Raw genomic sequence first — 72,089 nt, 5'->3', positions numbered from 1 at the left:
GCCCTGTGGAACCAGGCTTTGGACATAGAAAGCTCACTGGGACCACAGCGCCCACCACTAGTGGTCTTGAGACCCCGTCCTTACTTTCTGTGGCATCCAGCCCGGTCATGCGGCCTTGCCCCTATACTTGGACTTGCCATCTCCACCCTGGGAGATGGACAGCTCCTAGAGGTCAGGGGCTTGGCCGTGCCTGTTGTAGCCGGGGCAGCCAGCGTGGTGCTGGGCACACAGCAGATGCCTGAACACGTGGGCCAGGGGGCTGAATAGAGAACTTAAAAGCTGCAGAGCATGGCTGGGTTGCCCTTTAGGGAGGGCGGGGGCGGGGCAACCCCTCATGGAGAGAAAGAAGCAGTTTCCTCCATGATCTGGGTCACTGTTGACAAGCCAACAGGCTGGCGGCTCAGGTCTGGAGGGTTTGGGCCACACCTCTGAGATGTGGGTGGGACGTCTGCCCTCCCCCACCCCGAGCATTTTGGGAGCTCACCCTTTCTTGCGTGCCTCTCTATCCCCCAGGGACCTGCCCATGCCACCAGCACTGTCCCTGAATAAGTCGCACGTCTCCTGGCATCCTCTGTGCTCTGGGGTGGCCACACTATCACCCTCTCTAGAAAGACTGGCTCAGATGGCAATGTCTCACAGGCAGCGCCTGCATCGAATTAAGCTCTAGGTTGTCTGCTATAAAAATGCACGCCTGAGTGCACACACGTGGAAATGCAGGAGCCCGCGCCACAGCTGCATGCATTTCTGCACCCACACACATACACAAATGCACAGGTCCCTCCCTGCACACACGTGGGTGCACACACACTCACATCTACATGACGACCCTGCCCCCACAAATGTACCAAGGTGGCACACACATCAGGGTGGCCCCCAGTTGGCAGGCCATGTCCCCCACGCCCTGGAGGTCTTCAGTTTGTCAGCCACAGGGGGACGCCGCAGGGCCCCAGCATAGAGACTTGGCTCTGCACCTGGGCTGGGTGGTGACATCTGCCACAGACGCAATCCACAGCCCTGCAGCTGGTGGCATGAGACATGGAGAGGATGCAGCATGCTCCGGTCAGAACGCCAGCAGTTATGAGTAAGAAATGATGAGGAGAGAAGGAAGAGGGTCTGGGAGCAGCTCCCCCAACCAGTGGGGCTGGGGAGGGCATTCTAAGGGCCACCGTCCACACAATCCAAGCTCAGCTGCTCTGCGGCAGTGCTCCTCCAGCACAGCAAGAGAGCAAACAACACTTTCAACAATTCAGCAGCAGGAAGGGGGGGGGGGCCTTGGGAAGGGGAAACCCACCTCAGCTCTGAGAGAGGGGCAAGGGAAGCAAGGGAAAGGTGGGGCGCAAAGGGAAGGCAGGCTTGAATTCACACCTGACCCCTCACACACCATCACACCCGGCGGGCTCTCCGTGTGTCCTGATCTAAAGAAGTGCTGCAGAATCTTCTTCCTGCACAGTAACACGTGGTGGCCAGCCTCCCACCGAGAGCCTGAGGAGTCACCTGGCCCTCTCCTTTCAACAAATGAAACTCCTCTGCAGCCTTCAGGGTTGGAAAGGAACTCATCCATCGCCGGCCAGCTGTCATCCTTAGAAAGTTCTCCCTTTAGACAGCCCTTAAAACCTGCCGCCTGGACTCCTCCCTCTGACCTCAGTTGATCTGAGGCCACATGGAGCAAACCACCTTTCCCTTTGGCAGGCCAGCCCTCGGACACTCCAAGACAGACAGTCTGGCTGCCCAATCTTCCTCCACCAGGCAAACAGCTCTCATCCCTACAGCCGTTTCCCTGGGGATTCCCATGAAGCATCATAGTGGTGCCTTCAAAGTGATCCCAATGGTCCAGGGGGGGGCTCCGACAAGCTTCCACCTTCTATAATCTGGGACTGTACCTTCACTCATGTGATCCAAATAACATGAGCTTTCGAGGCAACCACTTATACTCAGGGTGACTGCACCCTCCAGCTTGTCTGGGACACTCTGGGTTTACAGGTAACAGTGTCTCCAGTCTGGATAAGCTATTTCATCACTATTATAGACTAAATGCTTCCCCCCCTCAAATTCACATGTTGAATCTGTGACCCACAATGTGATGGTATTAGGAGGTGGGGCCTTTGGGAGGTGATTAGGGTCAGATGAGGTCATGATGGTGGGGCCCCTGTGATGGGATAAATGTCCTGATTGCTTCCTGCTTCTGCTTTCCATGTGAGGACACAATGAGAAAACGGCGATCTGCAACCCAAAAGAGGGCCCTCACCAGAACCCGACCCTGCTGGCACCCTGACCTTGGACTCCAGCTTCCAGAAATGTTAGCAATAAATACCTTTTCTTAATAAGCTGCCGGGTCTGTGGTGTTCTGTTACAGCGGCCCGGATGGACTGAGACAGTCCCCCTAATCGTACCGAACTTACTATCAGTTAAAACCCCTGAGTCTTCCCTCTCTTACATTCATCAGTTTAGTGTTTTTGGACCTCAGAGCAAGATTTTACATTTATTCTTATTAAATTCAGCTCAATTTCATCTATGGTCCTAGCTAGTATTAGTTATTCTTCTCAGTTTCAGATTAACCAGAATCTGAGCATCATGCCTATTACACGCTTACATAAATCACTGATAAAAATCCCGGCTAGGACAGGGTTGAGAGCAGAGCCTTGTGGCATACCACTAGGGACACCCCAGGAGCCAGTGCTCTTTGGAGATAATCATTCAGACAATTCTGAATGCACCTAACTGTACTGCTATCCAGTCCCCGATTAGAAGAGGGTGTGGTCAGGGTGGGCCTAATTTACGAGGTGATGTTCAGGCCAATCTGGAGGAGCCAAGGGAAGGAGACCTGAGGCTTTTTGGGAGGAATGTTCCAGCAGAGGGAGTACCCCAGGCAAAGGCTGTCATGGGATGTGTCTGGCTATTCAGAGAACAGGCAAAGTGGCCCCATGAGCTGGAGTACGGAGAGTGAAGGGGAGCAATGGGAGAGGTGGTCAGAGGAATAATGGGGTCAGATCACATGAGGTCTCACATGGGAGGGTGTTGTGATGACTTTGGCTTTTCTTTAAGAGAACTGGCAGCCCTGAGAGGATTTGAGCTGACGAGGGGCAAGTTACAAGGTCCAGCTCAGCATTAAAACCCCTGTGCACAGTCCTTAAAAAGGGGGCGGGCCAGGTATCTCAGGAGGAAGACCTTAAGACCATCTCCACTCACCCTAAGGATTTCTTCAGAGCCAGCGCCCACAGAGGAGTGGGGATGGTTTCTCCGCTCAATTACCAGTCCTCTCCTATCCTTCCAAGCTTGATCAAGAGAACATGTGTTTGTGGTGTCTCTGATGGCACCAGGCACCTCTTGAGGGTCAAACTGCTGGGGCAGAAGGAGCCTGAATCTGGCATCACTCAGACCTGGGCTAATTCCAGCTCAGCTGCTGACTTGCAGTGTGGCTTTGAGAAAGCTACTTAACCTCTCTGAGCCTCAGTTTCCTTTTTGGCAAAATGGGATAGAATTATTTACTTTCCTGGATGGTTATGAGGTTTAGAAATCACCAAGGTAAAGGGCCTGGAACACAGGTGGTGTTTGATAAATGATCACCACTATAAATTCAATCAAGGGAATTTGCAATTATAAGAATGAAGAGAGAAGCAGGTGTGAAAGTGGGGGTGTGGGGGGGGGGCAAGTGAATTTATTCACCAAGAAACCGGAGGAGGAAAAACTCCAACTCGGCAAGTTGTTCAGGAGTCTCTGGGGCCTGGCCACCCTCGGGGACCCTCAGCCTTCCGGGCAGTGACTTCCTTCTTGGCTTGGCCTGCACAGAAGCAGCTGCAGATGCTCCTCTGACCCTGTCTCGTTCTGCTCCATCCTCATTCCTGCATCTCCTGACCTTCCCTCCTTCCCTCTAATGCATCTGCAGATACCAGAGAGTCAGCAGGCTGGACACCCAGCAGAGAAGCCTGGAGATTTCTTGCTGGTTTGGCCGAGACCACCGATTCTGTGTGCCGAATCCCGGAAGGCTAAATCCAGCAGAGGAAGAACAGAAGCCCCGAGAGACTGAAGCTGTGAGTTGAGCAGCAGGTGAGAGCACATCCATGGAGGCAAGTTGGACCTCTGCCTCTGAGTGGTTTTCCCTTTATTCCCATAGACTGGCTGGAGGTGTGCCACCCACCCCCCGCCCCCCCGCCAGGAAGAGGTGATTATTTGCTCAGGTATCAGTCTGGCTGGTTCAGGGTGGTGTCCTGAGCACCTAGCACAGGCCCTGGAGCACAGTAGGTGCTCACGGCACCGGCGTGGACGGGATCACTGGTGCCGCCCAGGGCCTTCCCAGGAGGATTTCGTGCAGGAGCAGGGACCTTCTCAGTGTCTGCTAGCTGGGCTTCGAGGGGAAGGGTAGTAAGGAGAGCTGACCTGGGGCCAGTACTCATTATTATATACTTTATAACTTTTCAGAAAAACACTTGTTGCTGAAAGTGAGGGTGTGGTCACTCCAGGCTCAGGTGTCTGGCATCCGTCTGCAGCAGCAGTAGACAGGAGCATGCATGTGATGGTAGAAAGGACAAAAGCAAAGTGCCTGGGAAGACCCTGGGCCGCTCAGGGGACGTAGGGGGTGACCCTAGTGCTCAGGTGAGGGTGGAGGGAACCAGGGGCAGAGGGAGGGTGGCCCAGTCCTCTGTGCTGGTTTTGCCTTTCTGGTCACCTCACCAAGGCCAGGGAGGTCCCGAATTACAACCTCGTCACATGGCGAGGGACCTCCACTTTGCTAAGTGGTGAGCCGATACGTAACCCTGCTTTTCAGCCACCAAAAGGAATAAAACCTGCCTTCTTTGTGGACCACCCCAGTGGATCCCAGAGACCTCTGGCCCTTCTGTTGGCCTTGAGGAAAGGCCTGCAGGATCAGAAGGAATCTGGTGTGGGCAGCCAGGCTGGCTGGCGCCCATGTCTTTCTGCCCGTCCCCCCAACAGGGGCAGACGTCCGAGAGAGACTGGACAGTTTCTCCTTTCAAGCCGCCCGCACAGGCTTTTCCCACGACGGGTTCTGTCTTATGCAGGTCGTGTCAAGGCCTCACTAGCTCCCTTCTCTCCCAGAGTGCTGCCTGCGAGCTCTCCGTGCTCCCTCTGGCACGTGCCTTGCGCAAAGCTGTCCGCTCCGGAGCAGGTGGGGCGGCTGTGAATTCTGAGAGAGAGAGATGTGTGTCTTGCTCTCTGCACCGTGACCCGCCTTCTGCTCCTTGAAACCAGATGATAAATTACTCTGCCCAAGCCGAACACGCCCGGACAAGCCTCCTCTCCAACCGTAATTAATACTCGGGGGAAAACACAGACTCAGGGTTTTTATACTTTCGCACATACATGGATGCGCACACATAGGCTCTTTCTGTTGTCCTCTAATCCCATCTCAAATGTTTCATGTCCTGCTTATTTTATGGGTGGCACAAAGCCACCCAGCTGGATACATCTTGAAAGCCAAGGGAGGCTCTGGGGATACTTGTCAGTCCCTGCAACGCAGAGCTTGACGGTTTGGGAGCTGATTTGCTGGCAATCAGTGCCCACGTTGCTGGTACAGTGTAGCTTTGGCCTTAGAGTTAGAAATAGCCATGGGTTTGGGTGAACCCTTTGTGATCAACATTTTCAGGCATTTCCCCCCACCCTTTGTTTTTATTCCCACTATGGCAACCTAACTGATGCACTAGTCCAAACACATGTGTGCATATATATCAAAGAGCTCCTGACATCTGATATTCCTAAAAAAAGCTCTACACTGAGTCAGGAGCTTTGCAGTCCCATGAAGCTAGACTGCTGACAACCCTGATAACGGAAATGCTCTGTCAAAGGTCGGGAGAGCCCTAGTGGGCCAGGCAGGGTCGAGTCCTCTGTGTCCCATGCTGGTCAGTTAGCTCCTTTGGTGTGGCAGGTGGAGCCATGGTTGGGAAGGGGCTCAGAAACCCAAGCTCAAGAAACCCACACTCTCTTACAGGGATCATCAACTTTGCTCAAGGGAAATTCTCGGCATGAAAAGAAGCCTGGGCAGCATGAGCCTGGGCAAATCATTTACCCATCCTAAGCCTCAGTTTCCCCCATCTATAAGATGGACCCTACGGTCAATGGGATAGCATGTTGAATGAGCTGACAGCTGTGTGAGACCCTCGTAAGCGGGGAGATGCTGTGCACAGATAAAGGACTAAGAGTGCAGCTCCTGCCGTGCCTGGCTCAGCGGAGGGGGTGTGGGGACTGCAATTTGGAGGAGTGAATGGCCTTAGCCTCTGACAGGTCCTCCTCCCTGCTCAGTTACTTGTGTTGGGGTCAAGGTGGACGCTGCCCCCAATACGCTTAAACCATGAGGCAGTTGGGGCTGCTGAGGGACTCTCGGTTCCCTTCTCCCCCACCACTGGGGGGTTTCTGGCCTCCCCACCACTGAGGTTTTAAGAGGCTTGGAGGTATTGTCCTGCCCCTCCCCCCTTATTCTTTACAATCAAAAATTTCCTGAGAAGAGATTTTGTGAAGACCCCTTTGTAACGATCTTCTAAGAGCTAAGCTCTTGATACTGGAGATTCCTCTTAATTGAGGTGGGCAGTGGGTGGGCCATTCTCAAGGAAAATGAGACAATGGTGTTTGTCTCTACACTTGGACCTCTCACTCCCAGGCCCGAGGTGCCTTGACCAGCGCCTCATCCTGCCTCCTTCTCAGGAGCTCTGCCCCCTTCCACCCCAGTGTCTTGAGCCAAGAGTGGTTCTTAAGACACTGGACACCAGACAATGAAGGACAGTGATCTCTGAGAGACGGGAAACCAGTGAGGGGAGTCCCCACAGCCTGCCATCTAGAGAGTTTTCAGGCCAAAGTGCAGGGACCCCAAGTAGAGCCTGGTGTTGTCCTTGAGCTGAGACAGAGCTGAGAGCTGGGGAGACCAAGTTGACTGGAGCTGCAAGACTGGATAGCAGAGAGGAGAGAGTTGGAAAGAGCAGGGATCCTGGAGAACTGCAGAGGGTCCCCACTGAGTATTCAGCTGAGTACTCATCAGCACATGCATTTGAGGGAAGAACCATCTGAAAGGCTTAGAGGAAACCATGCTTGGCACTCACTCGGGGCCAGGAATAGTATGTGTCCTTACCAGTCAGACTGGGACACTTCCCAGTTCATGGAGCTCAGAGGGGCTTGCCTTGGTAGTAGGGGACACTGAACCTAGACTAACCATGCCTTGAGGCCTGTCTAACAAATCTTAAAAGCAAGATCTGAGAGGATCAAACTCTTTCTAAATAACTTAATTGCATCCCAGAACAAAGCTCAAGAGTATTTATACGAATAAAAGTATCCAGCACCCAAGAAGATAAAATTCACAGTATGTAGCATCCAATTAAAGATTATCAGGCATGGGCTTCCCTGGTGGCACAGTGGTTAAGAATCCACCTGCCAATGCAGGGAATACGGGGTCGAGCCCTGGTCCAGGAAGATCCCACATGCCGCAGAGCAACTAAGCCCGTGCGTCACAACTACTGAGCCTGTGCTCTAGAGCCTGCGAGCCTCGACTACCGAAGCCCGTGCGCCTAGAGCCTGTGCTCTAGGCCACCAGAAGTGGTAACTATATGGATAAATATATGACTTTTTCCTTATTACTTAAATCTCTTTAAAATATAACCGTTTAAACAGAAAACAGCATTGGAAGGTTTTGTAAGGTTTATTACACATGCATAAATAAAATGCATGGTAATAAGAGCATGAAGGTCAAGGGGGGAGAAATGGAAGTGTACTTATACTTGTGCCAAGTGGGTTAATATCACCTGAAGGTAGACTGTAATTAGCTAAATATATACACTGTAAACTCTAAAGCAACCATCAAAATAACAAAATAAGAGGTATAGCTAATAAGTCAGGAATGGAGATAAAATGGAATAATAAAAAAATACTCAATCCAAAAGAAAGCAATAAAAGAGGGAAAAGGGAATAAAGAACAAAAAGAGAAAAACAGAAAAAATAGTGAGATGATAGACTTAAGCCTATGCTGGATTAGAGTTTGAAAATCAATGAATATAATTCACCAAGTTTTTAAAGTTTTTTTTTTTTTTTGTTAAGGCAGCAATTAGAGGAAAATGATCCTCTTTATTTTTTTTTTTGAATTTTTGAATTTTATTTCATTTATTTTTTTATACAGCAGGTTCTTATTAGTTATCCATTTTATACATATTAGTGTATATATGTAAAAGTTTTTTTTTAACAAACTAAAAAAGGAAAAGCATATGACCATTTCAGTAGACACAGGAGAGGAATTTAACAAAAGTCAACATCAATTTCTAATAAAAAACTGATAAAACCTTTCAACAAGCTAGCAATAGAAGGGAACTAGGAATAGAAGGGAATCTATGAAAAACCTACAGCTAATATCATACTTGACAGTGAAAGGCTTACTATCTTTTAAGATCAGGTACAAAACAAGAATGTCCATTTTCACCACTTCTATTCATTGTTCTACTGGAGGTTCAGTGGAACAAGGCAAGGAAAAGAAATAAAAGGTCTCCAGATTGGAAAGGAAGAAGTAAAACTGTCTTTATTCACAGACAGCATGATCATCAATGTAGAAAATCTGATGAAATCTACAAAAAAGCTACTAGAACTAGTAAGTGAGTTTAGCAAGGTTTCAGGATAGAAGATTGATATCCAAAAACATAATTGTATTTCTATACACTAGCAACAAACAATCAGAAATTGAAAGAAAAATACCATTTAAAATAGCATAAAATATGCAATACCTAGGGATACGCCACAAAAATTCACACATTATTGATTACTAGAAATTCAGTCACATATCTCTATAAATTCTCCTAGTGTGGTAACATGAGTCAGATTAAGAAGTCTTGGTTTTCCCTCCAGTTTGAAGCCCAGACAAAATGTGAGCTTAAGAGGCCTCTCTCATGCTTATTGTCTCCTGGGTCCCACTGGGTTGCAACTACCTGGCTTTATAACTCAGAGTTAGTAGAAAGAGGGATGAGAGTAGTATTTTTTCCCAGGTTGGAGGAAATCCTGGACCACATTTCATCACTACCCCCATGGAAGAAGAATACAATAAAAGATGAAAATCTAAATGGTAAAGAAATCAAAAAGGGACAGGGAAAAGATCTCTTCAAACCACTTTACTTATGAAAGTATAAAAGTCCTATTCATAGTAGGGTTAATTTTTCCACCACATTCCTTTACATGCTTCTTCCTTATGGGTGAAGGAAGGTGGGAAATTTTGCAACCTAGAGGTTATGCTCCAGCTACAATCACCCACTGCTTGGACCCTTTCTTTAAAAATGAATAAAGTGGCCACTATAAAAAAAAATGTGCAGTACCTAGGGATAAATTTGACAAGAGACATGTAAGACCTATACACTGAAAATTGCAAACTACAGATGAGAGAAAGGAGCCCCAATTAACTGGGGAGACATACCTTGTTTATGAGTCAGGAGACAATACTGTTAAGATTCAAGTCGATCTATAGACTCAATGCAATCTGGATCAAAATCCCAGTGGGCATTAAAAAAAAAATTCACGTGTGGATTCTAAATTTAGGGGACCTACAATAGCCAATACAACTTTGAAAAAAAAGAACAAAGCTGGAGGGCTAACATTACCTGATTTTCAGACTTATTATAAAGCTACAATAATCATGACAGTATGGTATGGCATCAAGGTAAACAAATAGATCAATGCAACTAAGTCCAGAATTGGACCCACACATATATGACAACTAATTTTTCACCAGGCTGAAAAGGTAATTCAATGGATAAAGGACAGCTTTTTTAAAAAAAATAAGTAATACTGAAATCATGGGCTATCCATATGCAGAAAAATGAACTTGAAGCCATACCTCCCACCGTACACAAAAATGAACTCAACATAAATCATAGACCTAAATGTAACACCTAAAACCTATAAAATGTTTAGAAGAACGGATAGGAGGAAAAAAGTCTTGGTGACTTTGGGTCAGGCTAAGATTTCTTAGATACAGCATGATCTATGAAGAACACATTAGTAAACTAGGCTTTATCCAAATGAAAAAGTCAGCTCTTTGAAAGGACACTATTGAGAGAATGAAAAGTCAGACCAATTAGAAGAAAATATCTGCAAAGCAGGTGTCTGATAAAGGACTTGTATCAAGAATATATAAAGAACTCCCCAAACTCAACAATAAGAAAACAAACCACCCAAAAAATATAGGCAAAGATTTGAACAGACACTTCACCAAAGGAAATTTTGGAACGTCAAACAACCACATGAAAGGTGTTCAACATCATTTGTCATCAGGGCAATGCAATGGAAACCACGACCAAATACCATTTCATACCTGTTAGAATGGTTAAAATTATAAAGACCAATAACACCAAGTGTTGGTGAGAATATAAATCTGTGATCCTCACACCTGGCTGGTGGGAATGTGAAATGCTGCAATCACGTTGGAAGACAGTTTGGCATTTACTTAAAAAGTTGAACATACGCCTTCCATAGGATCCAGCCATTTCATTCTTGGTATTTTACCCAAGAGAAAAGCAAGCAGGTGCCTATACAAAGACTTGGACACAAATGCTCATAGCAGCTTTATTTGTAATAGCCCCAAACTGGACACAACCCAGATGTCCTTCAAGGACTAAATGGATAAACAAACTATGGTGCATTCATAGCATGGAATACTACTCAGTAATAAAAAGGATGAACTATGGATGAATACCACCACCTGGTTGAATCTCAACATAATTATCCTGCGTGAAAGAGGCTAACCCCCCCCCCCCGCAAAAGAGTACATATGGCATGATTCTATTTATATAAAACTCTAGGAAAAACAAACCATTTTATAGTGATAGGAAGCAGATCAGTGCTTGCCTGGGAAGAGGGGATTGGGAAAGGGCGGGAGGAAGAGGTTAAAGGGGCATCAGGAAAGTGTCGGGGGTGGTGAATACGTTCGGTATCTTGACAGTAGCGATGATGTTGTGGGTATAAACATATGTCAAAACGTTAAATTGCACACTCTAAATACACGTAGTTGATTGTGTGTACATTATACTTTGATAAAGCTGATTAAAACACCAAGTTTGCAAAAATTCAAGTCAGCAAATCACCGCATCATTCCGTAGAGCACAAATGGACTCTTTATCCCACAGACAGATTCACCTGAAGACTGGTTTGTATGCTTCCATGTAAAATGAGACTCATTTTATAAAGACGGCATGGCAAGAAAGCTGCCATATGAAGCCACTGTCCTTGTGGTTACAATACTCCGTAAGAGCATGAGACCCAGGCTCACTGCACTTTCTCTGTCCCCTCCTACGGAGAAACGCATCGAACACCCACAGAGACAGGATGGCCACTCCCTGGGGACCCTGTCATGCGTCGCCCAGGGCCACAAGAAGAGGAGCCCTGATGGAAAGCCAGTGAGTGGGGCCCGCGCTGTCCTCCCCACATAGCCCCCATGGTCTGCGGTGAGCGGTTTCCAGGACAAAGCTCCCTGGCCAAGTCAAGCTCCATTTGGCCAACGCCCACTTCTGGGCCAAGCAAGGGTGGGCTTGCAGCAAAAACAATACAAAAGCGAACACCAAACTAAATTTCCAGTGTTTGGCTCAGGAAGGCGTCAGACTCCTCCCACTTGACAGCGTTACTTCCGTTTCTGATCTGAGAACGCACTTTGCCATCCTTGTCACCTGCAGCCCAAGACCGAGGAGCCCATGACGAGAAGCCCGCTGGGACCCAGGCTTACAAATACACGGCGAACCTGCCTTTTCTAATTTCGTTCACAACAAATATACATTATGTTTATAATAACTTTCCCCCCCAAAGTATAACTCTGAAAGTGAATCTACAAAGGAGATCAGCTGCAGGCGGAAGGAACACAGGGACCCAGGGCTCAGGTCACAACTGTCCAGTCCCCCCGTGGGGATCGGCATTGGGAACTGAGCACCCTCCCCGAGGAGACCAGGCCACAGAGGGGAGTCAGACCACCCTGGACCAGTGAGCCTGAGGTGCCCTTGGTTCAGAAGGCTGTGCAGTTCAGGGGTGCACACCTGGGCCCTGAGTACCTGGGGCGGGGGAGGGGAGGGCAGGGACCAGGAAGGAATCAGCACTGCTTCCCTGGCCACTTGCAGCTGCTAAGCAGTGTCACCTTTAAACAAACTCCTGTCCCCTCATTTCCCTTCTGGCTCCTCTGGCTCCCCAGGCCTGCCTTCCCAGGCATTTTGGACAGGCCCATTGGGGGAAGAGAGCTAAATAAGCCACCCCCGCTTCAGCCTCCACAAATCCCCTCCCTCCAGCGCATAGGAAACCCAGAACCCCTAGCAATCATTGTCAGCAGCTCCCAAGATGTTCAACATGGGCATATCTGTCAAAAACTATTCAGGAAAAAAAAGAGAAAGTCTTTATACCTTTTATTCAGCCAATTTTTCCCGAGGCACTGTGGGCTCTCTAAGAAAAAAAAGAGAGAGAGAAAAAGGGGAGAGGATTAGAATCATTGTCGTCATCGCACATCTGGTTGCTGGCTGCGATTTGCTCATTGACTAGCCAAGTCTGGAAGAAGAGGCATTATCTCCCTGGGAGGCCAAGGAAACCTGCCCACGTTAAACTGCACGGCCAGTGTGGCTGGGAGTCTACGTCTGATTTAACAGGCAAAGACAAAGGGAAACAGAACACCATGGTCCTGTCATCCAGATTTTCCAAACTCATTTTCCCTGCCACTCTGGGGTATTCCTTTGTGTTTTTTTCTCTGTCTTCCCTTTGCCCCAAACTCTGAGTTGCCCCCTCCTCTTCTTCCTTACCCCCACTTGGTTTTGAGGTTATCCTCATATGGGGACTTTGTGAATTGTGGATGTGGTGTTTAATCCCAAACTGGGTTCCCCTGCCACCTGCACTGGTTTGTCCCCACCTCCCCAGGTGTCTCTCTGGGTGGGGTCATGGTGCTCACATCTATTTTAATATTCGTCAAATAATACAGGGTGGGACTTCCCTGGTGGCGCAGTGGTTAAGAATCTGCCTGCCAATGCAGGGATCACAGGTTCGAGCCCTGGTCTGGGAAGATCCCGCATGCCGCAGAGCAACTAAGCCCGTGTGCCACAACTACTGATCCTGAGCTCTAGAGCCCGCGAGCCACAACTACTGAGCCCACGTGCCATAACTACTGAAGCCCACACACCTAGAGCCTGTGCTCTGCAACAAGAGAAGCCACCGCAATGAGAAGCTCGCGCACCACAACAAAAAATAGCCCCCGCTCACCGCAACTAGAGAAGGCCTGTGCGCAGCAACAAAGACCCAACGCAGCCAAAAATAAATGAATAAAATAAATAAAAATTAAAAAAGAAAAAAAAGGATAACACAGGGAAAAGTGGAAGGGCTGCTATTGCTTAAAGAGAAGTAAGAGAATTCTAAATCTCACAAATACACGATTTCAGAAGCCACTGTTGTGTGTTGTTTGGAATTAGGTGCAGCTTGCAGGAGCAGCTCAGAGCTAGTGCCAGACTAGCAGGGGCCAGGCGTTAACTCCTTTTATAATCCAGGAACCTGGGGCCAGAGAGATCAAGGTACTTGCCTAGAGTCACAAAGCTGATTCCTGGGGGCCTGAGGACTGCACACATGTGTCTGGACACTTAATCCTGCCCTTTTCTCATTGGGCACTTCAGAGATTAGAAATGAGGGTGTGTGTATGTGTGTGTGTGTGTGTGTGTGTGTGTGTGTGTGTGCTTTTTCTGGACTTAAATTTTCCTTATTTATTTCAGTAATGTTTCATAATTTTATAGGTACATATCCTGCACATCTATTTTTATTGTGGTAAAATACACATAACATAAAATTTACCATTTTAGCCATTTTAAAGTGTACAATTCAGTGGTATTAGGTACAGTCACACTGTTGTGCAACCACCACCATATCTGGTTCTAGAACTTTTTCATCACCCCAAAAGGAAACCACGTACCCGTTAAGAAGTCACTCCCCATCGCCCTCTCTCCACTGTGTGTGTATTTCTTTTTTTAAACTTAGCATAAACAGGATAAAGACAAGTGAAAAGCTTCTAAAATCAGAAGGCAGTCAGACTGGACCTCTTTCTTAAGACGTAGAAATTCACCATCATTACCATCATCAACATCACCAGGAAGAGCAGGTAGATGCTGTCACTTATTTCGCACATTTTACGTGCCAGGTGCAGGCACTACTCTTACCATTCCCATTTTTCAGGTGAAAAAACTGAGGTGCGCTTTGGTTAAGCAACTGCACCACCAGTAACCGGGGCAACCGGGTTTCCCTGGCAGGTTCCCACTGTGCTGCACTCCCTCTCACCCACAAATGGAAAGAGGCACCCTTCTCCGTGGGAAATGAGAATTAAAAGTGGAAGGAGAACATTTAATGCGTGCAGCCTGCTTGGCCTGTGTTAGAGTTTGTGCAAATCACGCAGGTGGTATTTCATGGGAAATCTCACCCCCAACCCCCAACCACAGCAGGGAGGGCCGTGGGCCAAGGTGTGGCTGAACTTGAACCACACAAGGAGAGGCCATCGCGGAGGTGGCCCCCCTATAGCCTCTGTTTGTTGCTCGGCATCTCCCCCCACCCCCCAGTCAAATGGCAAAAGCAAGTACTTCTGGCACTTGTCTACACGCAGCTCACAAAGTGACTCGATGCGATTGGAAGGCACCGTCGAATGAAGGCGTCGTTACAAAACGAGATGGATTGAATCAATCAGCTTTCATCAACCGCCGCCTTCAGTTGATTTGGGGGATTTTCTTATTGTTGCCTTTTTTCTTTTTTTCTTAAAGTGAGTTTTCCTCCCAGTGCAATTCAATTTGGTTCCATTTAATTCAATCCGTGCAGCCCCAGTGAGCAAACACACACACTCGCTGCAGCACAGGTCTGGGCCGAGCGTGCGGGGGTTGGATGGGAGGGGCCTGCCCTGCTGGGCAGGCGGCTGCAGGGCCAGAGAACGCGGGCTAGTCCAGGATTCGGGGTGGGGCGCCACCTGCCTCCCTGTCCTTGTCTCTCCTCCACCGAAACAACTCCCAAGATCCCTCTCCTTTATCCACTGTGTCCAACCCACAGATTTCCTCTAAGCTCCAGGGAAGCTTCTGGCCCGGAATTCCCAGTCTTTGGGCATCAGCACAGATCAGGGCTGGCAAGGCGTCCCCACCCCCACCCAGCCTCCCCTAGTCCTCAGGTCCTGAGTCACTCCTTGAGTTCTCCTAAATGTTTCCCATGGTTGCAAGTATCCTTATTTGGTCAAAGCAAAATATTTGGTACCTATGCCATTTGAACCCAGGGGTTACACCGACTCAGTCCACGTCAGGAGTCTCAGAGGCTGGGACCCATGTCCATCTCCAAAGAAGCTCCATGTTTTGAAAGACCCAGAACCAGAGGGGTGGTCGGGAGGACGTGCTGAGCCTGATGCCTTCACCATCGGTGGCACATGATGGTCCAGCCTATTTTCCTAGTGCTTCAGGCTGAGCCGCCCTGGCTCTTCCCTTTCCTCGGTCCGGGTACAGAATCTCCAGGGTAATGAAGTTTTCACCTGTGCCTCCCTGGAGGCTCTTGCTACTTGGAAAGGAAGTGGGGCCCGTGTAGACCTGCTTCCTCTGTGGTCTGGCTCTCCTCCTGGCGTGAGCCAGACGGGGATGGGCCGACTCCGACGGGGCTTGTCTTGCATTCTGAGACACACACTGGCTTCTCCCTTCCTCTTCCACGTCCCCAGCATTTCCCATCTTCCCACCCTCTGCCCTCTACTCTCTCACCTCACCCACCCTGCCCCACCACCACATCTGGGAGAGGAGGGAGGGAGGAGCCTGGGGCTCGCCCTGCTCCGTGGGCCTTGCTGACAACACCCGCCCGTGGGTGGGCTGGCGGGCCGGGAAACGTGCAGTGGACTCTCAGCCTCGCAGTTAGCAAACACTGCTCTCGGCCACCCGGCGGGATAATCAATTATGGAGATTTTTGCCTCCGTGATCAGGTTTGTGGAGGAGCACAGATCATCAGCCCAGGCGTGCTGAGTGCCCGAGCACACCCGTGGAAAACCCTTCAGCAAAGTCCAAACAGAGCAAGACGCATTTACCAAGCTCAGAGGGTCTCCACCTGGCCCAACTCCCACTGCAGCAGCCTCTGCACGAAGTCTGCTGAGCTAGAAACTGCAGACTTCCCAGGGGAGACTTGGTGGGCAAGGAGTTACCCAGAACGGGGCTGCTCTCCCTTTGCTGGGGCGGGAAGTCCCCACCATCTGGCACTCACCCACTGGCCTGTGACTCCCACGCCCACCCCACAGAGGCCATATCTCACCGGCCCCACGGCCCCAGAGCCTGGTGCAGGGCCAATACAGACGGAGGCAGTGGATGTTTGGTGGACGCATGAATGAATGAACCATCCGGCAAGTGTTTGCCGCGAGGGATCGGGACCAGATGATCATTTTGAGAAGTGGGACTGGGTCCTTCTAGAGTGATATTTGCTCCTGGGGGTCCCGTCGTGGATGGACACTCACCCCCATGGGGACCATTCCTCACCGTCTCCCTGCTCAGTCCTCCTTCACCACAGACTCCACCAGCTGACAGCTTAACCTGCCGCCCTCACCCCTGTCCCCCTCTGATGCTGAGTTCCTCTTGGGCTTTTCTCTGCAATTCTCCTCAAGAGCATTAGCATCTGCCTTTATTCAACTCCATCCAAATGACGGAGGTCACCCCCTTTAACCTGTGTTCTCTTCTGTCTGTAAACCATTGGATTTTTCAGAAATTAAACCTCCACTTGCTTGTATCACCCTTGGGATAAAAGAACACGCATCCTGCACCCCTATGTTCATAACAGCCCTATTTACAATAGCCAAGACATGGAAGCAACCTAAATGCCCATCGACAGACGAATGGATAAAGAAGTTGTGGTACATATATACAATGGAATATTACTCAGCCATAAAAAGGAATGAAATTGAGTCATTTGTTGAGACGTGGATGGATCTAGAGAGTGTCATACAGAGTGAAGTAAGTCAGAAAGAGAAAAACAAATATCATATATTAACGCATGTATGTGGAACCTAGAAAAATGGTACAGATGAACCGGTCTGCAGGGCAGAAGTTGAGACACAGATGCAGAGAGCAAACGTATGGACACCAAGGGGGGAAAGCCACGGGGGGGTGGGGATGGTGGTGTGCTGAATTGGGCGATTGGGATTGACATGTATACACTGATGTGTATAAAATTGATGACTAATAAGAACCTGCTGTATAAAAAAATAAATAAAATAAAATTCAAAAATTAAAAAAAAAAACCTTCTCAAAAAAAAAAAATAAGATGTGGTATATATAGTCAATACACACACACACACACACACACACACACACACACACGTACACAATGGAATATTACTCAGCTATAAAAAAGAATGAAATAATGCCATTTGCAGCAACATGGATGGACCTAGAGATTATCCTACTAAGCGAAGTAAGTCAGAAAGAGAAAGACAAATACCATATGATATCACTTATATGCGGAATCTAAAATACAATATAAATGAACACATCTACAAAACAGAAACAGACTCACAGACAAAGAGAACAGATTTGTGGTTGCCAAGGGGGATGGGGGGTAGGGGAGGGATGGATTGGGAGCTTGGGATTAGCAGATACAAACTAGTATATATAGGATACATAAACAATAAGGTCCTCCTGTATAGCACAGGGAACTATATTCAATATCCTGTGATAAACCAGAATGGAAAAGAATATGAAAAAGAATATATATATATATATATATATATATATATATAAAACTGAGTCACTTTGCTGTACACCTGAAACTAACACAACATTGTAAATCAACTAATCAACTATTGGGTTGGCCAAAAAGTTTGTTTGGTTAGTAAATACATTGTTCAATAAAATTCTTGGTGAAAATGAAAAATGTCTTTTAGTTTTACTTTAAAATGAATGAACTTTTTGGCCAACCCAATATAATTCAATAAAATTGAAAAAAAAAAAAAGAATACTCATCTATCAGTAAAACCCATTTTTAGTGTGGGTCATGCAAAATGACTTGCCAGAAAAACTCCTCTCCCATCGTGGCCCAGACGCCCCCTCACTGGTGGCTCTCCCGTGGCACACCCTGGACTTCCTCCCTCCCCTTCCCAGCCAGGTGCCGAGTCACTTGACTGTGGGGCAGGGGTAGAAAGGTATGGAGAAAGTGTAACATGTATTTGTGACTGGTTGTGACTCCAACTATTTGCTAAAATTATTTACTAGTCGCCATCTTGTCTCTTATTTATTGAGCATCTATTATGTGCCAGACACTGAATATACAAGCCTCAGATCAGCCCATGAGGTAGACATTATTATCCCCGATTTCCCGATGAGAAAAAGGATGCTCAGATATTCATCCAGGTCCATTTCACTTTAAGTCCCAGTCCACTGCACCACACCCTCCTGCACTTTTGGGGAAGAGGGTTTAGAGAATCCATCATTTTGGAATACCTGTGGTCTTAGCTCCACTGGTAAGAATAACCCAGTCCGCCACAGATGCCTGTGTCCCAGGACAAAGAGAAAATGGCCTGTCCTGTCAGGGGCGTTTGGGAGAGGAAGAGCTTTTTGATGCTGAAGGCGCTGAGGAGGCTGCCGGTGACAACACAGACCCATTTCTGCAGGAGGAAGCTTGGGTGTCGGAGTCAGCTTGGGCTGCCATAAAAAATACTGCAGCCTGGGGGGCTTAAACAGTTCTGGAGGCTAGAAGGCTGAGATGCAGGTGCCAGCGTGGTTGGGTTCTGGTGAGAGCCCACTTCCCTGCTTGCAGACAGCTGCCTTCTTGCTGTGTCCTCACACAGTAGGGAGAGAGCTGTGGCGTCTCTTCTAATAAGAAGGGCACTAATCCCATCACGGGACCCTATCCTCATGACCTCATCTAACCCTAATCACCTCCCAAAGACTCCACCTCCTAACACTGTCACAGTGGGGGTTAGGGCATCAACCTATGAATTTGGGAGAACACAAATGTTCAGTCCGTGGCACGTTCCCCAGCATTCACTCTTTCCTTTGCTTTTTTCTTTCTGCATCTTCCCAAATGTGCAGCACTGGTGCTGGGCTCTTGTTTAAGATCAGAGCAGATTTATCTGGCGTTGTACAAGTTGCTGCAGTGCAGTCGCCAGCCCAGGAAGGATCTTAGGGGTCCCTTGCCTACCGTGGTCATGCTGCTGGTTAGGGTCTCTGCTCAGAGAGCCTGGTGCCCTCCCCCACCTTGACCTTCTGGGGAGGAACAAGGCCAGGTGGATGGTATTGAGGTAGCATTAAAAACCCTGCCTGTCCACTGCTACTCTTGTTGTATTACTTTGGATTTTATTAAATAGCCTATTTTGTGCTCTAAGAGGAACTGGAGGTGAATGGTGCAGTTTTATAAATAAAAAATTAACCGTGGGTGGCTTAAACACGACTTTTGATGATGGTCATCACAACTCCAGAGCCACGTCAATTTAAAGGTGTTTTTTTTTTTCCTTTTTATGAAAAGAAATTCACCTTTGGAGAGAAGAGGAGAGGACAGGAGAGGAGGGGAGTGGAGGGAGAGATGGGGAGGGGAGAGGAGGGCTGCTGGCTCCTGGCTCAGAGACCCCGAGGCACTGAAAGGGATACTGGGGAGTTCTAGCAGGTTCTGGCCATCAGTGGTTGCAGGGCCCACTGGGGTTCTGAGCACACAGCAAACAGGGCCACCACGGGAAGAGCCACCTCCCGATGGGCCCTCGCAGGGCGTCAGGGCAGGAGCGAGGTTACTCTGTGCTCAGAGCAGCCCAGACCCCTCTCCCAGGAAGGCCAGGCAGGGATTAGGGCCCCCCCCCCAGCCACAGTCCCCCCTTCAAGGTCCTCCAAGGGCTTTAGTCCTGCTCCAGGGGGCAGGGAGCAGGTGGGTCCATCTCACCCTCTGCCCGAGGGGCGGCCCTGTGGGCCCTGCGGCAGGAACAGCACAGCTGACACCTGCTAAGTGTGCAGGCGGAGGGTGGGGAAAGCCCAGCAGCCCACTGTGGGGCCACTGGTCCCAGAACGCACGTGGCTTTGGTGCCCAATGTCTGCCAAACCCTTCTGTCTGTTTGTGACTCCCCAGCAGTCCCTTCTCTGACCTGTGGACAGCTGGCTCTCCCGGCTGTGATGGACTTTGCAAACTCCTGAGCTTCCGGATCCCCACCCGGCCCAGCCCCATGGCCCCTGTGCTGCCTCGGCCTTTGCCAGCAGCCCCGATGCTGTCAATTGCACATGCTGTGTAGGAGGCTCTGTCTGGTGGGATGAGGTCGGCAGGCAGCTGGTGGGGAGGGCCTTGGGGAAGGTGCTCCTCCACGTTAGCCGAACTCAGCATGGACCTGGGACTCGAGTGAGCTCACTGGTCACAGGACCAGTGGCATTTCCAGCATCTGAGCTGTCTGCCAGCACTACTGCATGTCACCCTTCTGTCCCGGGGTTGGCCAGGAGCAGAAAGTGAGGCCCAGGGAGGGAGTTTTCCCAAGGTGGACACAGCTCTGAAGGACCAAAGCTGGGACAAGAATGTCCAGTGCCACCAAGCAGATGGCAGATGGTGTGAGGCAGGGACCAGAGAACCCGCTGCGGACACAGAAACCATCCAGGGGCCAGAGTCACAGAGGAAACGTGGGAGAGCAGGGGTGGCACCTCCTCCCTGAGGAGCTTTCCAACACACAATCCCTATCGCCAGGAGCCCCGCATTGGGTTATTTCAGCAAGTCTACGGAACCCACTTGGCTGTCAGCCCATGGAGGAGATGCCAGCTGTACTGGGTAGAATGGTACACCCAGAAATGTGTGTCCCCCTGGAACCTCAGAATGGGAGAGAGGGTCTTTGCAGATGTAGCCAGTTAAGGGCGAAGAGGAGATCATCCTGGATTAGGTAGGTCTTAAGTCCAATGAGAGTGTCCCCATAAGAACCAGAAAAGGAGCAGACACAGGCACAGAGAGGCCATGTGACAACAGAGGCAGGGACTAGAGTGATGTGGCCACAAGCCAAGCAAAGTCTGGGCCTCCAGAAGCTGGAAGAGACAGGAAGGATACTCCCCTAGAGCCTTTGGAGGGATCGTGGACCTGCTGACACGTTTATTTCAGGCTTCTGGCCGCCAGGACTGTGAGGGAATAATTTCAGTTGCTGTAAGCCCCATAGTTTGTGGAAATGTGTCACGGCAGCCCCAGGACACTAATCCGCCAGCCTTCTCCAAACGCCTTAGAATGATCATGACATTTGCCCCAACCCATGCTGCACCTCTCTTGTCCTGGCCTGGGCAGCCTGGGTCCAGACCCCAGCAGCCCTTCCTCCTACTCACTGGCCCTCTGTGACGTCATTCTGATGATGCCCACTCTCCGATGCTCACCCCTCCGAGAGCTGTTCTTTCTAATGCAAACTAGAGGGATGGGGAGGCCATGGCTGAACTGTGGCCCGAGGAGAAGGATGCTGCACGGCATGCTGGTGTCTTGCAAACGGATCCTGAGAAACATCTTTCAGGCTGAAAGACCCCAGGAAAACCGTTGTTCCCTTGACGGGTATTTTGTATCCACTTTTTAAAAAAAAAATAAACTTATATATTTTTGGCTGCGTTGGGTCTTTGTTGCTGCGTGCGGGCTTTCTCTAGTTGTGGCGGGCGGGGGCTATTCTTCACCGTGGTGCATGGGCTTCTCATTGCGGTGGCTTCTCTTGTTGTGGAGCATGGGCTCTAGGCGCGCGGGCTTCAGTAGTTGTGGCACTCAGGCTCAGTAGTTGTGGCTCGGCGGCTCTAGAGCGCAGGCTCAGTAGTTGCGGCGCACGGGCTTAGTTGCTCCGTGGCATGTGGGATCTTCCCGAACCAGGGCTTGAACCTGTGTCCCCTGCATTGGCAGGCAGATTCTTAACCACTGCGCCACCAGGGAAGCCCTTGAATCCACTTTTTAATTTGTTTGGGGTTTTGGGGGTTTTGTTTGACTTTTTATTGTGGTAAAATATATGTAACAAAAAGTGACCATTTTAACCATTTTTAGGTATATGGTTCAAGGGCAAATACACTCACACTGTTGTGCAACCATCACCACCGTCCATCTCCAGAACGTCTTCATCCTCCCAAACTGAAACTCTGTCCCCATGAAGCACTGACTCTCCATCCTCTCCCCCAGCCCCGGCGCCTTCCATCCTCCTTTCTGTCTCTGTGAATTTGACTCCTCCAGGGACCTCATATGAGTGGAATCACACAGCGTTTGTCCTTCCGTGACTGACTCATTCCACCGAGCACAGCGCCCCCACAGTTCCTCCATGTTGCAGCAGGTGTCAGAATGTCATACCTTTTACGGGCTAATATTCCACTATGGATAGACCACATTTTGTTTATTCATCTGTCGATGAACATTTTAAGCCACTTTTGAAGACAGCGAGAATCATACAATCAGCCATGTTTCCCATTTTTCTTTGGCTGCTGGCAAGTTCAGAAAAGAGAAGAAATGGGGCTCAACCTCGCAGTTGTATTTCAAAGCCCCGACAGGCGTCTTTTCCCTTCCTATTTCTCTTTTTCTGTTCTCTAATCTTGACTTCTACCTACTGACACATTTCTATTTTATTTAGTGTGGTTATGAAAATGGATGCAAAACCGTCTATGGGACACGATGGGGATACCAGGTAGAAGCGTTCGCCATCTTATGTTCTCCAAGTTGTCCTCGATGCCACACCAGCTTGTGTACCCCCTGAGGAGTGCTCAGCGTTACAGCTCCCGTCTCCAAGTTCATTCATTCACTCATTCACTCAGCAAACGTGTATCGAGTCCAGGCAGGAGGGGCACAGCAATGCGCACAGCTCGGGCTGTGGGGTGTGAACACCTTTGACAGTCTGGTTTCCTGGTCGCGTCCGCGTGCTGGGGTCTGATTTCGCTGAGGAGGCTGGTCTTTCTAATGAAGGTAAAGGGCCCCGTCTGAGCTGTTCCCCGGGGAGCCGGGGGCTGCCACGTTCTCTTCAAAACTCGGTTGAAATGGAGTTCAGTGATGGCCAAGTCTGGGCGGCCGTCCAGTCTCCACTTGGCTCCTGTCCCTTCTGTTTCTTTAAAAGCCGGCGGCCCCTGCGCATGGAGAGTCCGCCAGGGCTGTGTTCAAAATCACAGTTGGGATGTGTCTCTTTGTAGGTGATCCTTGGAAACCTGACGATGTACTTACAGCCTTTCCTTCGTGGGGCAGGTCTGGCCCGAGGACGCAACCCCTCGGCATAAGCAGCGGGTGGGAGGCTGCCCAGTTGCGCCCTGAGCAGCACGGGTTGGGGGTGGGGAGTGTGATGGAGACGGGGGAGGGGCTGAGTTAATACACAGGACAGACAGCACCATTCAGCACACAGACAGTCTGCTATACTAGCTTCTTAGAAGAGCATGTTTTTCTATCAATAATTTAGACATATCCTTTCTCCTTTGGGAGATGGGCAAAATCTCATTTCCTGAGCAAATCCCCTAAGAAACCAACCTGTTCATTCCTCTAAGATTTTCAGAAATCTGTCTTGATCAACCTACTTATAAAAGTAGAGACTTGGCTGAGAGGGCTGGGAGCTGGGTGCCAGGACAGCTGTCTGCACAGTCCATGGGAGCCAGGCGGAGTCCAGGCAACGTCCCAGGACCACGCCGGGAAGTGCAGCCAGCCCCGTCCTCCTCCACTAGTGCCTTCTGTAAATGCCATGAGGAAGATGTGCAGAGCACAGAACCGTACTGTTTGACTTTAACACAACAACTAGATAATTGCTTGAAGAAATAGAGAAAAGCCAGGCAGAGATGTCCATCTTAGGAAAAATCTTGGGATGAGGTATCTGCAGCTTTTTCCCGCTCCCCAAAGGGGAGAGAAGTCCCTGGTTGTGCTGGGCGCTTATGGTGGAGGTTAATCCACAATCCGGTCCCACCTGGGATGACTGGGAAACCTTTGGCGAGTTTCTCAACCTCTGAGTGCCTTAGTTTACTCACCTGTAAAGTGGGGTGACAACAGTGCCGCCCCCCTGGTGCCTTCGTGAGGAGTAAAGGAGAACAGGCTTTAGCATGACACCTGGCACATTACTGGGGAGGATTTCACCCCAGTAATGAGGTAGTGAGTTTTATTTATTTATTATTTTTATTTATTTTTGGCTGCGCTGGGTCTTCGTTGCTGCGCATAGGCTTTCTCTAGTTGCAGCGAGCAGGGACTACTCTTCGTTGTGGTGCGTGGGCTTCTCATGGCGGTGGTTTCTCTTGTTGCGGAGCACGGGCTCTAGAGTGTGTGGGCTTCGGTAGTTGTGGTGCGCGGGCTCAGTAGTTGTGGTGCACGGGCTTAGTTGCTCCGCAGCACGTGGGATCTTCCCGGACCAGGGTTCGAACCCGCGTCCCCTGCATTGGCAGGCAGATTCTTAACCACTGCGCCACCAGGGAAGCCCCGAGGTAATGAGTTTTAAAAGTGAAACCAAGGCTGCCCTGTCTTTGGCAGGAGGACCCCCTTCCTGCTGGGTCCTATTTCTGAGCGGGCACTTGCCACCACAGGCTGGGGAGGGATCTTCCTGCCAGTGTGGCCACGGCAAGGCCCCCTCCCCTGGGTCAGCAACGTCGCAGGCCTTCCCCTTCTTTCAGCTGACAAAGGACTCCTGAGACCTCTAAACCGCGAAGCCCTGCAAACCCATGGCTGCAACGGCCGTGAAGCCTGGGACCTTGGGCACAGCCAACCACTTCCTGCTGGAGCGCCGGTGGCCAAGGAGTGCTTAGGTCCTCAAAGTCACGCATTTGTGCTCGGGCTGCAGATTCGGGGGCAGGGGGAGGTACTGAGCTGTGAGTAAGGTCAGAGCCCCCTCTTCACCACCTCCCTCTGTTCAGTGCGTCCTGGGTGGCCCTGCTCCAACCCTGTTGCATAACCATGTCTTTTATCTTCTGTATCCTGATGCTTCGATACCTGGGGCCTCGCTGACCCTGGAGGAACCGTCTCTCCCAGGGCTGGCTAATTCCTAGAGATGGCAGACAACTCCCCCAGCCCATCCTGCATGTACAAACCCACCAACCCAGAGCCCACACCCACACCTCCTCTACAGGGCTCTCACACCCAGGCCACTGTCCACCTGCCCTAACCACCCCAGGGCCAGGTATCAGACAACTTGGGACAGCCCGTATGCCCAGAACCCACTGAAATTACTCAACTAGCCCAACCTAAGCCTGCTCACCCTGCCTCACCTGTCTGTTCCCTTGGAAACCACAATACAGGCTCTTGCCCACATTTTCCTGCTCCCTCTGCCTTCTGACCCATCCTGGTGCTGCCCCATGTCGCCCTGTGTGGCATGCCTCCTGTTTCTAGGGAACTGTGAGTATAAAGTCTTCTCCTGGCATGGCAGGCATTTTCGTGTCTGTGTGTCCTATCCCACCTGATTCAAACACATCCTGGGTCCCCTTAACACCTGCCAGACTCACCCTTCCAGCTGCATCTGCTGGCTTCTCCCTCAGAGTCCTGGCTCTTGCAGGAGGGAGCCGGTTTTAGGGGGTGACACCCAAATGCTCCCCTGAGGGTGGGGGAAGAGTCAGTTAGCACTTGGCGCAGCTTAGAGGCTGCTGGCTCGACCCGATTGCCACTGCTAGACCTCCTCAAAAAGACTATGACTGCTCAGCAATTACCTTTCGGGATTAACACATCTCTGCCCACTTTACCAATTTCAGAGTCTTCTACTGGAATCGGCCTCAGAAGTAAAAAGTGATCCTGGACTTCTATCAGACCCATGTCCCCGGGAGCGTCTGCCTGCGACTAACCCTTGTTGACAAGCAGCTAATTGGGGACTGTGCCCATATCGACAATTGGGCCTATTTAATAATAGATGGCCGCTGTCTTCTGCTCACCGAAAGCCTTTACTGAGATGGATGGAGAGCATGGTCATTTGTGTCTTTATGCATACATTCCTGAGGTCCTGAGGCTAATGGTCAGGACTCTAAATAGTAATAACAAAAATGGGGGGATAGCTTCAAGATGGAGGAGGAGTAAGACGTGGAGATCACCTTCCTCCTAACAAATACATCAAAAATACATCTACATGTGGAACAGCTCCTAAAGAACACCTACTGAACGCTGGCAGAAGACCTCAGACTTCCCAAAAGGCAAGAAACTCCCCACGTACCTGGGTAGGGCAAAAGAAAAAAGAAAAAACAGAGACAAAAGAACAGGGACGGGACCTGCACCAGTGGGAGGGAGCTGTGAAGGAGGAAAGGTGTCCACACACTAGGAAGCCCCTTCACGGGTGGAGACGGTGGGTGGGTGGTGGGGAGGAAAGCTTTGGAGCCACGGGGGAGAGCGCAGCCGCAGGGGTGCAGAGGGTAAAGCGGAGAGATTCCCGCACAGAGGATCAGTGCCGACCTTCACTCACCAGCCTAAGAGGCTTGTCTGCTCACCCGCCGGGGCAGGTGGGGGCTGGGAGCTGAGGCTCGGGCTTTGGAGGTCAGATACCAGGGAGAGGACTGAGGTCGGCTGCGTGAACGCAGCCTGAAGGGGGCTAGTGCACCACAGCTAGCTGGGAAGGAGTCCGGGGAAAAGTCTGTACTTGCCGAAGAAGCAAGAGACCATTGTTTTGGGGTGCGCGAGGAGAGGGGATTCAGAGTACCGCCTAAGCGAGCTCCAGAAATGGGCGTAAGCCGCAGCTATCAGCACGGACCCCAGAGACGGGCATGAGATGCTAAGGCTGCTGCTGCAGCCACCAAGAAGTCTGTGCGCAAGCACAGGTCACTATCCACACCTCCCCTCCTGGGAGACTGTGCAGCCCGCCACTACCAAGGTCCTGCGATCCAGGGACAACTTCCCCAGGAGAACACACAGCACGCCTCAGGCTGTTGCAACATCACGCTGGCCTCTGCCGCCGCAGGCTCGCCCCGCATTCCATACCCCTCCCTCCCCCAGGCCTGAGCCAGAGCCCCCTGATCAGCTGCTACTTTAACCCCATCCTGTCAGGGCAAGGAACAGACGCCCTCAGGTGACCTACACACAGAGGCGGGGCCAAATCCAAAGCTGAATCCCAGGAGCTGTGCGAACAAAGAAGAGAAGGGAAATCTCTCCCAGCAGCCTCGGGAGCAGCGGATTAAATCTCCACAGTCAACTTGATGTACCCTGCATCTGTGGAATACCTGAATAGACAACGAATCATCCTAAAATTGAGGCGGTGGACTTTGGGAGCAACTGTAGACTTGGGGTTTGCTTTCTGCATCTAATTTGTTTCTGGTTTTATGTTTACCTTAGTTTAGTATTTAGAGCTTATTATTGTTGATAGATGTGTTTATTAATTTGGTTGCTCTCTTCCTTTTTATATATATATATATATTTTTTTCCTTTTTCTCCTTTTGTGAATGTGTATGTGTGTGCTTCTTTGTGCGATTTTGTCTGTATAGCTTTGCTTTTACCATTTGTCCTCGGGTTCTGTCTGTCCATTTTTTTTTTTTTTTTAGTATAGTTTTTAGCGCTTGTTATCATGGGTGGATTTGTTTCTTGGTTTGCTTGCTCTCTTCTTTCTTTTTTGTTTTTTCTTCCTTTTTAATTTTTAATAATTTATTTTAATTTTTTATTTTAATAACATTATTTTATTTTGTTCTCTTCCTCCCTCCCTCCCTCCCTCTCTCTCTCTCTCTCTCTCTCTCTTTCTCTCTTTCTCTCTTTCTTTCTCCTTTTTCTTCTGAGCCATATGGCTGACAGGGTCTTGGTGCTCCAGCCGGGTGTCAGGCCTGAGCCTCTGAGGTGGGAGAGCTGAGCTCAGGACATTGGTCCACCAGAGACCTCCCGGCCCCACGTAATATCAAATGGCGAAAGCTCTCTCAGAGATCTCCATCTCAACGTTAAGACCCAGCTCCACTCAACGACCAGAAAGCTACAGTGCTGGACACCCTATGCCAAACAACTAGCAAGACAGGAACACAACCCCACCCATTAGCAGAGAGGCTGCCTAAAATCATAATAAGTTCACAGACACCCCAAAACACACCACCAGCCATGGTCCTGCCCACAAGAAAGACAAGATCCAGCCTCATCCACCAGAACACAGGCACCAGTCCCCTCCACCAGGAAGCCTACACAACCCACTGAACCAACCTTACCCACTGGGGGCAGAGACCAAAAACAACGGGAACTACGAACCTGCAGCCTGCGAAAATGAGACCCCAAACAGTAAGTTAAGCAAAATGAGAAGACAGAGAAATACACAGCAGATGAAGGAGCAAGGTAAAAACCCACCAGACCAAACAAATGAAGAGGAAATAGGCAGTCTACCTGAAAAAGAATTCAGAGTAATGATAGTAAAGACAATCCAAAATCTTGGAAATAGAATGGAGAAAATACAAGAAACGTTTAACAAGGACCTAGAAGAACTAAAGAGCAAACAAACAACGAACAACACAATAAATGAAATTAAAAATTCTCTAGAAGGAATCAATAGCAGAATAACAGAGGCAGAAGAACGGATAAGTGACCTGGAAGATAATATAGTGGAAATAACTACTGCAGAACAGAATAAAGAAGAAAGAATGAAAAGAATTGAGTACAGTCTCAGAGACCTCTGGGACAACATTAAACACACCAACATTCGAATTATAAGGGTTCCAGAAGAAGAAGAGAAAAGGAAAGGGATGAGGAAATATTTGAAGAGATTATAGTTGAAAACTTCCCTAATATGGGAAAGGAAATAGTCGATCAAGTCCAGGAAGCACAGAGAGTCCCATACAGGATAAATCCAAGGAGAAACACGCCAAGACACATATAAATCAAGCTATCAAAAATTAAATACATAGAAAAAATATTAAAAGCAGCAAGGGAAAAGCAACAAATAACATACAAAGGAATCCCCATGAGGTTAACAGCTGATCTTTCAGCAGAAACTCTGCAAGTCAGAAAGGAGTGGCAGGACATATTTAAAGTGGTGAAAGGGAAAAACCTACAATCAAGATTACTCTACCCAGCAAGGATCTCATTCAGATTCGACAGAGAAATTAAAACCTTTACAGACAAGCACAAGCTAAGAGAATTCAGCACCACCAAACCAGCTTTACAACAAATCCTAAAGAAACTTCTCTAGGCAGGAAACACAAGAGAAGGAAAAGACCTACAATAACAAACCCAAAACAATTAAGAAAATGGTAATAGGAACACACATATCGATAACTACCTTAAATGTAAATGGATTAAATGCTCCAACCAAAAGACAGACTGGCTGAATGGATACAGAAACAAGACCCATATATATGCTGTCTACAACAGACCCACTTCAGACCTAGGGACACATACAGACTGAAAGTGAGGGGATGGAAAAAGATATTCCATGCAAACGGAAATCAAAAGAAAGCTGGAGTAGCAATTCTCATATTAGACAAAACAGACTTTAAAATAAAGACTACCACAAGAGACAAAGAAGGACACTATATAATGATCAAGGGATCAATCCAAGAAGAAGATATAACAATTGTAAATATTTATGCACCCAACATAGAAGCACCTCAATACTTAAGGCAAATGCTAACAGCCATAAAAGGGGAAATTGACAGTAACACAATCATAGTAGGGGACTTTAACACCTCACTTTCACCAAGGGACAGATCATCCAACATGAAAATAAATAAGGAAACACAAGCTCTAAATGATACATTAAACAAGATGGACTTAATTGATATTTATAGGACATTCCATCCAAAAACAACAGAATACACTTTCTTCTCAAGTGCTCATGGAACATTCTCCAGGATAGATCATATCTTGGGTCACAAATCAAGCCTTGGTAAATTTAAGGAAATTGAAATCATATCAAGTATCTTTTCCGACCACAACGCTATGAGACTAGACCTCAATTACGGGAAAAAAAATCTGTAAAAAATACAAACACAGGAGGCTAAACAATACACTACCAAATAACTAAGAGATCACCGAAGAAATCAAAGAGGAAATGAAAAAATACCTAGAAACAAATGACAATGAAAACATGATGACCCAAAACATATGGGATGCAGCAGAAGGAGTTCTAAGAGGGAAGTTTATAGCAATACAATCCTACCTCAAGAAACAAGAAATATCTCAAATAAACAACCTAACCTTGCACCTAAAGCAATTAGAGAAATAAGAACAAAAAAACCCCAAAGTTAGCAGAAGGAAAGAAATCATAAAGATCAGATCAGAAATAAATGAAAAAGAAATGAAGGAAACAAGAGCTAAGATCAATAAAACTAAAAGCTGGTTCTTTGAGAAGATAAACAAAATTGATAAACCACTAGCCAGATTCATCAAGAAAAAAATGGAGAAGACTCAAATCAATAGAATTAGAAATGGAAAAGGAGAAGTAACAACTGACACTGCAGAAATACAAAGGATCATGAGAAATTACTACAAGCAACTATATGCCAATAAAATGGACAACCTGGAAGAAATGGACAAATTCTTAGAAAAGCACAACCTCCCGAGACTGAACCAGGAAGAAATAGAAAATATAAACAGACCAATCACAAGCACTGAAATTGAAACTGTGATTAAAAGTCTTTCAACAAACAAAAGCCCAGGACAAGATGGATTCACAGGCGAATTCTATCAAACAGTTAGAGAAGAGCTAACACCTATCCTTCTCAAACTCTTCCAAAATATAGCAGAGGGAGGAACACTCCCAAACTCATTCTACGAGGCCATCATCACCCTGATACCAAAACCAGAAAAAGATGTCACACAAAAAAAGAAAACTACAGGCCAGTATCACTGATGAATAGATGCAAAAATCCTCAACAAAATACTAGCAGACAGAATCCAACAGCACATTAAGAGGATCATACACTATGATCAAGTGGGGTTTATCCCAGGAATGCAAGGATTCTTCAATATATGCAAATCAATCAATGTGATAAACCATATTAACAAATTGAAGGAGAAAAACCATATGATCATCTCAATAGATGCAGAAAAAACTTTCGACAAAATTCAACACCCATTTATGATAAAAACTCTCCAGAAAGTAGGCATAGAGGGAACTTACCTCAACATAATAAAGGCCATATATGACAAACCCACAGCCAACATCGTTCTTAATGGTGAAAAACTGAAACCATTTCCACAAAGATCAGGAACAAGACAAGGTTGCCCACTCTCACCACTATTATTCAACATAGTTTGGGAAGTTTTAGCCAAAGCAATCAGAGAAGAAAAAGAAATAAAAGGAATCCAGATCAGAAAAGGAGAAGTAAAACTGTCACTGTTTGTAGATGACATGATACTATACATAGAGAATCCCAAAGATGCTACCAGAAAACTACTAGAGCTAACCAACGAATCTGGCAAAGTCGCAGGATATAAAATTAATGCACAGAAACCTCTTGCATTTCTATACACTAATGACGAAAAATCTGAAAGAGAAATTAAGGAAACACTCCCATTTACCATTGCCACAAAAAGAATAAAATACCTAGGAATAAACCTACCTAAGGAGACAAAAGACCTGTATGCAGAAAACTATAAGACACTGATGAAAGAAATTAAAAATGACACAAACAGATGGAGAGATATACCATGTTCTTGGATTGGAAGAATCAACATTGTGAAAATGACTATACTACCCAAAGCAATCTACAGATTCAATGCAATCCCTATCAAACTACCAATGGCATTTTTTCACAGAACTAGAACAAAAAATTTCACAATTTGTATGGAAACACAAAAGACCCCGAATAGCCAAAGCAATCTTGAGAAAGAAAAACGGAGCTGGAGGAATCAGGCTCCCTGACTTCAGACTACTACAAAGCTACAGTAATCAAGATGGTATGGTACTGGCACAAAAACAGAAATATAGACCAATGGAACAGGATAGAAAGCCCAGAGATAAACCCACACACATATGGTCAACTTATCTTTGATAAAGGAGGCAAGAAAATACAATGGACAAAAGACAGCCTCTTCAATAAGTGGTGCTGGGAAAACTGGACAGCTACATGTAAAAGAATGAAATTAGAACACTCCCTAACACCATACACAAAAATAAACTCAAAATGGATTAAAGACCTAAATGTAAGGCCAGACACTATAAAACTCTTAGAGGAAAACTTAGGCAGAACACTCTATGACATAAATCACAGCAAGATCCTTTTTGGCCCACCTCCTAGAGAAATGGAAATAAAAACAAAAATAAACAAATGGGACCTAATGAAACTTAAAAGCTTTTGCACAGCAAAGGAAACCATAAACAAGACGAAAAGACAACCCTCAGAATGGGAGAAAATATTTGCAAACGAAGCAACTGACAAAGGATTAATCTCCAAAATACACAGGAAGCTCATGCAGCTCAATATCAAAAAAACAAACAACCCAATCCAAAAATGGGCAGAAGATCTAAATAGACATTCCACCAAAGAAGATATACAGATTGCCAACAAACACATGAAAGGATGCTCAACATCACTAATCATTAGAGAAATGCAAATCTAAACTACAATGAGGTATCACCTCACACCGGTCAGAATGGACATCATCAAAAAATCTACAAACAATAAATGCTGGAGAAAAGGGAACCCTCTTGCACTGTTGGTGGAAATGTAAATTGATACAGCCACTATGGAGAACAGTACGGAGGTTGCTTAAAAAATGAAAAATAGAACTACCATACGACCCAGCAATCCCACTACTGGGCATGTACCCTGAGAAAACCATAATTCAAAAAGAGTCATGCACCGCAATGTTCATTGCAGCTCTATTTACAATAGCCAGGACATGGAAGCAACCTAAGTGTCCATCAACAGATGAATGGATAAAGAAGATGTGGCACATATATACAATGGAATATTACTCAGCCATAAAAAGAAATGAAATTGAGTTATTTGTAGTGAAGTGGATGGACCTAGAGACTGTCATACAGAGTGAAGTAAGTCAGAAAGAGAAAAACAAATACCGTATGCTAACACATATATATGGAATCTAAAAGAAAAAAAGGTTCTGAAGAACCTAGGGGCAAGACAGGAATAAAGACACAGACGTAGAGAATGGACTTGAGGACACGGGGAGGGGGAAGGGTAAGCTGGGGCGAAGTGAGAGAGTGGCATGGACATATATACACTACCAAATGTAGAACAGATAGGTAGTGGGAAGCAGCCGCATAGCACAGGGAGATCAGCTCGGTGCTTTGTGTCCACCTAGAGGGGTGGGATAGGGAGGGTGGGAGGGAGACGCAAGAGGCAGGAGATATGGGGATATATGTATATGTATAGCTGATTCACTTTGTTATAAGGCAGAAACTAACACACCATTGTAAAGCAATTATACTCCAATAAAGATGGTAAAAAAAAAATAGTAATAACAAAAATGACTTTCGTTGTAGGAGGAGGCCCTGATGAGGACTGTTCAACTAGCTGATTTTGAGGTGTGGGCAGATGAGTCATCACGGGCAGACCATGGTTGGTCAGTGCTGAATGAATGTCTGCTTCAGTGGACACACGTGTCGGGTGAGGCTTACACACACCCTGTCTCGCTTGGAGGACGTCTGGTTTATAGAAACAAGGGAGCAGAGTTGATGTGCCACAGGAAGTGTTCCCCACAAAGCTCCTTGGACAGACACCCCCCTCCCGGACTCTCCATGCTCCCTAACTGCCCACTCAGCCTCCTTAGTGGCTCCCCAGCTTCCCTCCCATTTGCCCCCTTTCTTCCTAGTGACACAGGCCTGGATCATCTTCTCTGTGCCCTGGCTCCATCCACCATCTGTCCTCCAAGAACTCCGACATCAAGGTGTCCAGCCCAGCATCCCCAGGTCCCTTCGGGACATCACTACCTGGTTATCTATGCCAGGAAACATGGAAACTCAAGGTGTGGGGCAGAGAAGGGGTGATCGCCCCTCCTGAGAAACCCCCCAGCCCCTGCATCTCCTAGTTCAGCCAATGGTGCTGATGCTGATCCAGCGTTCAGACTTGGAACCTCTGGGCATCCTCATTTGTCCCCCTCCCTCGTTCTCCCCCAAATTGTCCTCCTGGGTTCTGTCCATTCTCCCTAGTCAGCACCTTTGTACCTGTTTGTTCCTCACTACCTGGCTAAGGGCCCCTCCTCTCCCCAGAACTCTGTGCAGCCTCTGAACTTAGTCTGGACCCTCCATGAGTCCGGCCCCAGTGCGTGGCCAGATGGGTCTGCTTCATTGCAAACCTGACCCTCTCACACACCTGACAGCGCTCCACAGGCTTGGGGAAGGTTCAGAGCTCCCCGAGGCTGCTCACACCTGGTGCCAACCCACCTTTTCACCCCTGCCTCCCCCGCAGCTCCCCATCACAGATCTACTCTCCGTCAAGGAGAGAGTCCTGTGGGTTCACAATGCGCTTGTTTGTGCCTACAAAGACCTGTTGCTTTTCCTCCACCCATAAACTCTCCCTCAACTGAATTATCAGGTGGTCTTTGTCAGCCTCGTCTTTCTTAATCTCTCAGCAGGATGGGAGCCTGTTGACCAGACCCTCAAGCCTCCTAGGCTGGCCCCACATGCTCCTGGTCATCTTCCTGCCACTCCAGCCCTTCCTTCTCCATCCCCCTTGCCTCCTCTAGTGGGTACCCCAGGGCTCAATCCAGCCCCTTTCTCTTCTTACCCTTTACCTTTTCCCCCGTTCAACTCCATCAACACTCTGGCTGCAGCCACCACCTGCATCCCAGGGATGCTGTACTTGGTACCTCCAGCTGAGGTCCCTGAGGGTCAGGCCAACTCAACCAGCCAACTCAAACTTGCATCTTCACTCCTCCAACCCGACATGTCCAAGGCTCCTGGTCCTGTCTCAGCGGTTCCATTTCAGTAAATGGAGCCATCGCCCAGCCAAGTGAGCAGGTCACCTGGGGGCCACCCTGGCCTCCCTCATGCCCCATCATCCTGTCCATCACAGATTCTGCCAATTTGGCCTCCAGAATGCCTCTGGAGTCATCTACTTCTGTCTACCTCTATGCCACATGCCACTTCCCTGGCCCCAAAGGCCATCACTTCTTACCTGGACCAGCCCCCAAATGGTCTCCTGAAATCACCCCAGCTCCCACTCAACAGCCAGGGTGACTGGGTGACTTTCACAATGCAAATCTGAACATGCCCCTTCCCTCCTATTAACACACTTCCACTGCTCCTCAGAGCGGCTCGACTGGCGTGCACAGTCCCACATGGTCTGGCCCTGCCCACCTCTGCTGCTGCCTTTGTCCTCTCCCCTGTGCTCCAGCCTCACGTCGCATCAGTTCTTGAGCACACCAAGCTTCCTCCAGCCACAGGGACTTTGCACCTGCTTTCCTTCTGCTTGCAGCCCTCTCCTGCTGCAAGCCTCCCCTCCGAGGCTGTAGTCCCACCTCTGACCTCGGCCAGCACCACCTCCCAGGAGGCCTCCCTGACCCCGGTGAGGTTAGGCACACAGTGGGAGCGCCACTCACATCGCTGAGTGAGTGGGAGGAATTTGCTTGTGAAGGGCATTCGCCCAGCACCTATGTCATCTGCACCTCTTCTCTCAGATTCCTTATCCTCCCTCAAACAACTCCCACCCACTTCCTGGGCCCTAACCCCATGTGGGACCACTCAGGATTGTTCTACTTTGAAAGCATCATCAACCCCAGGCCTTTGGACAGTTCCCCTAATTAGAGAAGTTTGTTTCACTCCGTAATCCCAGGTCATCTTCTCACCTCAGGCAACATAGGATTAGAATATGCAGATGTCTGTACAAAGCTATAATTCAGCTCCTCTGGCCCCAACAGACTGAAGAGACGCCACAAGTTTACATGCATTTTGGGGGAGGCTGTGATCGCAATAGTCTGTCCCAAGGAGTAAGAAGGGAGAGGCCCTGTGGTCTGCAGAACGATGTCCCTCACCACCCGCACTGAGACGTCCGAGTCCTGGCCACGGGGACCTGTGATTATGTTAGTCTATGCGGCAAACGGGGATTAAGGTAGTAGATGGAATTGAGGTTGCTAATCAACTGACCTCGACATAGATCATCCTAGATTCTCCAGGTGAACCCAGTGTAATCACAGGGTCGTCACGTGTGGAAGAGGAAGGTGGGAGAGGAGGTGGACACTCGGAGAGGACATCCAAGTGATGTGATGAGATGTGAGAAAGTCTCTACCCACCATTGCTGGCTTTGAAGAAAGTGGAAGGGGCCACGGCCAAGGAATGCAGTGGCCTCTGGAAGCTGGAAGAGGCAAGGAAACAGATTCTCCCCAGAGCCTCCAGAGGAGCACAGCCCCATTGACACCTTGATTTTGGGCCAGTGAGACCCATCTCAGACTTCTGGCCTCCAGAACTGTGAGATAATACATCCGTGTGGCTTTAAGTCGCTAAGTGTGTTACAGCAGCAGTAAGAAACTAACACTTTCCTCTTAAGGGAAAGGCCCCAGACTCACACAATCCTGGCTCTGTTTACCACTTCCAGCCAATCTCTCTCACTCCCCGCCCCCCCCACCCCCCCGGAACACCAGCTGGTGTGAGCCCACCCTGAGCCCTCTCCCACGTCGGCTGTGCTCTCCTTGGAGCCTGGAGCTCAGCAAAATTGTTCCCTGAGCCACCTCTGCCTCTTGGGATGGCGTCTCAAGCTGCCGACCTTCCCACGGGATGCAGTTTGGGAAGGCAGCCAGGAAACGTGAAGCCCAAGCCTGGACAGGCCCAAGTGGATCCTGGTGGCCGATGGATGCCTTAGCGGGAGACGTGGAGTCTCCTCCTGAGCCAACACCCAGCGTTTCCCAAAGAGGGGTTAAAGCCAGGCAGAGTCAACTTCCTTCCTCCCTTAGCACCCCATCTCCCACCACACCCCAGACAAAGTCGGGGGAGGACGCGGATTAATTTAACTTTTTTTTTTTAAGATTTTTTTTTTTTGAATGTGGGCCATTTTTAAAGTCTTTATTGAATTTGTTACAATATTGCTTCTGTTTTATGTTTTGGTTTTTTTTGGCTGTGGGGCATGTGGGATCTTAGCTCCCCAACCAGGGATCTAACCAGCACCCCCTGCATTGGAAGGCGAAGTCTGAACCACTGGACTGCCAGGGAAGTCCCTAATTTAACTTTTAATTACATTCACTTAACAAGATTATCCAGCTGAGGTTAAAAAAAGTCTGCTTCCCAAATGAAAAAAGCCCTCTCTTTATCTATTTATATCCACTATATACATAACCAGAAACGAATATTTCTTTATGGACCATTAAAGATCTAATGTTTAATTTATAGCCACTTTCTCTGGCAGCGTGTCTAGGCACAATGTCAACATTGTTAATTAAATGAAAAAAAATTTTTTTTATCACAAAGAAAGATATATATATTTTAAAAGCCACATTTGAACCAGTTAGCAATAGTCCGGATTTGCTGCTCTGGGATGCGTTGCTGGTGGGAGGGGGTGCTGGGAACTGGGGGGACATCTCTGGAATTTCAGATCACAGGCCCTGTGGTTTGTGTCCAGCTGGGTAGGTAGCTGCTGCCATAAAAGCCCAGCCATGTGGCTGAGCACGGGAGGCTCCAGGATGTTCGCTGAATACCTACTGTGTGCCAGGCACTCCTCTAGGTGGTTTACACACTCATACAACTTCAATTCTCCCAACTATGGTACAGGAGGCAGGGCAGGGTCGGGGGGCGGGATTATCATCAACGAAGCTCCGTGAAGTTGAGCAACCTGCCTGAGGTCACACAGCAGAAGTAGATGGATGAGGAACCCACATGTGGATCCAGATCAGATCCCCAAACCCAAGCTCTTTCTCCTCCCCACAGAGCCCCCTGAGAACAAACTCAGGAAGCAGCCTTCTGCCCACTGTGTGTCCGGACTTCTGCTGAGTCATTAGTAACTAAAGGAAATGTCCCAGGTGCCCGCCGTGTGTAAGCACGCAGCTATGCCATCGGGACTGGGTCACTGTTGGGTCCCTAACACCCAGGCTCAGTGGGCTCCCAGCAATCATTCAGGGAGTTTTAAAGTTCATGAGAGTGAGGGCGACTTTCCAGGAGGGCTCAGGTATCCTGGAGTCAGGGAGCAGGGACCCCGAGGTCTGGAGGAGGCCAGCTGCTGCCCAGCACTGATCCCTCCTCTTCACAACCCTGTCCCTTGGTGGCAGCAGGTAAGGAGTGCCACTTGCTCTCAGGGGGCCCCCTGCCATAGCAGGCCCCTCCCCTCAATCTGGGACACATGGCCCTGGGGTCCAGCTTCACAGCCGACTGGCTGGACTCATGCATGCTGACCTCGGATGTAGATCCAGGGAGGGCCCCCTAGCTGTCCAGCCCATCCCTGGCCCTATCTGAGGGTCCTGGGGTTAGAGACGGAACTTCAGGAAGCTGGGCCCTGAAACATCAGTAGTGCCCAGGGCGAGCTCTCAGGGCACTGCCCTCCTGTCCTGGGAAGACTCATAGCTGCCACCAGGGGCCACTGGTCTGCTGCCACCAGGGGCCACTCCTGAGACCTTTCAGCAGCTCTAGGACTTGGGCCCCGTGCAGTATCAGTCCAGGCCATGGGCAGCGATGGACCAGCCGTGTCCCTGTGAAGCCAGCCATCCCTGCGTGGTTTCCGCATACTGACAAGGCCACTGTTTGACTGGGCCTGATGCTTGGATGTGCCCATTGCCCAGGCAATGTCCACTCTGGGTCTCGCCATGAGCTAGACGTTCTGGGGAAATGGTTGGGCTTACAGGCTGATGAGCTGGAAGGGGTAACACCTGCTCCTGGGCCCTACCTTACCCTGTTCCAGCTCCAGGTAGGGCCTGGACAAGACCTGGGTGCCCAGAGCCTTCCACCCTGGGCAGGGACTGTCCGCCACGCTGGAGGGCAGGTGGCCGTTTCTGAGGGCCCAGAGTGGACTTTGCTGACTTCCCTGTCCCTGTGCTGCATCTGCCTGACCCTCCCCTTCTTAGCTGACCCTTCTGAAACTTGACCTCTTGCCAGGCCTTTCCCTGTAGATCCTTCCCGGGCCCACACGCTTCCCAGCCATTCTGGTCACGGCCCTGTCCCCAGGACAGGAAACGGGCAGTCAGGTGGCTGTGTGGTCACGTGTGTGTGTGTGTGTGTGTGTGTGTGTGAGTGTGTGTTGGGGGTGGGTGTAAGGGGAGCACAGAGTAGTCATGGAGGGGGCATCTAGGGTGACAGTGCCCCAGGCCCGCATGGTGAGGCCCCACCCAGCCAGGGCCGGAGGACACTAATGACACCACGAGGGACACTTGGACACGCCGACGTCTATCCTGCCACAGCTGTTCAAAGAAGTAACCTCACAGGGGCAGCCCACACTCCCCCATTTTTCACTCCAGAGTGCTGTCCCTGCCAGCTGGACTCAGGGGTAAGGCCATGTTAATTTGAACCAAGGGTGGAAATTAGAGGCAGCCAGAAGCTGAGGCCGACAGAAGCCAGCAGCCTCTAATGGGGTGCTGCATCTTCCCCTGGTGATGGCACCTCCTGGGGCAGACTCGGGGAGATGCTGAGTCAGCACCTGGATGGGCAGGGGCCGCCCGAGGTCAGCAGCTGGCACTTGGCTTGGCCTCCTAGGCTTGCTGGTTTCCATCCTCAGTGGCACTGCAGCTCAGGGCCCGAGTCCCTCACTTTCTCCCTCTCCCTTCCTGCAACCCTCTTTCCCAGGGCCCTGGGAGAGGGAGACCCTCCTGTACGTCCCAGCACAGTGGTGCTGCTGGGATTGGCACTGAGTCCAAACCAAGCGCAAGACTTTCATCTTCTGCTTCAGGGTAGAGCTCCACGCTATGCTCGCTGGAGCCAAGGACAAGCCCAGTCACCATCCCTGCTGACTCCCCGGCTTCCTCCTGCCTGGGGGTGCCTAGGTCCTGTCACCCAACAAACTCCTGGTCTCAGTCCTCTAAGAATTTGGGGAGCTACCTTCCAAAGCCATGAAGTACATGGTCCAGAGGAAATGGGCTTGCTGATGGGCCAGCAACGGTGGTCCACCTTTAGCCCTCCCCAGCCCCCCAGGGATGCTCCCCTCCCCTCCTGCCTCGACCTCCATTAGCTGTTGAGGTCAGACACATACTAGCTCTGTTCTTTCCTGCAGGGAGGCAGGCATGCTCATCTCTGGAGCTCCTATTCCCATAAACCGACCCTCCATTTCTCCTGTGGATCCACTTTAATTACAAAGCTAAATAACAAGAAGAAATATTAAAATTAAAAAAAAAAAATCTCTACACAAAGCAAGTTTGCTTGTGCCGGCCACCGGCTCCCAGAGCCAAGGCACAGAGCGAGGATGGCACCACGCCACTCACTAAAAGCATGAGTGTCACTAAATCAATAATTCATTTACTTTAATGAGATAAGTACTTTGAAAACTAATTGCAAACCTGCTCCATTTACTCCGACCCGTTACAGCCCTTAATGTAAATCGCAGAACCATTGCTGCGGGAAGGAGAAAGTCTTTAGGTGGAAGACACCGTGTCATCTTCCCCCCTTTCTTCTAAGAAAGAGAAAGAAGTTCTCAGTGGGGGCGGGAGAAATGTGGGGAACCGATGAACTCCATCTCTCCACCAGCCCAGCAGCGGCCTGCTACCCCCTTCCACCGCCAGAGGGGAAATCACCGGGAAAGCGGATGCAGCAACACTCGTTGATGATGGACGCCAGGAAGTGACTGTCCTAAGGCCTCCAAAGAACGGGTAGTCCTAAGCCTGAGCCCTCAGCCCGTGGGAGCTTCAAGCCGCTTCTCCCCAAACCCCGAGCCTCAGGCGGAATGCTCGGCCCCAGAGAAACCTGTGCAGGGCTGAGCGTCCTCAGGAGAGTTTGCAGTTCATATTTGGCAAGTGAAGTCCCGAAGGGTTCAAGCGGCTTCCCAGCACACAAGCCGGGGAGCAGAAAAGCTCTCCAACCAGCAGGTGCTGCCGAGTCAGCTAGCGCAGCCGGTGCTGAGCTGCATGCGCCATTAGCAGAACCCTGAGGTTTATCATCTACGGGGGGGGGGGGGGCTGGGGGGCTGGGGGTGGTGGTGGCTGAAGAGCCACAGAACCCCTGGGGTCGGGAAGAGATACCCAAGTTCTCCTCATTGTCCTTTGCTGTTGTTTCGGGCAAAGGAAAGCAATGATGGCATATTTTTTTTTCCAGCTTTTTATGTTAGGGGAGTCCCATATCCTTCTCTCTCTTTCTGTTTTCTGGCCTTACTGGAAATCGATTCTAATGCCTCAACATAAGTCCAAGGGTACTTCTTGACATTTTCAGGAAGAGCCCATATAGTTTCGAGATTATGTCTCTAAACGTCTTGGAGAATGCAGAAGAACCTATTTTTGCTTTGTGGCTGGGTGCTGGTCTGGTCCAGCTCTTAGAGCTGACCTGGTACGGGGAAGCACTGTGCCTGCAGGCAAAGTTGAAGCACTGGAGAGCGGCCTGCAATGACACTCCCAGGCTCGAGGAGGAAGAACCTGAAACTGTGCCCCTGAGTCTCACAGCCCACTCAGCCCTTCGGTACCAGGGCAAGAGCAGAGGATAGAATCTCCATCATTCGAAACCACTGAACGTACAGCTGCCGATCACCATCAGGGTTGCTGTCGGTATGATTTTTACGTTTACTGAGCACCAAGAATGTACTAGACCAGCCCTCGCTCCCTGGGGTCCCTGGAAATGGAACATAATTTCCCCAAGCTGCAATGGAGCCAGGAGCACAAATGATACTCGGGGGCAGATCCTGGCAGATTAAAAGGAACGATAGGTTCTGGGGGCCGAGGGGGACAAGTGGGAACTCAGTTCTTCTCAGCTGTGCCAAAGCAGAAGATGGGCGGGCCCTTTGGAAGATGAGAGTGTGGTAGCCCAGAGCTATGCGGAGGACGCTGCGGCTTCCCGGTGAAGGCTCACCGCTGGCGGTATCCCACCCGCTCATCCTCCTGCTCTGCTGGTTGCAGAGAAGGGGCCGATGCCCAAGATACCTTGAACTTGACCAGCTATCACAACCTACTTGTGGTGGAGAGGGGAGAGCCACTGCTCCATGTCACGTTCAAAGACACTGTCCCAGAAAGAGTATTCTCAAAGACTCTCTGTGTCCTCAGCACTGTGGCCCGAGCAAAGGCTGCTCTTTCTAAGTGGCTGCAACTGGTTTTGCAATTCTAGCTCTACAGTCATTGCTCACAACCAGAAATGTCAAAATTCTTTCCCTTGTCAATTTTGCACATCAGGCTGAACTGTGTGTAGGAGCGGAGAGAGCAGGGTGTGTACCGAATGCTGTTTCTCTATAGTTGCATTTTCCTCCTCCCCAAAACACTGACCTTATACCCAGAGTGAGCCATGACACACCTGACATCAACGGACTCTACCCCAGAGGCTGCACTCTCCCTGGGGTGAGGGGGGTGTGGGAGGTACGGGTGCAGTACTGATCCCAGGTGGAATTGGCCCCGCAGGACCTGCCATCCATACGGTGAGATGTCCTGGGTGCCCAGCCCCTCTGGGTCGAGAGCAGCTGCCCACAACGCAGAGGCTATTGAGAAAGGTCCTAGGGTGGGGCTACAGAGAAGGGTCATCACCTAGAAAGATCCTTTTCTATTTTTCCCTTCCAAGTTGCAAATCAGTCTTGTTTGGGAGGCCCTGTGTGAGGGGAAGGGCAGGGGATGGACCTTTTGGGGGCGGAGGAAGGACTGCTTTGCAACCTGGAAGGGAAGTGTGCTCAGCTGACACAGGAGGAGTGGGAGGGGCAGAGCAGGGGCACAGTAGCAGCAGACACGCTTCCCTTTGCTGAAGTGGCACTCCTGCGCCCCCCTCGGAAGTGAGCGATCCCAAGCCTGGACCATCTGTGTACACTGGCAACAGGGCATTCACAAGTAACCCAGCCCGGACGGCTCCACACATGCCAGTCTGGGCCCTCGGGGGCCCTTCTTGCAGCCTGCCAGCTCTTTCTGCAGCTGCAGCTGCCCCAAGCTGGGGCCAAGGGTCAACAAGGCAGGTAGCCTGAGTGGCCACAGGTTTTGGGAGGGGAGAGCAAACCTTCCCAGCTGGGCAGTGCTGGGGTCAACCCACAGGGGCCTTGGCTAATGGCTGCCACTCTGAGGAACTCATTAGGAAGAGGAAGGCTGCCAGCTATACAAGCAGCCACTGGAGATGGCGAGGGAGCCAGCAGGATTATCCCGCCTTCAACCCTTTGGCTGAATTGTGAGTGTCAGTGGCTGGGAGATCTGAGCAAGCAGGTGAGGCAGACCCATCGCCCATCCCATCCTGCCAGTGCCCTGGGGCAGGGTTCATCCCCAGACATCGACCCAGGCCTGCTGCTCAGTGAGGCCTCTGGATAGAACTCTAGAGCCAGGGGCTCGAACCCAGGCCCCCCCCCCCAACACTGGCTGCACGACCCTGAGCAAATAACAGCCTCTCCTGAACATCAGGGCACGTGGCAGCTGTGTGACCTTGGCACCAGCTGCCGTTCTAAGCGCTTTGCCCCTTTCTCTCTCATTCAGTCCATGGGGAGGCCCCAAAGGCTGGTCTGAGCATCGTCCTCATTTTACAGATGAGGAAACTGAGGATCAGAAATGCTAAGTCAACTGTGAGGACAAGGCGAGCGTGAGCCCAGGTGGGTGTGCCTCAGCCCCTGCATACCCTGTACCCCAGATGGAACCCCCCCGTGAGCTTTTCCCCGAGATGAGCCCCAGGAAGAGCACCCACGGTGGGTGATAAATAGAGCTACGGGGGCCCACAGGCCACCTCCATGGGCCAGAGGTCAGCTGCATGGCCGGGCCTGAGACCCTGACTCAGAGGGAATGGCCACCTGCCGTGGCCAGAGGCAGTGCCCCAGGATCCAGTCCTCTGCCTAGAGAGGCTTGATCAGGCCAGGCTGCAGTTGAGGAGACAGCCAAGGTGGAGCCAGCATCTTGGCCTGAGGGGTGTCCCATGCCCCCTCCACTGCGAAGGGAAGAATTGGCCCGTCAGGAAGTCGAGTAGGGAAAGCCTGGACGTGAGAGAGGATTTTCAGTCTAGATCACAGATCCAAACAAAGTTCTTCCCGGGCTCTGAGGCCCCGCCTGCTCTGCCCTGTCCACTGCCAGACCTCATCACCCTCCTGCTTTCTCTTCAGCGTGCACTGGACTCCTTGCTGGCTGTGGAGCCCTCCAGGCACACTCCACACCAGGGCCTTTGCCCCCGCCCCAGCTGTTCCTCACTCCCCTAGGTCTCTGCTCAAATAAAAGGATTATCATCGTAACCTTCACTCCTGCCCCCACCTCCCATCCCCACTGCATGGCACTTGGCTCTTGCAGGCTCACTGCAACTTCTTTATGAGTATAGTACCCTGACTGTCCCTCTTCCGCAGCACAATGTAAGCTCCACGAAAGATTCTTATGTGTTTTGTCCGCGATGTAGACACTGACGTGTCTCTAGAGTCCAGGACAGGACCTGGTTCAGAAGTGACACTTCATAAATATGTCTGAATAAATGAGGGAAGAGGTGTGAACACCCACGAAATTATATGCACAAAATTCCTTCCTCCCTCCCTTGCTTCCTTTTTCCTTTCCTCCAGCTCCCCCCACCCCCGCCTTCTCTGTCACAGTGGTATCATAAAGAGCAGAGAGCAAGGTGGGAAAGGGACTGGAGGCCAGAGGGTGTAGGTGGAGATGCTCTTGCCAGATTCCACAAAGAGCCCATCCAGGACGGTGCGCACACAACTCCACTGACGAATCTCTTAACATGGAGATTCGATTCAGCAGGTCTGGGGTGGGGGTGGGAGGGGGCAGAGCTGAGAGCCTCTATTTCTCAGGAGGTCCCAGGTGAGACATACGGCCCCAGGTGATGTGGAAGCTGCTGGAGCAGGGACCACAGTCTGAGTCAGAGCTCAAACACCAAGCAGGTGGAAAGCAGAATTCTGGTTCTGTTCTATGCTAATCCCCACAGCGACCTCAGTGTGAAGCTGGGATCAAGGCCTGCACACCCCCAGGCTTCCCCTGCTCATCAAAGACGTGCCCAGAGTGGCCCTTCCCGGCCATCAAGGTCTTGGTTTCTGATGGAGTCTGCCAAGGGGAGGGGGCAGGACTGGACGGGACTGCCCAGGACCAGGGTAATTGTTGGCTTGTTTTTCTGGGACTTGGAGCGGACAGAGGCATAAGAACACCTTCCATGTTCACACAGCACAGCTGGGGATTCTGGGCCATTCACAGCACTCAAAAACTTTGAGTTATTGACATTCCTTTTCTCTGCCTGGGCTGCATTCTAAACTGAAATAAACACTTTGGAAGGGCTCCTTGTCAGTCACGACATTACGTGGCGAAGGCAAGAACCCAAGCCTGGAACCCTGCACGCCCAGACCCTGCCCACGCCCCACGCCCCTCCCCTCCCCTTGCCTGAGGGGGGCCCAGCCCCCCATCTCCAGTCCCTGCTGCAGGGGAGTGCAGGCATTTACACATTTCTCTCTGAATTCCACCCCGGCTGTTCTCCACTGAAGGAAAATCAATGGGAAGATCTCAATTAATAACACAGGGGCCAATTGATTAGGATCCTAAATTAGGTCTGTGCTTCTGCCTGCTCAGAGGGTAGGACCCCTTAATCATCATTCCATTCTTGAGAGGTGGACCGCAGGCTGAGTGGAACTCTGGAATGGATTCCTATGTGGAGCACCAAGGGGACGGGCCAAGACTGGTACAGAAGAATCAGTCTTTTTCCATCGAATAAAAACCAACCTATACACCTTCAGTCATGAGCGCGGGGGCAGCCCAGACATGACGATGTGCCTTCTAACCCTTGGCCATGAAGCTTCTCTCTGATCGTCTCCTCTTCATTCCGTTTCAGGTGGCCTGGCTGCTGAAGCTGTGGGAGCATGCCAGCTGGGCCGATGAGTTCTCCAGGTAAGGCTGGCACAGGTGAGGCATCAGATTCCATGCCCTGAGGTCTTGCCCGTGGCTGTTCTGGATGGCTGCCACTTGGCTGAGTGGGCTTGGGGCCTTGAGCTCAGGTGGGGTAACACAGCCAGGGCTAACGAGGCATTCTAGAGTCCCAAGGGCTCTGAGAAGCTCAGTGAGATCCCTCCCTCTCTGACCCAAATGGACACTGGGGCCGTCCACTGGCTGGGCTTCATGCTGCCATGACCCCTCCCGGCTTTGGAAGCATTTATGGCTCTGGAAATACTCAGGCTGGAGTGAGAAGCGCAGCAAAGGCGACCTTTTGCATGATTTCTTTTCTATTCTCCCAGCCCAGCATTTTGGATGGCGGCCAGCACTTTTTAAGGAGCAATCCAAGCGAATGCTGGTATTTTATAGGTACTTTGTAAATTCTGTAGCACTTTAAATTTATGCTATTTGTTCAGAACACTGGAAAGGCACACAAACTTTCTGCTGACACCAATGCCTCCTTTGCCGGTCAGGCGTTACCTGTTGTGGTGGGGCCCTGGGGCCTGGCCGGAGAATCCTGCTCTGCTCTGTGGCTGCCCTGTGAGTAGCCGGGAGAGGAGATGAGAGGCAGGAGGCTGCTCTGACTCTTCCTGAGCGACCCCTTCCTTCTTTCTAGGCTGGTTTGCTGAGATTCACCCGGACGGCAGACCAAATGTGTCAAAGCTACTGTGCCCCTTGACTGGAACCAAAGCTCCAGGAGATCTAGGTGGTTGTCCAAATCTCCAGTGCCTGGAACAGTGCCTGGCACACAGCAGAACATAGCAAGTATTTTTTGGATGAATGCATGCACGCACACCGTAGGGTGAACTGTGTCCCCCGTATGCCTTGGTCCTAACCTCCAGAACCTGTGCGTGATCTCGACACTGAGCAGGGGCCCTTTGGGGCTCCTGGGCACAAAGCCTTTTTGTGTCCCCTATTTCTTTGATTACAGGAAATAGCCTTCATTCAGCCTCAATGAACTTCTGTGACTTCCAACTGGCAGATTCAAGCAGTTGTTAATTAGGGAAGGGAGGGGATGCGAGACAAGGGAGAAACAAAGAGAAACAATAGTTCAGCCTTGGGGCAAGGTCCTGGTTCCCCATCTACTGGACACACACAGCAATATCTTTGAGCTGTTTTGCAGATACTGAAACCCCCTCCAGGTTGGAAAAGTTAACAATTAACTGATTAACCATGGCATGCTGCCCACAAGCATGTAGACCCCAGACCAGTTGGAACCAGAAGGTTGATGATGCTGACTCCCACTTACATCACCACCAACCAATCAGAAAAATGTCCACGAGCTGATCACGCCTTCTTTCAACCATTACTATAAAAACTTCTCACTACCCTCTCCAAGGGGGGCACAGTTTTTGGAGATGCTAGCCTGCAGTGTTCCCTATTTGCCTGGCAAAGAAGTAAAGCTACACCAAAATTCTGTCTCCGTATTTCTATTTGGCACTAGTGTACAGAAGCTGAGATGTCGGCAACAATCTTACTTGGAGAAAGGGTCTTTGCAGATGTGATTAAGTTAAGGATCTGGAGATGAGCTTATCTTGGGTTTAAGGTGGGCCCTAAATCCAATGACATGTGTTTTCACAAGAGAAGGGAGAGAGATTTGGACATAGACGCACAGGGGAGAAGGCCACGTGAAGACGAAGGCAGAGACTGGGATGATGTGTCTACATATCACCAAAAAACTCCTGGGGCTGAAAGACGCAAGGGACATCACCCCCCCTCAGAGTCTTTGGAGGAAGCACAGATCAGCTGACACCTTGACTTCAGAGTTCTGACCCCCAGAACTGAAATAGGAGGGAAGGGGGCAGGGCACAACCTTTAAAAGCATGACATAGCCTGAGGACATGACATAAACTGATTAGAACCAAGTGGGTCCAAGATGGCGGACAAGTCAGCTTCCACTAGACCTTGAGCCTCAGTATAGGTTCACTGTAACACATCAGCAAGCTAAATGACACACCCACAGGCGCCATGATCATTCCAAGACTAACCATAAGGATCAAAACGTGGGCGGTGGTCCAATTCCTGGAAATCCCCGCCCCTTCCTGAAATAGTGGAATACTCCTCCCACTCATTAGCCTATGAAATTACCCACCCCTATAAAAACTGACAACCCCACACCCTGGTGCCTTTTCTCACCTTCTGAGATGGCCCACACTCTGTCTGTGGAGCGTGTTTCTCTCTAAATAAATCCACTTCTTACCTATCACTTTGTCTCTCACTGAATTCTTTCTGCGATGAGACATCAAGAACCTGAGCTTCATTAAGCCCTGAAACCAGGTGTGGGATCTCAGTTGGAAGACTGTGGGTTTTGGCCTGGTTCGAGTCCCCGCTGCGTGGGTTCAAGTCCCAATCTGAGGTGCACGGTTTCCGAACTGTTAGAGAAGACACTTCTATTGTGTAAAGCCACCCAGTTTGTGAACATTTGTTATAGCAGCCACAGGAAACTGGGACACATGCTGTGGTCTGGAGCTTAATTCTGGCAATGTCACCTCTTCCATGTACCTCGTACACGTATCACGTCTCCCAGCTCATCCCTCCCAGTTCTTTCTGTCTCACTCCCTGCTGCTGGAGGGGGCGCGCTCTGAGGACGGGCTGGGGTCTCTACCTCCCTGCTTTGTTCCTGTCAGCTGGCCCCAGGAGAAGAATCTGCCCAGGAGGAGGGAGGGCGATTGTCACCTCTGCCTCAGTCCAGAAGGCAGACTTGTGGCCATAAATAACAACAGCTCTGAACCTGTCCAGAAAGCAGCCGGGCAGCATCCTCCAGAGCCGACTCTCCACAACCTTCTCTGCAGGCCCCGCATCCAGCACTGGGCAATATGGGGGATGGGGTGGGGGGTGGGGTGTGATCCTCGACCCCCACTTCAGAGGACCAAAAGCAGAAAGCAAACAGTTCTGACAAACAAAACTCCTACTGCGCCTTTGCCTGTAGGAATGCTTTCAGTGAAACTCAACTTCTTAAGCTCCTATTACATTTTTAAATTTAACGGTGGTCTCCTCCCCAAAGCCAGCGCTGGGGGTCCACAATTATTAACTGTCTTCAGGCAGTTCTGGGGAGCAGCTGGCCCCAGGACTTGGAGCCTCTCACTTAACGAGGATTTAACCTGCAGCGAGACTCTGTCCTCTCTCCCTGGTTCCCCGTCCCTAATCGCCTCTCATGAAGGACTCATCAAAAGCTTTTTGAAACTCAAGTAAATTATGTCCACTGGGTTGCTGGGATGCCTGCCATTTTATTAACTTTTTAGAGTGCTCTGGTGAGTCCAAGAGCCCGCTTTCCTTGTGGATGTGTGGAGCCGTTTGACCTCATTACCTCTGGGCACAGAGGTCTGTAATTTCCAGGGTCTCCCTGGCCAACGTTAGCGACTTTCCAATTTCCAGAAAGGGCTTAGTTTCCGAATCCCTTTCAAGATCACCACTATTTTAAACTTTCTAATTCCATTAGGTGAATCCGTTCCCATTCCGGAGATTTACTGGGCTGGGATTTCGCAGGTAAGCTTATAAACTGCTTCCCGAGAGCCCGTGGCCGTGGCCGGGGAAGCCTGCCAACCCCGAGCAGGTCGTGCACACCCAAGGCTCCAGGTGACTCTGGGCAGGTGACTCAGAACTGGCTTAGGGTGGGGACCCCCACGTGGCTTGAGTCAGAAAGGCGCACGGCTCAGCAGCCTTGGGCGGCAGGAATTTAAATTCGTTTGTCATACAAACTCTGCACAAATCCGTTGGCACCGTAACACTCACACCAGCGTGGAGATTCCAACGGGGCTCTGCTCACCCGTGACTGCAGAGGCGAGGCTGTCGGTGCAGACCTCTGTTAGATGTCCCTGCCCTCCTGCCTGCAGCATCGAATCTCATTTCAACGTGAAGAGCACCCTGGACAGAGCAGCCTGCTGTCGGAGCAGAGACAACCCTGAATAAGGTTAATGAGTTCCCTGTGCTCTGCTGTCCTGGCCTCTGTCCCCACCCCCCATCCCCACCCCCCCAGCTGCTGTGGGAGCCTGGACATGCTGGCTGCCATTTTCTTTTGAGGACATTTCAGCTCCTTAAGGGACATGCCCTCACTGTCTTGGTCTGGCCAGCACCTTGCCTTGTTGTCCTGGGTTTTACTGACCTGCTAAGTTGGTCTCATCCCGGTGGTTTCTGTGTTTTGGTGTGATTGTTCTGAGTGGATCTCTTCCAGTACCTTCCTTAAGGGATATTACTTGTCATCTGCACGAATGGAATTGTTTGACTACGTTCACGTTACCTGTGACCAACGGCTTGCCTTGAAGGGGATACTACTGAGCTGGGTTCCTGGCACAGAGCTTCCGAACCCTCGGAATTTCCTGAGTGATGGGAGGTTCTTTGTTATGCTAACGAGATGATTCAGGGAGAGCCCTGGCTGGCTGCCGAATGGGGGCTGGTAACCAACCTCCGATTAGTCGGTTGAAACATTGGACCAGCCCAATCTCCAGAGGGGGCTGGAGACTGAGTTCAGTCAAGAGGCCAACGATTTAATCAATCACGCCCATATGATGAAACCCTCACAAACACTCCGGGCACCTAGGCTCAGGGCAGCTTCCTGTTTTGTCAGCACATGGATGTGCCAGGACAGTTACAGGTCTGATTCCACAGCGAGAAGGCATGGCAGCTCCAAGCTCCCTCCCAGGGGGTCATCCTACGTGTGTCCTTCATAATTAAAACGTAAGTTTAAGTATAGGGCCTTCTGGAGTCCGAGACTTTCTAGTGAATTATAGAACCAGAGGGGTTCATGGGAACCCCTGAATTTACAGGTGGTTGGTCAGAGTGTGACTTTTGGCTGGCATCTGTGGTGGGGCAGTCTGTTCAGGAGAGTACCCTAAGCCTCTGGGTGGTTAGTGCCAGAGCTGCCTTGAGGTCCACCCAATGGGTGGAAAAGGGCATTGTGTCAGAACCCGACGTCTCTGGATCTGGGTCCCAGTCCCAGCTCTGTGTCCAGGGCGTCATATTATTAGCAGGTCACTTAATGCTTTGGGCCTTATGGTCTGATCTTTAAGCCGATGGGTTGGGATGCTCTCCAAGGTCTCTCCAGTTCTGAAATGCTGTGACCCGGAGCCACCTGTCCCTCTGTTCCTCTTTCTGGAGGAAGCTGCCAGGAGCTCACAGTCTTGCTGCTCAGAACCCTGGCTGCCACCATGCCTCTGCGAGAGAACCCCTGAGCCACAGGGAAGACCAGGGAAGGTCTAGGTGTGGAAGCCCTCGGGTACCAACTGGCGGATGATGAGGAGGAGAAGCTGAGATGCCCAAGAGCAGGGAAGAAGCAGGAAAGAAGCATCCCTCCAGCTGCAGGTCTTGGTGGGGCTGGGACATACCCACATGCATCTCTAACCTTCTTTCGATTTTCACCCCCCAGTGATAGAATTCAACATGCACAGGTTAGAAATGCCCTCAGTCTCACCACAAATTCCCCTTTTCTCCAGGTAGTTTTTAACCCCTCTACTCCCCTCTACCCCATCATCCATTTTTCTCTCCCAGTTCTTGAAAAGCCCAGTAAACGAGTTTTCTGGCTGCACGTGAACTACGAACAGGTGAGATCTCAGCTTCTCTACACCGGCATCCACAGCAGGGTGGACGCTCGGGGTAAGCAGGCTTCTCCAGGTCATCCTGCCCAACCCATTGCCGACCCCCACATCGCCTTTATGATGACCCGTAGTACCTCTAGCCCACGAAGCCTCACCTCCCAACCCTTCCAGACTTCTTTTTATTTAGAACTTTTAAAAAAATTAATTTCTTTTATTTTATTTATTTTTGGCTGTGTTGGGTCTTTGTTGCTGCGCACAGGCTTTCTCTAGTTGCTGCGAGCGGGGGCCACTCTTCATTGCGGTGCGCGGGCCTCTCACTGTGGTGGCTTCTTTTGTTGCGGAGCACGGGCTCTAGGCGCACGGGCTTCAGTAGTTGTGGCTCGCAGGCTCTAGAGCGCAGGCTCAGTAGTTGTGGCACACGGGCTTAGCTGCTCCGTGGCATGTGGGATCTTCTGGGACCAGGGCTCAAACCCATGTCCCCTGCATTGGTAGGTGGATTCTTTTTTTTTTTTTTTTTAATGGCTGTGTTGGGTCTTCGTTGCTGTGCGTGGGCTTTCTCTCTAGTTGTGGAGAGCGGCGGCTAGTCTTCGTTGCGGTGCACATGCTTCTCATTGCGGTGGCTTCTCTTGTTGCAGAGCACGGGCTCTAGGCGCATGGGCTTCAGTAGTTGTGGCTCACGGGTTCTAGAGCGCAGGCTCAGTAGTTGTGGTGCACGGGCTTAGTTGCTCCACAGCCTGTGGGATCTTCCCGGACCAGGGCTCGAACCCGTGACCCCTGCATTGGCAGTAGGATTCTTAACCACTGCGCCACCAGAGAAGTCCTGGCAGGTGGATTCTTAATCACTGCGCCACCAGGGAAACCCCCAGACTTCTGTTATTAGAAAGTTCTTCCCCAGGAATGACTGACATTTGCCTCTGACGATTTCCCCATTGGTCCAAGCTCCGCCCTCTAGACCACAAAGGTCAAGTTCTACCCCTCCCTCCAAGACTGACCTCTTACTTTTTGTCCAGCTGGGGGCTGGCTGCTCACCCTCCCACCTCCCTGCCCTGCAGGGTCATCCTCTGAGCTCCCTACTCCAGTTTCCATGTCAGGCCTGCTCCACCTTCCTGGGAAAATAAAACCAACCTGCTTCTTTGTGGCCTCAACCACCTGGCTGCGCCCTATTCTACGTCTGCCCCCTCCTGGACACAGGGGCTCACTCATGGCCTGGCCAACTCTAGCCACTGCGATGACCCGTCAGATGGCCTCCCTCTCCCTCTCTTCACCTCTCCCCATCAGCCTGTGACCTAGACCCCACCTTGCTGCCACCTTGCCTCCCGGCTACACTCTCCCCTCTTTCCAGCATTCCCGCTCCCTTCTTCCCATGGGGCATGCTGATCTCCAGCCTCCTTAGGACAGCTTGTCCCCTGAAATTTCTCCTTCTCCCCTCAGAATTCACACCCTGCCTTGTCCAGCTTAGATGTTGCTCTGGGATGAATAGTGTTCCCCCCAAATTCGTGTCCACCGAAAACCTCAGCATGTGCCCTTATTTGGAAATAGGGTCTTTGCAGATGTAATTAGTTAAGACAAGGTCATACTGGATTAGGGTGGGCCCTAAATCCAATGACTGGGGTCCTTGTAAGAAGGGGAAATTTGTAGAGAGATACAGGCACACAGACACATGGCGGAGACAGCCCCGTGAAGACAGAGCAGAGATCGCAGTGATGCAGCAGCAAGTCAAGCAATGGTGCTTTATTCCAGGACACAGCACCCAAGGGGGTGTCCAGAGATGTTCCCTTCCAAGGGCAGGGCTGGGGGAGAGCGTTGTTAGGTGGGGACTGAGGAGGGGACCAAGCTGGCTGTGATGGGGCCCAAGGAGGTGGCGGGGAAGCGGAGTTACTTTGACCCATAGAGTCTGAGGCAAATCTACAAACTGGAGGCACCAGTGACAATGGCCCTTCTCCACTGGAATGACTGTGAGAGCGGCCTTGCTCTGAGGGTGCCCCATCTTCAGCCCCAGGTTGCCGGTGAGGAAACAAGGCACGAAGGTTAAGTGATTCAGGCAAGGTCATGCAACAAGATGTCAGGGCCGCAATTCGGACCCATTTATTTTCTGGACTCCAAACCCAAGACCAACTTAGTTTTCAGGGCTCAGTGCAGCCTGAAAATGCAGCCCTTGTTAAAAGAGTACTAAGACTTTCAAGACAGCAACAAGACACCACTAAAGCCAAGTTTGGGAACCTGAAGCCGCCCTGCCAGGGCTCAAGCTTGCAACCGCTGTCCCCACTGTACCTCTCCACGGGCGGGGGCTTCCCTCCTGCCATCAGATCCCTCCCAAACCCCCCTCTAAGGATGGACAATGCCTGGGCCATGTCTCTCCCAACCAAGTCCCTCTCTTAATTTCCCCTCCTCCTACATCATTCTGTCCGAAAGCTCTGACCCCTGGGCAAACCACCATTCCTCTCCAGAGCCCTGTCTCCTCATTAAAAACAGTAAGGACGCACATCATAAAAGGGTGTGGGCCACCACAGAAAGCGTCACCTGTCTGGTGAGCGTCACCCACCCCGGGGTGGGCCCACCCCACGACTCACAGGGAGGCCATGCCAGAGGCTCAGGAGCCCCCCACCCAGCCCCACGCAGGCACTGGGCCCACGTCGGCCACCAGCTGGCAGGGCTTGCCGCCTCCAGGCATCCTCAGGCCCTTCACTCCAATATCTCCTCTTGCCCTCAAAACAGCCCTCCAGGCAGCGGTCAGGATGCCTCCTTTTTCCAGGTGAGAGCACTGAGGCTGAGGGGAAGGAAGCAGCTGGAGCCACCTGGCCTGTGGGCGGGGGGGCGGGCGGAGCGCCCACTCTGGGGGCACGTGGAGCTCCTGCCAGAGAGAATGAACCAGCACAGACTGTGGAAGTGAGCCTCAGGGCAGCCTCGATGGGCAGCCACAGGTGAAAGGCCCTGTTGATCTCTGGGGGGCTTCGAGTGAGACCCTGGTGTCACACCTGTGGGAGATTTCATCTGTGCCTGGTTGTCCTGTCCCTAGTGATGCCTCATTGCTCAGCTGAGTTGGGACCTAGATTCCACTCGAAACTACTGGCAATACCATCACTCAATTGAAATCATAAGACAATGAGAATAATCATTAGTGTTTTCTCCCAAACAGGTCCCTCTGCCCAGTGTTCTCCTGGGCTGCCCGCCTGACGTGGAACCTCGGGCCCCACCCGTCCCCCGACCCCAGGGGCCCTTTCCTGAGAGGCAATCCCCTCCCTTCCTCTACTGGGAGCTGAGAGCAGGTCGCCTCACGCAGAGGCTTTCCTACTCTTGGTGAAATCGATTCAGTTGGGTATTTTGTTCCGTTCGGGCTCTGCTGCCGCAGCTGATTTTGTCACCTGACTTGTCTCTGTTGGAGTTAGTCCCCTGAGCTGTGGGAGGGGCCCTGGCTGTAGGAAATCAGGGTGCACACCCCAGCCCCAGCTCTGCCCTCCCCTCCTGACATCCTTCTCCAGGAAGACTGTCCTTCAGATGAGCTGATGCCCTTCCACCCGCCCCCTTGTCCCCTTCTCCAGACTCACTCCTGAGCCAGGAAACCGCAAGGTCAGTGGCAGCAGGGGAAGTCCTAGCCCAGCCAGAAATGAAAAGTGCTACCAAGTTTCAAGGGGCTCTGCCTCCAAAGGGTAGAAGGGTCAGGGCTGACACCCTCAGGGGCTTGGGGCCGAAGAACAGAGAGGTGACCCGAGGGCCGCTGCCCACAGCAGGGCCCCCAACTCACTGGGGCTGCACAGGTGGGCAGGGGTTTCCCTGACCATGAGAGTGGATCTAGAACGTTCTCTGAGCATCCTCTGCTGTGCTTTGGGTCGACCCTTCTACGGCTGGGCTGCAAAGCCACTGGCAGGGACCAGGCGTTGAGGGCCGCCCGCACTTTTGTCCCTTGTCTTGGCCGTAGGGCTGGTTTGGGACCACGAGGAGTCTCTGTTCAGATCACTCTGCCTGAAATCTGGCAGCTCCAGAATCGTCCAGAATGCCTGGGCTCTAGGCCTCTGAGGGGGGTAGAGAGCATTTTGGTGTTGGAGGGGGATGTGCAAAGGCCCACACAGGGGAGGCCGCCTCGTGCCCTAAATCCCCAAGACCACCAGTGAAACAGCTAAGCCAGGCTCAGCTTAGGTGCTAAACGGCCTCTGGGCGGGGGAGAGAGTGGGGTTTGGCCTGCGGCCCTGGTCCTGAGGCGTGTGGTGGCCCGGGGAAGGGCAGTGGCACCACGTGGCTCAGCCCCGTTGGGACTGACGCTGGTGTGGCACAGGTGCGGGGAACCAGCTTCAGAGCAAAAGTGGTTAGAGCCACAGGCCCAGAAGACAGAAAGAGCCGGGCGGTAGGGGTGCCCCCACCATGTGACGGGGCAGCACTTGAAGTAGGGAGTGAGACACCTTCTGCCATGGAGGAGCCTGGCCTGGCCCGGCCATGGGGGAGCAGATCCAGGTCTCCTGCTGCACCACAGTCTCTTCCCGGGTTGGTGACTCAGCACAGGTGTGCCCCCAGATTAGTATCCAGCAATACCGTAGCCACACGAAGAGACAGTCAGGTATCAGTAGGACAGCTGAGCCGGGGCAGGGGTGAGCGCTGACCCTGCACACACAGATGGCCAAGTGAAGGCCTCCTGCCCCACCTATCCCACACCCCCTACCCCCCCAATCAGCATCCATCTGCCTGGGCACTGTTACTCCGCCTACAAATCCTTCTCAGGTTGTGCCTTTGGGCTGGAGACCCGGGGCCTTGGGTACCAGGATGCTGTGGAGGGTCACTGCCTATGTGGCCAGGAGCAGGCATCTGGAGTTCACTGCCTCAGTTTCCTCATCTGTAAGATGGGGGCAAGTTTGAGTGAAGACCTTTAATTACTCAGCATGGGGTCCCCAGTAGATGTGAGGCATCACAGCTCTTTTCTCCACCTTTAGAGGGGAGTCGGACCCCGGGAGGTGGGGGATTATCTGGGAGGGGGCAGGTCTGGCCTCTCTCCTCCCTGCGGGGAGGCTGCTCCCAGTTGTGGGGCTCAGGGAGCCCCAGTGATACCCTGGAAATGCCCATGTCATCAGCGTGACTTGGGGGTCCATTTGCTCTCAATAAGCCTGGGGGCATAGTTACAGGTGTCTCCACATGTCTGATTCCCTGGTCTACTTGTCCCCCAGACACCCGTATCCCAAGAAACGGCCCCACCATCCACCCAGTTGCTCAGCTCAGAGCCCAGGAATCATTCCTAATCCTTCTCCATCTCCTACCGTTCCCCCAGCCTCTCCAATCCAAGCATCAGTGAGTCTCTCAGGGCTTCCTTCAAAACAGGTCTCCATTCCCTCCTCTCCAGGTCCTGCTACTGGCCAGGTCCAGGCTTCCATCGTGTCATCCATGCCCTGGGCTCCCACCTCGCCCCTGCGTGATCTCACAGACCTGAGAGCAAGGGCCGGCATCTCCCGCCTCACATTCTCAGCTCTGCCTGACTGGCCTTCCTGAGCCAGACCTCCTGTTTCTGTCTCTCTCTGTCTCTCCTTCTCTGCCTCTCCCTCTCCCTTCCTCCCCTCTGGGGGTTTCCTCCCAAAGATCTCATCCTGCCTTCCCAGCTCCTTCCTGCCCTCGGCCCCTCTGCCCAGCACATTTTGTCCCCTGACTCCACCCGGTCAGCTGGATTTCAGAGATGCCCTGACCTCCAGGTTTGAAGTGCGGCCGGGCCTTGTCACAGCTGCCCAGTTCTCTGCATAGCAGGGGTTTCCCCTTTGGTTACTTTATCTGTGGACTAACTCCCCCTCCACCCCGACTCTTGGCTCATGAGCTCAGGGGCTGTGTCTGTCTTCCCCTTTGCTCGTCTGCTTCCCAGCCCCTGGACAGTGCTGACCACAGAGTATGTGCTCACTCAAGTAGGCTGAGGGGAGTGAACAGATAAGCTGCGCTGTGCACCTCACCCCGCCACCGCCGTGGGCGTCCAGCAGGCCCTCGCACGGATGCACAGTCATCTTAGCATTTGCCCAGCCCTTGCCGTGTGCCCAGGTTCGGACGGATGAGCAGATGTAGCAGCAGCCACCCTGAAGATAAGCTCTTGTTACGCCCCCACCTCCACCCCCAACACACCCATTAGCACCATGCAACCAAGGGACACACCGTGAGTTTGGGTGAGAAGTGATGAGCGCATTTAGAAAACACTGGGGTGAGCAGTGGGGTGGCCATGAAGGAAGTGGCCCTTGGTCCGGCCTGGACCTAGAATAGGAGAGTGAACATTTTATTTAAACACAGAGTTATCACAGGAACTGAGCACTCCACCCTGAGGTGCTGAGCCGGGAGAAATGAAAACTGGTACAAATAAGTACCCGTGCACACGTGTTCACGGCAGCACTGTCCCCAGGAGCCAAAAGGTGGAAACAACCCAAGTGTTACAAATGGATGAACAGATAAACACAATGTGGTCCATCTACACAATGGAATATCACTCAGCCACAAACAGGAGTGAAGCGCTGACACCTGCTACAATACGGATGAAGCCAGAAAACATTCTGCGGAGTGAAATCAGCTGGACACAAAGGCCATGTAGTGTACGATTCCATTGATGTGAAATGTCCAGAGTAGGCAAATCCATAGAGACGGAAAGATTAGTGGCTGCCTAGGGCTGGGGGTTTTGGGGAAACGGCATCACTGGTAATGGGTGCCGGATTTCTTCTGGGGGTGATAAAAGTGTTTTGGGGACTTCCCTGGTGGTGCAGTCGTTAAGAATCCGCCTGTCAATGCAAAGGACACGGGTTCGAGCCCTGCTCTGGGAAGATCCCACATACCGCGGAGCAACTAAGCCCGTGCACCACAATTACTGAGCCTGCACTCTAGACCCCGAGAGCCACAACTACTGAGCTTGAGTGCCACAACTACTGAAGCCCACACGCCTAGAGCCCGTGCTCTGCAACAAGAGAAGCCACTGCAATGAGAAGCCCGCACACCGCAATGAAGAGTAGCCCCCGCTCGCCACAACTAGAGAAAGCCCGTGCGCAGCAACGAAGACCCAACACAGCCCAAAATAAATAAATAAATTTATTTTTTTAAAAAAGTGTTTTGGAATTGATTATGGTGATGGCTGTATAACTCTGTGAATGCACAAAAAATCCTTGTATTGTACATTTAATTTTGGGGGGCATTCAAGATGTTTTTATTTTCAGAGCCTTGTGCCCTTTAAATGGGTGAATTGTATGGTATATGAATTGTATCTCAATAATGATGCTACTTAAAAAAGAAAAAAAAAGAGGTAGTGTTTCTGGAGCCGACTCACCTGCCAGGCGTGTCCTGAGCATGCGTGTGCAGTGGCACACCTTGCCCACCATACCCTGTGCCATGGGGACGGCTGCCGCCTCTCTTACAGATGGGAAACTGAGGCTCAGACAGGGCGCTTGCCCAAGCTCACAGGGTCTGCTGGGGGTGGTGAGGACTCACACGCAGTGTGTGTGGCTCTAGACCCTGCACACTCAACCACCACCGTGTCCGCCGCTAGCACAAGGTGAGCCCGTGATGAGGTCAGCCATCGCCTTGCATGTGCTCTGGGCGTCGGGACTCCGTTAGGCTGGGCTGAAAGCGATGGTGCTGCCAGCTCAAGCTTTGTCCACAGGACGGGAGGGGGGACACTGGGAAGACTGAGCTTCACATCCTACCAGGGACCAGAGGAAGCCGAGAGTGTGGCCAGGCTGCCCCGCACCCTCCAGGCACAGCCCACCTGGCTCTCTGGCTGCCCCCACCTCGATGCCCCTGAGCTTAGGTCTGGTTCTCTCCCCTACACTCTGCCCTGCCCAGCTCTGCCCGAACCCTTCAATGCTCTGAGGCCTCCTAGGACTCCATGGCGGTGGTGGGGGGACTGCAGCTCATCCTGTACCTTGTACTGTAAATACAGATATAAGTATTACAATTTGGTTTAATATTTAATATCATTGGCTTAATACGCATTCCAAACTCCATAAATAATCATTAGCTGAGGGTTCTAATTGTGCTGGTGGGATCAGACTTCATGACTAATTTAAAGACCAAAGACATTCCCATATTCAGCTCCCCGAAACACCATAAATCAACCTGCAGCCCCATCTCTGTAGTTAGAACCACTGGGATAAGCCAAGGAGAGGGCAGGCTGCTGTGGGCCTTTGCCCAAGCCGCCACAAGCATGCTGCCTGGCTGGGCAGGGGGCTGGCAGGCTGCCACTGTGGGGCCTTGGAAGCCCCACAGGTCAAGGGGCAATGTCAGCTGTGAGGGTCGCATCTTGGGAGGGGGCCGGCATGGCAGGGGAGGCAGTGCTGGAGGCTGAAGAAATGAGCTGCTTGCAGAGGAAAGCAGAGGAGGGTGGGCAAGCCTATTGGAAAATTCTGTGGGCTCAGGGGATGCCGTGTACAAATCGAAAAGCCCTGGAACAGTCCACTTGGCAGCCTCCAGGCCCTGCTCACCCCGTGCAGGATGCTCCAGGAGGTGAAAGGTTGTCTCAGCAGTGTTCTGGGTACAGCAACCCATGTGGGCCCTGGGGTTTCTGCCCAAGCAAAACCCTAAGGGCTTCATGGGTGGCGAGTAGGTTTCTAAACCCCAAATCAGGGCACATAGTCTGGCTAAAGATTTTTGTTTGGTATGAGAAGGGAGCCTGAAAAGGATAGCCTAGACTGCAAATACATACAAAATCCCACTTTCAGGGGTGTATAGTGATAGTGAGGTGCCACATCTGGAATTGGGATCATCCCAGAAGATCTAAGACATGGGTTGGCTGTAGGGCAGGCGGCGGCATCCCCTCTCTTGGCCCTGATCCTCGGGATTCCCTCTCCAGCCCTGGGAGGTCGGCAGCACCAGGGGTCCCGATGGCTGTCCCTGGTTCCAGGCTGCCTGCAGAAACAGCATCAGAGGAAAGAGGTCTCCTTCCTCAGAAAAGCCGAGGACCCAGCTGCTGGTACCCCAGTGGAGGGGCAAGACCCCCAGTGCTGGGCTGTAGGCGTCACCCCAGCCTTGGGGGGTGGCTCAGGTGTTGCCACGTAACACCTGTTTCCAGAAGGTGGGAGCTGAAGTCACGCCCTTCCTGACCCTACCTCTTGGCTGTTTCAGGCTGGCAGGAGCCCCCTGCCCAGCAGGACCCTACCAGGAAGTTGCCTGTCCAGCAGGCTGGGAACCAGGGAGTGTGCCAGGCCCATCCTGACCTGTGTGCTGCTCACATTCACCCCCGCACTGGCCGGGCCTAAGCCTGGCGCTCTGCCAACTACGGCCTCATGCTGAAGATGCTGCCAGGTTAGCCCTCCTGTCCCTGCTCTGGACAGAGGCTGCAGGGGTCCATGTCTGCTTGGCTGGAGTAACCAGGGTGCATGATACTGGAATGGGAGGAGCCTAAGCCCAGCCCCTCTGGGACAGATGAGGGCATGGAAACCTGGAGAGGACAGGGCTTGACCGGGTCACGTGGCCAGTAAGTGCAGGGCCAGCATCTGGACCCGCTCCGGACACCATCACTTCCTGGAGGAAGTGACACCAACAACAGGTTTTGACCGAGTGCATTCGTGGCACCTGCCTTTGTATTGTCACCTCATCCACTTTCTCATATGCTTCTCTCATAGCTCCCCGAGGTGTGCACCATTTATATGCCCATTTTACAGATGAGGAAACTGAGGCTTAGAGAGTTTCAGACACCCAATCATTAAGTGGCAGAGCTGGGTCTAAAACCCCACACTGTGATAAGGACGGGATAGGGGAGAGGGCAGAGGAGGGGCTGGTGATGCTGTGAGGCTGGTGTGGAAGTTGGTCCGAGTTCTTGGGAACCAGCAGGAAAAAAGACACAGAATCAGGTTAGCAGGACATGTGTCTCTACTTCTCTAGGGTGGGCACGTAGAAGGTGCTCCATATTTACTGACTTGGCTTGTACATCCCCTCTGATGTTTATAATAGTCCCTCTTTTGGGGACTTCCCTGGTGGTCCAGTGGGTAAGATGCTGCACTCCCAATGCACGTGGCCCGGTTCAATCCCTGGTCGGGGAACTAGATCCTGCATGCATGCTGCAACTAAAAGTTTGCATGCCACAACTAAGAGTCCGCATGCCACAACTGAAGATCCCACGTGTTGCAGCTAAGACCCGGCGCAGCCAAAATAAATAAATAAATAATAAATAAATAAATATTTTTTTAAAAGTCCCTTTTTTAACTATTTGTGTTCTGGGACCTCTAATTATGCCAAGATTCTGGTGGGTGGAATGAGTGCCCTGTTGCAATAGCCCTGGGCAGCAGGGGCTCAGAGTTTGGTGTGCAGGGAGTGCTTGGTAATGAGACTGAATGAAAGACCACGTGACACAGTGCAAATAACTCACGGGCGGCACATCTGGCCAGATGCTCCTTACCACCTTCTCTGTCCAGCTAGTATTTTCTTGATAAATGCAAATGTAGACATTGCCCACAACTAGCGAAGTGGATCTGCTTTGGAGAGTTATGAACCTCACCAACTGGGAACTCTGGGCTCTGCCCGCCCACCCTGGCAGGAGACCACCTTCTCTGAAATGGGGATGCAGATTGGGTCTCATCATCAAGAAAGTTAGGAAAAAGGACCAGCATCATCTTGGGGGGAACAGCTGGAGGTCTCAGCGACCAAGAGATTAAAGACACTGGTCCAGGAGAGCTTGGTTAATAGTGGTGTGTAGGGGGGTGAAGGGCGGTGGCGGCGGTGGTGGTGGAGTGATCCCGAAAAGTGACTGTTAGGGACTGAATTTTGTCCCACAAATTCATATGTTGAAGCCCTAACCCCCAATGTGACTGTATTTGGAGATGGGGTCTCCAGGGAGGTAATTAAGATGGAATGAGGTCATCAGGGTGGGGCGCTGATGCGATAAGGGTTAACGTCCTCATAAGAAGAGGAAGAAACACCAAAGATCTCTCTCTCTGTCCCATGTGCACATAGAGGAAAGGCCATGTGAGGACACAGGGAGATGGTGGCTGTCTAGCAGCCAGGAAGAGAGCCCTCACCGGAAATCAACCCTGCAGTCACCTTGATCGTGGACTCCCCAGCCTTCAGAACTGCGAGAAATAAATGTCTGTTATTCAAGCTGCCCAGCCCATGGTATTTTGTTGTGGCAGCCCCATAAGGCTAATACAGAGGCAAGGCGGCATCTGATGATGGGCGGGTTCGGCTTGGATGGTGAGGATGATGTTGGTAATGTAAATATTTCCATTTACAAGTGCAGCAGAAAGTAAAATGAATGATTTTACTGTCAAATATTGAGAATTGTGTTCCACCTGTGTTATGTGGCTGCAGATCTTAGACCCAACACTCAAAGACTCAGATCTAAGTGGTAGCTGTCTGTTGCCTGGGATGTAGAATTCCAGGTGCCCAGGGCTGGGCGCAGCAAGCCTGCTAGCCAGCTGCAGGACGCACTCCCTCAGATATGCTCTTGCATCTCTGTTGTGAAGCTGGGCAGGCAAAGGAAGGGACCCTGATGCCGTGCTCTTCCTCCCCTCTCTCATCACCCACCAGCCCCCGTGGAACTCATGGGAATGTCTTGGGAGTTAAAGCAGCGGTGCATGTTTGTGTGTGTGTGTGTGTGTGTGTGTGTGTGTGTGTGTGTGTGTGTGTGTGGTGTTCTTCCCAGAATAACCTAGGGTGGCAATGGGTGGTCCAGAGAAAAGATCACATGTCACCATCGAGAATATCACCACGTCCACAGAAGACCAAACAGCAGCTGCAGGTATAGATAGAAGTCACAAGCCAACACATGTGCACACACATGTGTACACACAACTCTCTAAGGAAACCATGAATCCATCAAAAAAGGAAGCACGCAGTCCTGGGTGTGATGCCTGACAGATTGAAGAAGAAATGAAGGTGTGGTGACTCAGGAACCCGATGGCTGGTTGGGCACAGGACACACACACACACACACACACACACACACACACACACAGTCCAGGGATACCAGGCCTGCTGTGCTTTCCACAGGTACCTTCCAAACCCGCTCTGCAAGCAATTCTAAAGGGGGACTTCATATTCACCTGTCATGTGCGACAGGTTGGTCCTTTGGCATCAGCTTAGTGACACCTTTGGAGGGAATGTACTCCTTCGATGGGTATGCATTTTAGAGAGTGAATTTAAATTAAGGCTGTAGTTATGTAAATGGATTGAAGGAACACATGGGCTGGGGGCTCTGGAAGGTGGGATCAGACGTCATGCTGTGTGCACACCCTGTGTCAGAGCAGAACAGAATAAACTGACTTTACTTTTCACACCCCCAGGTACCCCTGCATACATGCCATCCTGAGACCAGGGACAGAGCAGGATGCCAGGGCAGGCTGTCTGTGGGTGGGGTCCTCACATTTCCATTACAGAAAAGCTGTGGGCATGTGGGGCATGGCTCTGCTGTCCATCACATATTGCTTAGAACATCCTGGGCAGAACCTTCCATAAATCAAGGGTGGGAGAGGCAGTGAACCAAGCACGTTAGCGAGAGAAAGGGCTGCTTGAAAGATGATCTGTTGTCATTCCCAGACTACATGAATCACCTCTGTTGGCAGGTGGGGCAACAGATTTAGCAGGAGCTTCAGAGCCAGACAGACCTGGGTTCCAATCACAAGCGCAGACCAGCTGTGTGGCCTTGGGGACTTCCTATCATCTTCAAACCTGAGCTTCTTTATTTGTGAAATGAGACCAGCGTTGCAGAGTTGGGGGCGGGTAGAGGTGCTGTGTTGGGAATTCTCCAGGTGCCCGGGGCATAGAGGGCTGGCGTTGGCGTGTGGTCATGCCAAGATGGCCAAAATGCCCTTTGGATACTGCGTCGGCATCCACAGCCCTGCACGGCGAGCGTGCCCAGCTCAGCTCTGGTCCTGCCAGTGACCACATTGTGAGATCTTGCTGAGGTTCACGCCCGATGGTGTATGGATTGAACTGCCATCCTCAAGGGCTTTTAACACATCAAAAGGTGTTAAAATCGGCTTCCCTGGTGGCGCAGTGGTTGAGAATCTGCCTGCCAATGCAGGGGACACGGGTTCGAGCCCTGGTCTGGGAAGATCCCACATGCCGCGGAGCAACTAGGCCCGTGAGCCACAATTACTGAGCCTGCGCGTCTGGAGCCTGTGCTCCGCAACAAGAGCGGCCGCGATAGTGAGAGGCCCGCGCACCGCGATGAAGAGTGGCCCCCACTTGCCGCAACTAGAGAAAGCCCTCGCACAGAAACGAAGACCCAACACAGCCATAAATAAATAAATAAATAAATAAATAAAAAAAAAAAAAAAAAAAAAAGGTGTTAAAATCAATAAGTGGCCTTGAGGGTTTTGTTTTTAAGTACATATATGCATAATCTTTCCCTTGGTCAAGCTCATCCGGTGCTGGCTTTGGGTGCTTAGAGATCCTAGTGAACAAAACAGTCATCAGGGAAATAAACAGCCATTAGGCTGAAAACAGATGCGTCCACATAGGCACAACCCATTAATGTGATCACTGTGGAGCTGGTCCATGGACTTTGCTGAGACAAATGTATCTGGGCGGTGCGGGGTGGGAAGGGGACGACAAGAGAATAACATTAATTCAGAGGTTGTCGTATTGGGTTGCAGTTTTATTTGCTTCTTGAGATAGTGCTGACCAAATGCCCTGCAGCTTATTACTGACCAGGCAGTTCTGGAGTGGGTTTGGGAGAGCAAAGAGATGGGGTCTGGGACACAGGGAGCTGGGGTGGACTTCCCTGCAAATACAAATCAAGGAGAAGTTTGAAAACACAGGCATAAAAGAAGGAGTGTGGGAGCGAGGCTGAGAGTGGAGGGAGCTGCTGTGCTGGCTGAAGAAAGTTCAGGAAAACTTCCATGTCAAAATGCTTTCCCCCTAAGGGATTCGCTGATGCATTTCCCTTTTAGAAAAGGGTTCTTTTCTGCTCTCGGGAGCTTAATTTCATTCGGAATGAAAAATGACGAGAGTGAATTGGACGAGCGGCTTGGACCCAGCCTGAACCGCTAGCTCAATGCACTTCATGTTTATTTAGCTGAAAGCCTGAGTGGGAAGCAGTTCCCTGCACCAAAGCAGAGGAAAGACGGGCATGGGGTGGGCAGGGAGGGTCAATGCACGGGTGTGTGGGCGTGGGCAGGCTGCTAATTCAGACGGGGTCCTTGAGGTGCCCGGGAGAGGGGGCCGAGAGGGAGAGGCCACCTCTGTTGGGGGATCGTGCCACACCCTCTCTGGGCCGCCTGAACCCCTCAGGATGTAACTGCACGTGGCAGGCTGTCCTCACTCTCTGAGCATCCCCAGACGTTGGTCAGAACTGTCACCCACACCTCCTCCAAGCCCAGCAGTCGACTGTACAACAGCAGGTCCAAAGTGCGGGGGGGGGCCAGCTTACCAGCGGGCTGGGCAGGCTCCTGGCTCCAGGGTAGGCTAGAGGAAGAGAAAGCTGGACCCCTGGAAAGCCAGACTGACCCTCAGTTATACCTGGCGCTCATTAGCACCAACATCTTTGCAGTTCAAGTAGCCCAGTCAACGGTTCTTCCTTTAACTGCATGAGGAATAGAACTAAAGGGAAACAGAGGAAACAGGCAGCACCTCATGCGATCTAAGTGGCTCTGTTTTCAAAGCAGGTGTGGGAAGTTTCCGTTTTCAGGAAAGACATCAAGGCAGGGGTGGGAAGAGAGCTTGTGCTAAAGTTGTGGATATTTTGCCACATGGGCCAGGAAGGAGCAGCCACTGGTGGTAGTTTTTGCTTTCTTTCATTGTTTCGTTTTTATAGCTCCTAGAATAAAGGACAGAGACGAAAGTTTCCCCATGCTAAGATAACATTCCTATTTTTCATGTGTGAGTGCGGTCTGGGTTTGGAAACACACCAGATCAAGGTGAGACTGGTCGTTTGTGCTGGACCTGGAGAGAGGACCCGTGCGGAGGATGTGCTGGCCCCTGGAAATGCGTTTCTGACCCGTGTGTAGTCGAGAGCCCTTCCTGATCCCAGAACCCAAGCCACAGCCGGTCAGGCAGGAATGGTGCTCCAGCATCAGGTTAGCTGTGGCCTCAAACACTGGGTCCAGCTCCTACAACTGAAGATTTCAAAACGAAGATTTTTCCTTTTGTTCATGGAATTGTCCCGTTCCTTCATGTACTTCTGTACTTAGAAGTGGAAACATATTCTGAAAGCCAGCTGATTTTTATCTGCCGCACGTTTTCATGGGCCTGTGCCTGGTGTGAACAGTCTTGTCTCAAATACAGGGTTGCTCTGGAGAATGGGGTAGAAAGCCTGTGTGCTGTTTGGGGTTTAGAAAAGCTTTTGGTAAAGCTTGGGTTATGATATTTAATAACTCTCTTAAATGTTTTGTTTGTTATCCCCAAATTCATAATCCAAATATCTTGTTCATAAATCAACAGCAATAACAAGGGGAATCATAAAAAATGGGGGAGTAAGGCAATCAAGTCGGGACCCTCTTTGGCACTGAAGGCTTACAGTAGTCACGAGGAGATGAACGGACTTGCACTTGGACAGCTGCCTCCTCAGAGCTGTCTGAGAGGACTTTGGGGCCATGAAGGAGCCAGAGAGATGGCAGGCTTGGGGCCCTTCATCCTCGTTCAGCCCTGGTGTTCAGAGGGAAGAGGAGTAGTCCCAGAGAGAGCCTGAGCTTTGTAGACACTCATGGATTTGAAACCCTGCCCAGATATTTCTGCCTGGGTGACACCAGGGAAATGGTTTCACTTGCTGAGCCTCAGCTTTCTCATTGGCAAAATGGGAGTGGTGGTACCTGCCCCTCCCTCAGGGTGTTGGAGGATTAGGGAGATGGTGCTTGACGAAGCAGGCCCTTGGCAAGGAGTAGCCGAACCCTCTTCTGGGGCTGTGAGCTTCTCCCAGCTCCCACAGAAAAGCGGGTGTCCCCCTTTTTCTGTCCCAGACAGAAAGACACAATGAACGTGCCTATGGAATTCCCATTGCCTTTTCCTGATCTGTGTGGACGGGATGGTGCCGGTTCACAATCACGCATTCACGCGGGTTCACATGACGAGTTACCCTAATTTCTGACCATCTCCAATGAGCAGGGACCCCACAGATTCTAGCATAAAGTTGTTTCTGCCCCAAAGCCACTTCACCAAGTAGGTAATGTTCTGTAGACAAATATTTAAATACACCAGAGAAGCTTGATTTTACAGGAACCCTGCTGTGAGTCCTGTGGTGGCCTGAAGACCCATCACAGGACCCCAAACCACCGGTTCCTGTCGCTGCTTTAGAAAGGCTGCATTTCTGTGCACTGGGTTCCCTTCAAGTCCTGTGCAGACGCCAATGAACAGGGAGGGCTCTAGCGTGAAAACGTGCCTCTGTCGGACCCCCTGTGCGGTGCCCTCCTGGAAGGTGGTGCCGATGCAGAAGTCTGTGGCTATTGTCGATAAATGGCTGTCTTACCTCTCCGAGCGCTGGCAGGGACTCTCTGATGTCACCGGTGACTACGCTGATTGGCTCCTGCGCCATAGTGGTCACCTGGAACTTTCTAGAACTTCCTTCCTCTTAGGACAGCCTGGCAGTCCGTGGCTTCTCAGCTCAACTGAGTGGGGCCCTAGCCCACTCTTGCAGCCATGTTCCCCATGCCCCCAGCTGCCACCTGCAGTCCTACCCCGAAGGGAGAAAGACGCCCCTCCTCCTGCCCCCATCTCAGTTCCCCAGGTCTCCCCTCCTTCCTTGGCTTGTTCCCAAAGGCTGGCAAAGCCTGTCGAACAGAACATGTTGTAAGGGAGGCACTTAACGCCCTGCACCTGATACGTACTAGCTGTGCAGTGAGAGTGTGCACACCCCTGGGCTGCTTTCCTCCTGACATGTGACGGGGCTTAATACTGCTTCCTGCCTCGCCAGCTGCCCCCGGAGAGCCGAATCTCCACAGCCTTTCTCTAACCACCCCCCGCCCCAACCTCGTCCCGGGGCTGATTCTGGTTCCTCTCCCTTGGTGTTGAGATAAGGAAAGGGTGGGATGTGAAGAGGATGAATCCAGGCTGTGTGTTAACATGGAAGCTGGATCAGGAAGCCCAGTCCTGCTGACCAGCTGGAGTGGGAGCCGAGGGGCCCAGCAAAGAGACACCCCCTGAGGACTCCCCTTGGTCCTTGTGAGACTGTGTCCTCCACGGGTCCTGCAGGAGCACATCCACTCTCCTTGAACAGAGAACCGAGAACAAGGAGCTAGGAGCGAGGTTCCCTTCCCCCCCACCCCCGCCCCAGAAGCTCTGACTCTGGAGCAGGCACTGCGGTGAGTAGAATAGATTTACGTGAATGAGGACAACGCAGTGTTGGGAGACTCTGATGGTGCCTGTTGTAGCGCAAGGGATGCTTTTTCCCGAGCGAACAATGGCCCCCCATTCCCCTGGTCCCTGAGGTCCTGCCTGTGCTAAGGCAGAGGGGTCCCTGCCTGTCAGCCCCCGGGGACGAGGAGGACCATCAAGTGACACTTCCACCTGGAAAGCACCAAGCTCCCCCTCACCAAACACCGAAACAGCATTTCCGCAACCCGCAGAGACCCTGGAGTGTCTGTGCAGAGGGATGGAAATTGGGTTTCAATTGATTCATTTTTCCTCCAGATTAGGTTTGCATTGAGCAGGGGGCAGGTGGGGAGAGATGGATCAGCGTGGGTGCCTGGGACGCCCTTTTTTCACAGCTCAGCGTTCTCCCTCTCTGCTCTCATGCTTGGCAAAATCCACAACATGGGTGCCCCCAACCGGGACCCCAGACAGGGCCAGTCCACTGACAGGAGACCCAGTCAACAGCAGGTACCTGGGCCAGGTGGGTCACCTGGGGTCCCTGATGAGAATCGGCGGTCCTTAGGTGGGCTCTGTGGGTGGGGTGGGTAAGCACAAGAGAAAGAAGGAGCCGCCTTTGCTGGAGGGGCAGGTCCCACAGTGCTCCTCCCAGAGGCTTCCTGGTGTGGGGGCCGTGCTGACCATTGGCTACATCCCTGTTCCTCCAACCATGAGCTTCTGGGATGGGAGAAATTGAGGACAAGAGAGGCCTCACATTTTGTTTTCCCACAACACACACACTTGTCGAGGGCATCTTAAAGGGGAGCACTCCTACACGCATGCTCATAGCAGCTTATTCCCAACAGCCAAAGCTGGGAACAGCCCAAGTGCCCATCCACAGATGAATGGATAAACAAAACGGGGTGCGTCCACCCAATGGCAGATTACTTCGCAAAAAGCAGGAATGGGCACTGACACTTGCTATAACACAGTGAACCTTGGAAACACTATGCTGAGTGAGCAAAGCCAGACACAAAAGACCCCATATGGAATGATTCCTTTTATATGGAATGTCCAGAATAGGGAAATCGACCAGGACAAAACACAGATTGGTGGTTGGCCAGGGCTAGGGGAAGGGAGAGCCTGGGGAGTGGCTACCTAATGGGTACGGAATTTCCCATTCGGGTGATGAACACATCTTGGAACTAGATTGTGAAATACCACTGAATTGTTCACTTTGAAATGGATAATTTTATAGGAGGTGCAAACTACTATGTAAACAATAAATAAGATACAAGGATATATTGTACAGCACAGGGAATATAGCCAATATTTTATAATAACTATAAATGGATCATAATCTATAAAAATTTTGACTCAGGTAAGTTGGATGGTGCCATGACCTGGCTGTAAACCCCTCCAACACCCCCATTTCACTCAAAGTAAAGCCAACGTTCTCAGAAGGCCCCATCTGGCCTCCCCTCACTGGTTCTCTTCCAGAGCATCCTCCTCGCTGTTCCACCTTTGGGTCTTTGCTCAGATGTCACCTCCTCTGTGAGGCCTGCTCCCCACTTTACTTAGCCTCCAAGCCCCCCTCTGTCCCCTCCCTCAGTCCCTGGGAGCTCCTGGGGCAGCACTTTTGTGTGTCTTGTTCTCCTCTGAATCCTCAGCCCCCAGAACGGTGCCTGACACGTGTTGGAAAGCAGTGAACTCTCACTGAACATCTGGATGATTGAAAGGAAAATGAAAAAGGCAGTCACAGCCCTCCAGGTGTCCCCAGGCCACTCAGGAGGACTGACAGGGGAACAAACACTCACAAAGCAGAGAGAAGTCATGGGTGCAGAGGTCTGCCCCATCTGTCTATCCATCCAAAGAAAGTCCCCCCATGACTCAAGCTATCCCAACCCGCCTTCCCTTTCCAGACCCAACTTCCCAAGAGTGTAACCCCACAACCACTGCCCCCTTTTATGCTCTCACATTCACCCACATCCTGATGTCTGGCCCTTCCATGCTGGTCAAGCTGCTGTCATGAGACTCCCCAGCTACAAAATGTGACAGATGTTTCTCCATCCTTATTGACAGCACCTCTCACATGATCATTTGCTCCCTTATTCCTGACACTCTCTGCCTCTGGTGGGCCCCACACCCCAGCACTGTGTCTGGTTGTTCCTTCTTCCATTTCTGCTTCCCCTGGGCTCTGGCTTCACATCACTGGTCTTCCCAGGCCAGCTGCACTCCATTGGGATGAATTATTCACCTCCGTGTTTCAGGTCCCCCTAAATATAATGACCCCCAAATCGATGTGTCTGACCCAGCACCTTCCCTGATTTCAGAGTTCATCAGAGAAATCATGGGGAGAGGTAGAGCGTTCTAGACAGAAGGAACACCTTGTGAAAAGCACAAGTCTTGAAAGGGAAATAAGTATTGGGAACTTGTATTAGGAACTGGGTTGTTCAGTGTGGATAAAAAATACTGGGAATGAGGAGAGGTGAGCAATGGGTTAGGCCAGGGGAGAGATGCTGGGAGGATGTTGTCTCCATGGGAAATAGTCAGGTGAAATCAATCATGGGCATCTTCCTATTACTTGCACATCTGGGAAATTATGCACCAGAACCTGTAACCTCTGGCCTTCTGCCACCCATCATATCCTCAAATAAACCCCCTCTAGAGGCAGAGAAAGGAGCACCAGACTTCTCTGATGGGTCTGGCACAGCTCTCTGCCCACTCTCTAGTCTCAAGTCCAACTTGGTGGCAGTCAGCGTGCAGAGAGAGCTATCCTAGGGCCCCCTGGTTGGCCCAAGTCTTTGTCCCTTCAAGGCTGAGAAGCTGAAGGCGAAGGGATGGAGAGGAGTATAGAACGTTCTCAAAAACAAGATCTTGTGTCTCCCCTGCAGATTAATGGAGATGCAAGCACCAGTTTTGTTGACCACTCATCATTGAGACCCTGCGGGCTTGTCTACCCTCAGCAGCCATCGAAGAAGCCAACCACTCAAGCCCCCAGTAACAACCCCCCTCCTTTACACTTAGCCATCCAGAGTGAGGCCTCCAAAAGCAGCCCTGTCTTTTCTGTTGAACCCACAGTTCCCTGTCTCCTTTCTTTCCAGGCTGGTGACAGCCAAGGGGCTGCTCTTTTCCACGTGAGGTTGGAACCCCTGCTCCAACTTCCTGGCTCAGGGGACAGGCCTCCAGGACCTCACCTTTTGGAGTCACCTTTAAAGCTGCTTCTAGCACTCAAAGCTACCTCTCTGCTCTTAGCCTCTGGTTCAGAGCTTCCCCCAGAAAGTGGTGTATTTTATCTTTATGTGTCAGGATTTATATAAAAAAGGGATAGTTCAACTCTAAATGTAATGAGTTGGAAGAACAGCTCTCTGGTGGCTTTCTCTAGTGAACACGGCATCAATAACATTGATTGCTAAAAATAACTAATAACACAGGGCTAGGGGTGGCCAGGGACTGCTCCAACCCCGCCTCTGAAAGGGATACAAGGAAAGCCAGCTCTTGCCTCTGAACACAGGCTCCTCCAACAGGTGAGTGCCTGGTAGTGTTCAGCCAGAAGAAGGAGAAGCAAAAGCCCAGTGGGTGCAGGCGGGGGGAGGGGCGGCAGGACCTTCTAAGCCTTGGAGGTCTGGCGGGGGATGAGCCTTGGTTTCCACACCTGGAAAGTGGAGATTCATGATTCTTCTTGCTGTGCCAGCATCATAGGTTTCTTGAGGGGATGCAATTACATGGCCCTTGTGCGGGTCTTAGCCTCCTGCCTGGCACATGGGGAGCAGTTCCGTACACGCTTGAGGT

Source organism: Eubalaena glacialis, chromosome 19 (genome assembly GCF_028564815.1).
Source record: "Eubalaena glacialis isolate mEubGla1 chromosome 19, mEubGla1.1.hap2.+ XY, whole genome shotgun sequence".
Classification (NCBI taxonomy): Eukaryota; Metazoa; Chordata; class Mammalia; order Artiodactyla; family Balaenidae; genus Eubalaena; species Eubalaena glacialis.
This window is presented reverse-complemented; position numbering follows the sequence as displayed.